Source organism: Periplaneta americana, chromosome 13 (assembly GCF_040183065.1).
Source record: "Periplaneta americana isolate PAMFEO1 chromosome 13, P.americana_PAMFEO1_priV1, whole genome shotgun sequence".
Classification (NCBI taxonomy): domain Eukaryota; kingdom Metazoa; phylum Arthropoda; class Insecta; order Blattodea; family Blattidae; genus Periplaneta; species Periplaneta americana.
In genome coordinates, this window is record NC_091129.1 from 85,229,981 (window position 1) to 85,302,069 (window position 72,089).

The 72,089-nt window shown below is 34.5% G+C and overlaps 1 protein-coding gene across 1 annotated transcript; it reads left to right on the forward strand.

The window, feature by feature from the left end:
- Positions 1–22,019: 22,019 nt before the first annotated feature.
- LOC138711639 (sodium-coupled monocarboxylate transporter 1-like) lies at positions 22,020–58,959 on the forward strand. The gene is made up of 11 exons (XM_069842770.1): positions 22,020–22,218; positions 25,774–25,933; positions 31,042–31,159; positions 41,247–41,314; positions 42,019–42,173; positions 43,286–43,423; positions 44,678–44,786; positions 48,259–48,368; positions 49,822–50,005; positions 52,425–52,579; positions 57,990–58,959. Exons 1-11 carry the CDS (start codon positions 22,043–22,045, stop codon positions 58,222–58,224), a joined length of 1,608 nt encoding a protein of 535 aa, XP_069698871.1. The 5' UTR covers positions 22,020–22,042; the 3' UTR covers positions 58,225–58,959.
- The last annotated feature ends 13,130 nt before the right edge of the window (positions 58,960–72,089 follow it).

Genomic DNA, 72,089 nt, shown 5'->3' on the forward strand with positions numbered 1-72,089 from the left:
ATGATGTTCCTGTACTAAGATGCTATGTCTATTGTAAGAAAACAATGCAAACCTGACATTTCCTTAACGCTCACTAGTAATCCGAAATGAAATAGCTATTGCTTTACTCCCACATGAAAACTCACTGATCGTCGTGACATTGTTACTTGCGTTACTGGAGTTTAAATTGTGATGCATAATAGCAGCACTATTCAAACAGCAATAAACCGCACCCAGCGGGTTCTTGGTTATTGTCTAGGGGACATGAAGACTACACTGTTAATGTGGCTGCACACACTCTGACAGGCTGTTATTGGTCACAGCTGGCGGCAGATATCAGGAGCCCCACAGCTTATGTTAATTCAACACCAAACATGCTATTGGTTCGTAAGAGTTATGATCATACGTTATTAAGTATCTCTCTATGCGATGCTTGTTGATAGAAACATGGGAAGGATTATCTCGCCAAAACGTTACTTTCAGGTGTAATTTGATGTGCACATTACATTCGATCTTTCATTAGAATGAATCTACATTCACAGAAATTACACTCCAGACAATCTGCAATACACTGACCTAAACCACAATGGCAATGTCTTGCAAATTCATTTTCAGACAAGTCCTTAATCTTATAGGGTCGTTTAGGGACATCTCGACATGCTAAGGAAAAATTTTAGATAATTTTGGGACAAATTTAAGCAAATTTTATCATAATTTTTCCACTAACATGAACATGTTTTGCGTACATTTTATATATCTGGTGTCAATGTGACCTCAAAAGTGCATTTAAGTTACTAACTACAGTACAGGTTCAGACGACATTACTATCATAATGATAAGCAAGCTTATTAGCGTAATCTACTAACACTGACACACATTTTCAACGTGTTGCTGATGATATCAATTTTCTCTAAAGCTTGTAATTATGACCTTGTACGCCCAAAACGCGAACTTAAAACGACTACGACTCCCAAAGGCTATCGATCTACTATCATCCTACCTGCCATGTCTAAGGCGTTCAAGAGAACAGTACACGGACAGCTCACTGGCTACCGAAACAATTATGAACTCTTTGACACAGACATATCAGTCATCTTTTCGGATTCGACATAGTACAGTGACTGGACTGAGTAACAGAAAACATTGGAAAGGCTATGGACGTAAGCAAAATCACAATACTGATACTATTAGTCCTCAGCAAAGAGTTTGAGTCTGTAAACATCGACTTACTGACGAGCAAATTATGATCATCCAATTAACAGAAATCACTTTTTCTTCGTTCTACTCTAATCTCACCGAACAACAGTATGTTTCCATTGGAATCCCAGGTTGCTCTTAGCGTATTGTTGACTCTGGAGTCCCAAAAGAATCTGTGATAGGACCACTACTGTTCACTATTTAAGTAAATGATATCCCCTTGACACAGCAGAGCTGCAAACATCACCCTTATCCAGACGATTTTATAATTAATTATATATCCACTCCATCCTCTGATTCAGCCAATGGCACAATAGACAAACATAACGAGGACTTTCAATCTATATCTGCATGGAGTAGAAATTCTGATTGACGTTCAACGGAGGACAATCTGGTTGTGGAATACCCAGTCTTAGTGATGTTATGAAGACGACGCATGAATGGCCTTGCTTGCGGCAACGTTCTACCCGGTTACAGTGGCCTGCTGCTGTCTGCCACAAAGAGCACAAAACAAGAATTAAAAAATTACGGTTCAATTTTGAGAATTACGATCTAATTTTCAAGGTTTTGTAGTAAAACTGTTTGGTACATAGGTGTTGAAAATTATGTTATTTATCATGTGGTCATACATTATAGTAAATAGAACACAAAATTATATATTGTGATCATCTGAATCCAGAATTCGTTGTACAACATGCAATAGAAGTGTGTTGATCCAGGGTTCCCAGATGTCCCGATTTAGCGGAACATGTCTCGATTTTTCATATAAAAATCTCAAGTCCCGCTTCTATTCAAATCGAGATGCAAAAAGTCCTTCCTTTAGAAAGTTAACATAATTTGTATAATTTTACCGTTACCTAGTAACTACTTTTTTCTATGCCTAAATAATTCAATTAAATTTAAATTAATTCTCTTAACAATGTATGTTTGCACATTGGAAAAGAAAATTGTGTAAGGTCTGCGACAGCGAATTCAGTGAGGAATATGAAATTTGTAAACATTTAAACAGAGATGGGAAAAAAGCATGTTGATAACCCTAAGACTGAGTGGTAAAAATATGTGTGTGTGTGTTTGTGCGTGCCATTCATACCACTTGTAACATAAATTTATTTCGGAAACTATTGCATTAAATTTTCGAAACAAAAATATTTGTAACTAAAGCACATGTGAACTTTCACTTGATTTCATCAATCAGCCCTAATAGGAAGTAGATTCAGTGTCCTATAACCTTAAAATTTCAAATGGGAGTCGGGGTCAAATAGGGTACCTTTTGATAGAGATCTTCAAAACAAATAACTTTCATAGGAAACGTTTTTATTAATTTTACTCTTTCAATGAGAAAACGTACGAAAAGGCAATGGGTACTTCAGACCACCAGCAACCATAATTTATTTCGGAAACTAATGCAAAATTTTCGAAACAAAAATATTTGTAACTTAAGCACATGTGGCCTTTCACTTGAGCTTGATTTCATCAATCAGCAATAACGTAAACTATGGTCAGTGGTGTATCACTTTAAAACTTCAAAAAGGAGTCGAGTCAAATAAGATACCATTTGATAGAGCTCTTGAAAACAAACAACTTTCATAGGAAACGTTTTTATTAATTTCTACTATTTCAATGAGAAAACGTACGAAAAATCAATGCCATTGTTATTGAGAAATGGTACAAAAAGAAAATGCAAACAAGATAAGTCCATTTAATGTTGACATAGTACACACGCACAATTACCTAGATGAGTGTAGACCTGGTGGCCGGCAGCACTGTCGAGGGGTGAATACAAGTAAACTACACTTTCCCCATTGCTCGCTCAGCAGGGTTTCCCTTAGTCACCGCAATACAGTACGTATGGCCAGGACTATATATATATACTGCCCTTAGCCAGGTAAAAAGTCCAACAATGTAAAATAAGAAGGAAGACTTCTATTTTCTCTGTTTCAAGTTCTACAATTACTTTCGTGACTAATAACACAAGTACAGTAGCGCTCAAAAGCATTTTGTAGAAAGCATATGTAACAAATACATAAAGGTAAGCATTGAACAGAAGAAAAAAGACAGTGAATAAATGACAAGTATGTATTTCTAATCCATTTAGTATAAAAATAAATTTAGTTTAAACAGACTTCGCCTATCTTGCGTAAAAAAATAATTGAAAATTCTTCAAAAGTAATTTGTAAGTCCAAGTATGTAAAAATGAAACAAAAATGTTCTGGACTCTGAGAAAAAAAAAATAGTATTTCGTTGCATACATCCGACCTTTGTTCACAGCAGCACATATGATTTTGCAATCACTCCGGTGGAAGTTGTGACCATTCTTCCAATAAGGCAGCAAAGGACTGATCCTTATTTCAGTAACTCCTACGACGAACACGTAGAGTGTCAATGTCAGGTGTGGCATCTTCGAACACCGAATAATTGGATCTTATTTCTTTGAAGGTGCTCTGAATGGTGTCATGTATGCTGACTTCCTGAAAAGCATCCTCAACCAGCTTTTGGAAGATGTGCCACTAGCAACACGAGCAGTAATGAGGTTGCAGCAGAATGGTTGACCAGCCCATGTCTCTATGGTGGCATGTGACGCAGTCAATCAGCTCTTCCCTGGGCGATGGATCGGTAGATGTAGTCCTTTGGCATGGCCAGCATGATCTCCTGACTTGAATTCTTTGGATTTCTATCTTTGGGGACGGTTAAAAACATCGTGTATCAAGATCGTCCCATAACAAGAAATGACATCATGAAACAGCGAATCTGGGAGACCAGCCAGTCACTTGACCGCGCGGAAGTGTTAGAAGTCACGGATAGTGTTAGAAGATGAGTACGGGTGTGTGCTGCTCAGAACGGCAGATAGTTTGAATATCTGTAAAAATTAATGGCATTGTCCAGTCTTTCAGTAACACCTGTAAAAATTAATTGCCTTGTTTACATTTTCGACGTGTAACATTTGATGGCATTATCTTTTCATGCGTTTTCACATTGAAAGAGTAGGAATTGATAAAAACGTTTACTATGAAAGATGTTTGTTTTGAAGAGCTCTATCAAAAGGTACCCTATTTGATTCCGACTTCGATTTGAAATTTTAAAGTGATACGCTACTCAGCCTACTTCCTCTTAGGGCTGACTGATGAAATCAAGCTCAAGTGAAAGTTCATATGTACTTTATTTACAAATACTTTTGTTTCGAAAAATTTAATGCACTAGTTTCCAAAATAAATTATTGTTACGAGTGGTCTAAATCATCCTGTATATACAAGCTCTGAAAATGTACACTGTATGTTAAATGATGAGTTTGGAGCAGTAATATACCAAGTAACAAAATATATACGAGTTTAGAAATCAATAAATTTATGCCATTGTAATCAATTAAACATTAAAATTTAAATACTTGTCACATGTGGTGCCATATTTTGAAGTTTGTGCTTTGCAATTAATAATAAACAGCTATGGAAATCTACGTGACAAAACTGCTATTAAGTCATTTAGTTAATAATCAGACATAATATATTATTGCCACAAGTCCTTCAGAATGATACAACAGAGACTTGTTGTAACTTACAGCCAGATAAATATTGATTTGTACTTGGAAAACAGTACCTACAATAGGTTTTTTAAATTAAAATTGAAATTTTGAGATTCATGTTAGTTGCTTTAACTGCATGTAAAGGGATAAAGTTTATTCTTTTTTGTACAGTCATGAAAATCAACTCTGCCAAAATTCATATCACCTTTACTTTAAAACAAAACATAAATACTGTATATGATGGAAAAAAGATGTCTCACATTGGTAGATCTAAAATCTGACAACCCAATGTCATCCCAAAACTCGTTCAGAATATTTGGTCATTTTTATGACATACATAATTATATATGATTTTATTCCCTACCTCTATTAACTTATTATACCCGCCACTGCATGGACATCTGCTGCGTTACCATACACGCTCTTGTTCGGGGCAATCGAGCGAGCTAGGGAGATGCACAGTGCAAATCAGTTGATGACCACTGATCTAGCCAGTGTTCATCTGTCATGTTTTCTTTGCATAATCTTCAGTTCCTCTTCCCGTGTATCATCATCATCATCATCATCATCATAATCATCATCATTATCATCACCAGTTTACTTACTGTTATTTCCTCTATCTCTCTTATTTTTTTAATAAGATTTATAGGTGCACTCTATTGTTACTTTAGATCCTCTTTCTTTCAGCTTCATGTAACTTGCATTATTTACTTTCATTCTTCTGATTTACATACGTTAACTGGTTTGGCCTTAAACCTGTCAGATGTATTACCATAAAATTATAGGGGAAGTAGATGACCCTGAATTCAAGATCCCGAACTCGTCTTTAGCGAACACTATGACTATATGTTCACAGTATTATCACTGAAGTAGATATGCAAGGCGACATAATTGCAGTACACTGTATATTACACCATACTTTAGTGCCCATTGCAGCAATAGCTGCATTTCTACATACCAAAGTTATTGAAGACAGTACCACAACTACGAAGGAGATAGCGTGCGAAAAGAAATCGGAAGAGTTCGAGAACACACAGAAGTGAACATTGACAGAGAGGTAACAAAGATACAGTTCTGTTTCAAGTTATGTTGGTGAGAAAACTACATGAAAGTTCCTTTTCAAAGTACAAAAGGCTGCTCAAAGACGACAAGTCTATATTATTAGAACTAGTGGCAGGTGGCATCAGAAGCTGGTTCTCTCTTAAATTATAGTTAAAAATTAAAAAAAAATCATTATACCGAAGAAGAAATAGTCCTTAATATAATATTATATATAATTACACTTTATCACAATTTTGTGTGAAAAATAATATCTATATAATTTGAACTAGTAATATTAATTCTAGAAAAACTGTTGAACGAATTTTAATGAATGACCCCCTCATCATTTTGAAGCAGAGAATTAGTCGTTTTCAATGAAATGCCAATTATCATAGGCCTACATAATTTATCCCTGCTTTCCAAAATCTATCTGTAGTCCAGTTTTGAGAATTAATAGCTTTTCGAAATAAAACAAGACACTAAAATAAGCATTATCATGTAGACCATGACTCCAGGATTGCCAAAAAATTCTCTGAAACAATGCCATTAGGTCGATCTTCATTTATATAGGGACATCATTTTATTTTTACTAACATTTCTAATATTGTCCTGGCTATACCTTTGGATCAACGGTTGTTACCCCCTTCCACGACTTGAGTTTGATGATACTGGCGTAATATATAAACAAATCACTTTACTTGGTATAGGAGGGAAGAAAAGTAGTTCATCCATTTACGTAAACTAGGAAATATCACGCTTTGACTGTGATAGTTTTCATTAGGTTTTTGTTTAATCGAAATACAGTACAGTATTAACAATAAGTGTTTTTACTCACGAACTGCGCTATCCATGCGGACGTATTCATTATGCAGTGTATATTATACTGCCTACAACACATTAGCTTTCACTATAGAGAATGAAGTTAAATTGAATAATAATCATAATATGAGTCATTCCACGTCAAATCGCACAGCAATAAAACACAACCTTCTCGGAAATGGTCGAATTTTTTTTTCATGAATTCCAGACATCAAATAAGGAGACCCCTATTGTGTTATTTTCACAATCATTAATCATTTGTGTAGTTATGACTATTTGAAGTTACGAAAATAATGCGCGCACTGTTACATAAACTCACTTGGAACTCTGTGTCTACATATAATTGAGATTTGCGGTTTGGCGCATTTCAAAGACTAAATGTAACACTTTTTACTACTTTAGGCCTATCACAAATAAATTTAAAATTTGGCCTATTTTTTTAATCATTTCTTTTTCAAAGCAAAATTACTATATTAAATAGCCAAGGTAAAAATTTGAAAAAATATAGACTTGTTCGCTGATGTATTATCTGTAAACTACTGCATTTATAAATATTTCATCGGCACCCATACTTTTGTAACAATTTATTTTCCGGAGGCATTCACTCGCTCGCGATGCCCAGCTAATGAACTGCTTGCAGCCATAGGCTAGAAGGCTGCCCGTGGAAAGTTTTACGAAATTCCCCGTTGCATCTGATGTCACCATACTAATCATCAAATGATTAATGCCTTAAGGAACAGTAAATATCTTATCTAAAATTATTTTATTATTGTCAGCTCAGCTAAGAGGGGAAGCCCTTCACAGGGCTGTATGTTTATACTGTAATATAGCCAAGTGTTTGATGATAGCAAGGCTGGGTAAGGCAGTAAACTTTATGGCAGTAAACACATGACAGGAGACAAAACATAGAAGACAAAAATAATCAGTTTGGGTTTGAATTTCACGCAGTGACGTGACTTCTATATAACATGAGTGATGGTAAAGATCGCGTAATATATAACAAGTGTTCAAATCCATTTACCTTCCTAATCACGCTTTTAAAAAGAAAAGTACACTAAGACGCGTAAGTCGGGACTTATTGATAAAGCTCAATTTAAAGGAGTCTTTGAATGTGCAAATATGTGATTCGTTCCGTAAAAATCAATCAATTTCCGGATAGGTCAGGTGAAATTATATGTGAAGACGGTAGTTCTTGTGATATTAATAAACATGAATCAAATGAAAGTGCGGACAGAGAAAGTGATTATCCCAGTTCTTCTTCTAGCAGTTCTATGGATACAGTGCTAGAAATCACTAATATTGAGGAATTAAACAAGAGTTTGATGTCAATAGAATCCCCTATCAAGAAAAGAAAGCTACAACAGAAACGATACCTCTGTGAAAAGTTTCAAAAAGTAAAAGGCTCCCTAGCATGTAAAGTTTTTCATGTAGAAGATGCATCGTCATCCCTTCAAAAGTCAGGCATATTTTATTTTTGACGGAATGCAAAGAAATGTACAACCTGAAAATTACATAGTTATTGCAGACTTTTCTGAAAATTATTCATTTATAATACAAGATTCAATACAAGGTGTTCATTGGAACATATGCCAAACCACAATATAATACAATTTTAATTTTACTTCCTATTTTATGTATTTCATTTTCTCTTATAGGCCTATTAATATTATATCTGAACTGCGACCGAACACGAGCGCTGCTCATTCGGTCTCAAAATTTGTTACTACTACTGTATCTCCTTTTTTATAATGATTGTATTATTTTATTTCTATTTCTCTTGTTTGTAATTATATTCTTTATTCTGTATAAATAAATAAATAAATAAATAAATAAACAAAATAAATAAATAAATAAATAAATAAATCCTTTCGTAATATTTTTCAAAGGAGATACAGAAATTCGTTACAAAAGCATTGTCACCTCAGAAACCATGAAACATGACATCGATCCCTTTCACTTTTTTCAGTCCGAAGCAATCAATTTTTTAAAGCAAGAATTCAACGATATGAAAAAAAAATCATATACTTTTCCAGTGGATCAATTTCACAATACAAAAAAAGAAAGAATTTTAAAAATAATTGCTTACATGAAGACGATTATGGAATTAGTGCTGAATGACACTTCTTTGCAATGTCGCATGGTAAAGGTCCATGTGTAGGCATTGGAGATACTGTTAAAAGACTTGCCACGAGAGTTAGTCTATACAAGATCCTATAACAACACCAAAAAAACTGTTTGATTAGTCACAAAAAACATTTCTAACCCGTCATTTATATTTTGTCCATTCAATAAGCATAAAAACCACACTGAAAATTTGCAGGCCAAATACCATAATCTAAAACCAATAAGTGGTACATTAAAATTGCATTCTTTCATTCCGTTGTCAAAAACTGAAAATGTAGTAAAACAATTTTCTTTCAAGAAAGAAGGTAGGCGAATGAAAATTTGGAGTGTGAATGAAAATAACATTTAAAAACATAATTTACAATTATATGAAGATATCGTAATAAGTAAATTAACAGAGTTTCCTAGAGTGACTTGATCCATACAGGGTGTAATGTTGCAACGTTCAGTCAATCATCCAGCGCCGATGAACCTCCCAGCGCGCTTTAACGCTTCCCGTCACTGCTGCTGCGCCGACCGCTACACATTGTGTCGTAAGTAATTAAATTCCCATTAAACTATTGGAGATACCATTCTGATATTTTCTGGAATTATTAAGAATATTTCAGTGCATCTAGTAGGCATTTTTTTTAGATTTTTAATGGGGCTATTTCACATTGATATATATGTTTTAAGAATTGAATTATAAAAAAAAAATATTTGTAATAATTATATTAAAATTAGTTAGTAAATATTTAATAAAAGACAGTACTTTAAGCTTTTAAATGCATTTAGAAAAAATTAACATCAATATCGTCAGAAATATGACGCTTTAAATGTTGCATTGTGCGACATTTTTAACAAATTTTAACCTGTAATATTTTAAAAACATGTGGACTTAGGAGGAAATAAATATACACTTGTTGGTTTATTAGACCCATAGAATTGGTAAAAACAATATAAACGCAATCAGAAATATGAAGGTCAAAATTTGTATAATTTTCTGCGATTTGACGTGGAATGACTCATGTGGATATTTAAACACATTTTCAAAATAGTGGCCGTTCATTTCGAAACAGGCTTCAGTTCTAATGTGTGTAATTCCAATTACCAGTTTCGTCCTTCGTACTAGTAACTCATGTTCAAATAATTCTACAGGGTGTTTCAAAATACGGGGCATAATTTCAGGTATGTATTTCCCACATGTAGACAATCAAAAGAGTTCATTACAACATGTGTCCGGAAATGCTTCATTTCCAAGTTATGGCCTTCACAACATTGAAATTCACCGGAACGTTTTTCTTTCCGCAGGTCGTTGTCATTACAGAAGAGGTTCAAAATGTCCACCTCCTGCTTGAATACAGTCCTCACATCGATGTCTCATTGACCTGCGAACACGATCCCAAACTCTAGGAGTATTGCGTATGTCCTCAGAACACGCCACATTTCGATTCCGAAGGGATTCCAAATCAGGCACCGGAGATGAATAAACCAATGATTTTAAATTGCCCCACAAGTAGAAATAGAGAGGGTTCAGATCAGATGAGCGTGGAGGCCAAGCAATTGGGCCACCTCTACCTATCCATCGATCAGGAAACCTTCGATCCAAGTACCGGCGAGCCGTACGACTGAAGTGTGCAGGAGCGCCATCATGCAAGAAGTGGATGTGTTGACGATTGATCAGTGGAGTGTCTTCTAAAACATGAGGTATGGTGTTTTCCAGGAAGTTTGTGTACGCCTGCCCCGTAAGTCTGTTTACAAGTACATGGGGTCAAACTAATCGATCACCAATGATACCGGCCCACATGTTGAGGGAGAACCGCACCTGGTGATGAGATGGAACAGTTGCACGTGGGTTTTCATTCGCCCATACATGCTGATTGTGGAAATTTGTTATGCCATCTCGTATGAACTGTGCTTCTTCTGTAAATAATACTAAGGCAGGAAAGTTCGGATTTACACCACACTGCTGCAAGAACCACTGACAGAACCTAACTCGTTCGTGCAGGATAATCTGCTGATGACAGGGCCTGTAAACTTTGCAGATGATGAGGATACAATTGATACGTACTCTTTCAACAGTCTCCAGACAGTCGTATGAGAAACATTGACTTGCAACGCTACTCTTCATGTGCTGATAGAAGGAATCATGTTCACAGCCTCCAGAATCTCCTCCTGTACTTCTGGAGTTGTAGATCTTGGTCGTCCCCTTCCCAAACCAGGAGCGTTAAATTTTCCATACTCGCACAGACGGTAATGGAGTCGTACAAATGTCTTCCGGTCTGGTCATTGTCGCTGTGGTTACCTCTCCTGGTACAAAGGACGAGCCAGCGCAGCATTGCCGTCCGCCTTACCGTACATGAAGTGTATCTCTGCCAGCTCTTAATTTGAATACATGTCGCACAGTCTAAGGCCTACACAACATTGAATGTAACCTTCGCCTCGGAATGAACTGTCAGAGTGGCCTCTTAATGTCTCCTTTGACGGCAACGACCTGCGGAAAGAAAAACGTTCCGGTGAATTTCAAAGTTGTGAAGGCCATAACTCGGAAGTAAAGCATTTCCGGACACATGTTGTAATGAACTATTTTGATTGTCTACATGTAGGAAATACATATCTGAAATTATGACCCGTAATTTTTAAACACCCTGTATACCTACTCTCAGAGTACCTTATGTACTGTAAATTCAATCTTCACTTCTGCTCGATCCGAAAAGGTAAAATTACTAAGACATGCTATCTACTGTCCGTCCAAGCGGTTTTGTCGCATGGTCGTAGAAAGGGGGGAAATCACATGACAGTTAATTACTTAACGAGGCCCTTTTATTTAAGTTATTTTAAACAGTTGTATGGGTATAATATTACGTAGACGTCCAATTCCTAACAGAAATTAATGTCCTCAGAAAAGAGCTAGGACAGCCCAGCCACTAGCCTTTACAGAGAGGCGAATAGAATCAGGTGGGAAAAACCGGAATGCGACGTAGTCAAATGGACGACAGTACATGTGCGAAAATGATGCAATATTGAAAACTCTTCCGTCACTGGAAAACGCGAACATATTTTTGGAACGTACTGTTTACTATGACCGTAAGGCTACTATGACTGTTTATGCGGTCTTAAATCTGTGTGGAGGGCGGTTGAATTTCATTGGTAGAAGGGGTGGGAGTGAAGTACATTAAAAAACTCAAGTACAATAAAAATTGAAGTGAAAATAAAATGATGTCCCTGTATAATTTTATTAGAATGTCTCTATATTGGTTACTAAGAACTTCAAAACTTATTACGAAGGTTATATCACAGTCTAGTATATACAGTCACGAAGCTTGAGTTGTGAGGGTACTAGGAACAATAGAGTGTACAGGTGCTATTTCGCATTGTCTGTGATGATGCGATAGTAGCGATCCTAGTGGTTAGCAACTATCAATGGATGCATATTTCCTACGTATTGAGCTTCGTGACTGTATATTCTAGACTGTGGTTATATTATCATGATTTTATAGATCTGAGTCTTTGTGGTGTAATTTTCTTAGTACAGTTGTGTATAGGTTATTAAAAACTACAAAACTCAAGAAGGTTTTATGATATTATCTCAGTTAAAAAATGAAATATTACAGGCAATTTCCTGGTGTGAATATTTGTGGAATGATACTCATTAATAATATTAATGATATGAGAATGAAATCTTTTTGTGTTATGTAAATTAACGTAGAGGATATCTTATATTAGATCTTCATTTCTATAATTTTCTAAGTAACGGCTATACGTATACATGTATGTTAGTAAGAGCTACAAAACTTACGTTTATAGTTATAAATCAAGTGGTGCGAGTTTTTTCCTGATATTAATGGCAGTGCGATGTGGATATTTATATGCGATTCTGTAATTATCCTAGTTAGTAGTGCAGTATTGTGGAAGAAGCAATTGAGTCATGCTTCCTATTTTATCTGCGTCTTTAAACTACATCAAAATTAATTTCATATTCCTTGAGTTTAATCCATCAGATTCGTGAATGCTACCAAGTATATCATTTTATTGTACGTAGAATAACACGCCATTTCATTTCTTGCTGACATGATGAGATAGTTTATTTCCCGCAACCAGCAACGAATAAAACGCTGAAGCAGCTAATGATTTTACGATTCTACAATTCTGCTGCAGCATTCGCCTCATTTTCAACATCTCAACCATGGATTCCCGCAACAGACTCTACCTACTGTTGAAAATACGTGGAAAAATACACTAAATAACTTACATCTCTGATCTTAGGGAGTAAGAATAAAACTCATTACGAGCTTTTGGCCAATAAATAAGTAATTAATTGAACATAATATTATGCTAACGTTTTAATGTGGCCAAAATGATGTCCAACATTTAATGGTATCTAATACACTCCAAAATGTCATACTCTTGCCAACAAAATCCACATCCGTGGATTAACGGTTAGCGCAACTAGCCCGGGTTCGAATCCTAGTCGGGGCAAGTTACCTGGTTAAGGTTTTCTCCGGGTTTTCCCTGAACTCAATTTGAGCAAAATGGTGGGTAACTTTCAATGCTGGATCCCGGACTCATTTCACCGGCATTATCACCTTCATCTCATTCAGTCGCTAAATAATCTAAGATTTTGATAGAGCGTCGTAAAATAACTACTTAAAGAACACTTGCCAACAATCCGCAATGACCTGAAAATAACTACTACTTCACTTCCATATGAAAAAACCGCTGATCGTCTTGACATAGTTACTTGCGTTTTCGCGTTGAAACTCAAAGAAATTGAAGATGAATATGTCCAAGAAAAAAGCATTTGGCATAAAATGCATTCAGAGGGAAGTTTTTTAAAAAGTCATATTTTTTACAAGGTTACACTTCATTGAGTTATTACGTTGCTTTCAATGTTACATCTTTCGTGCAGAATGTTTTATTATTATGGAAGCAAATAACTTTAAAAATATCGGGTATGCTGACTGGAAAATAAAAATGAAAAATATTTATTCAAACTTCTAGAGAATTTATCTAGTCTGAAGCATTTCCTGCATAATCCACTAGTTACATATACAGTAATTTAATGGGCTTTTATGCCCTTTTCAGCTATTGTGACGGTATTTCTACAGCTCTGGAGAACAGGGGTTTCAAGGGGAAAGGTTGGATAAATATGTTGAAAAATTATCAAATTACTTATTTTGCTTCAAAATAAACTTCAATATGTGAAAAATATATGTATAAAATTTTATGAACATTTATAGCCTTGTTAAATGCTACGATGCTATGTTCAAAGCTCTGGTGATCAAAGTTTTTAAATGTTACTAAACATGATTCCAATTTTCTCATAATTTTAGTAATTTATGTAATATAAGTTATAAGTTATGCATAATGTACATCAATATTTTTAACAATTTTAACATTCTAGGCTCATTCACAACGAAAATTAAACATAACGTAAGCGTTAACTTAAGAATATAAACGTTACGGTAAAATCAAGAAGTCATACCATCATTCACGATGGGAACATAAACATAACAGCAAACATACTTGGTAACCATGGAAACATAACAACGACGCCATTTTCTCATATTCTGTTGTGTTCTGTTTGCAAATCACGTAAGCATAAGCATGAAATTTTGGAGTTTGCAAACTTTCATGTTAACGTCTTACGGTAATATTTATGTCAATGCTAATGTGAATCATTGTGATTGATCCCGTTTGGTAGCCTGGGCGCAAACTTCTGTGTTTATGTTACGGTTATGTTTAATTTTCATTACGAATGGACCTTAAGTTTTTATTAGTTCTTTTTAATCATGCGACATTAGGAGGAAATTGTGTCTAAAGGATCAACCGGAGGACAGTATATATACTACACTATCTACCAAAATGTAATTGGGCACTGTTTTTTCCCCTTTAGAACCTCGTAGTACCACCTCTTGTTGCTATAATGGCAGCCACTCTGTCAGGCATGCTCTCCACTAGTTTGTGTAGGATATCCACTGGAATGCGTCGCCATTCCTCTTGCAACATGGCACTCAGTTGGACAGTAGAAGTTGGCCGCAACTCCCGAGACCTAAATCGCAGGTCCAGTTCGTTACAAAGGTGCTCAATGGGATTGAGATCAGGACTTTGCGCAGGCCAGTCCAACCGGTAAACATTATTGTCTGCATACCACTGCATAGTAGCCTCCGAAACATGAGGACAACTTCCATTATCCAACTGAGTGTCATGTTACAAGAGGAATAGCGACGCATTCCAGTGGATATCCTAAACAAACTAGTGGAGAGCATGCCTGATAGAGTGGCTGCTGTTATAGCAACAAGAGGTGGTACCACAAAGTTCTAAAGGGGCAGAAACAGTGCATAATTACTTTCTGGTAGATAGTGTACATTGCTGTTCACTTTTATTAAAACACTACTTCACCAATTATTAATTATATATAGGAGGTAAAGCGCTCGAATGTACATGAAGATGGTATAGGCCAGGTATGCTCATTCTCTGACTCCCGATTACGTTCTGTAATCACAACCTTCCAATGTAGAGCATGCTGTTCCTCGTTCGAAGCTCGACGGACGACTGCGGAAGGCAGTTCAAGTACTTAGTAAACGCACGAACAGTGCGTGACAATGACAGAGTCAAAACCTTCTGTAAGCAAACGATCATTCCGTACAGTGTGGGAGGAAGTCTATTTTTTGTTGTGCGTTCGGTGAAAACGGAAAGTGTTTAATATGTTGTAAGGTACTGTCAGGAATACTACTGAGCAACATAAAACGACATTATAGGCTCTGCCATCCAGAACATGCCGAAGTGACAGGAGAGCTGTTTTTTGTAATATGTATTCATATACCAACGTTATTATTATTATTATTATTATTATTATTATTATTATTATTATTATTATTATTATTATTATTATTATTATTATTATTATTGTAGTGGTGATTTTATTCCAGCAGAAGTAAATGTTTTGATGAAATAATTTTTCAGGGGTGCAACGTGCACTACAATTTCAAGAATTGAAAGCACTTCATGAAAGGCCAAACATTGAAGAGAATCGAACAATTCAGAGTCTAGAGCAAGTTATGTAGTATGTTGGGAATTAGCTAAGGCACTAAAACCCTTCACAGGTTGTGAACTTGTAAAGAGACGTATGGTGTCTGAACAAAATATAGTTAATTATATCTCTGTACTGCAACAGCTAAAATGTGAATTCGCAGAACATGGATTTAGTGATTTTAGACGCATGGAGAGTGATATTAATCTTTTTATTAATCCTTTCATAGTAAATTTAGTACAATCCGTGAGAGTACACTTCCAAGACGAGTTAATTGATTTACAAAGTAACGTATAATTCAGAACTAAATGCTGAGAATATGACTTCACAAGCATAGATTTATTTAAAAAAAAAAAACGAAATATCCCAAGATAAGCTTATTCGCTGCCACTATGTTAGCTACCTTCGCCTCGACATAATTATGTATGCGAACAATTATTTTCGATAATGAAGATTGCTAAATCTAAACATGAAATATATTTCCGGTTATTTGCAGAAAAGAATGCACATGTTGAATAGACCGCAATTGTGGTGGAATATGAAAATAACATTATCAATGATATAATAATATCATAACTATATAAAATATAATAAATAATGTAATAACTGAATATTACGGTGTATACTCTTTCCATTTTCAAATTCAATTTATTATCCGTATTTGTAAGAGTGTAAGAACTATGCCACGGTCGGTGCTGCAATGTAGCTGCAGAGCCCGGTCCGTACACTGTGTGTGTTATGCAGTGCAGCATCATCCGTGTAATCGGTGCTTTTACAATTTTGAGCATAACTGGTATAGGCTAACAGTTTAACACTTTTCCTTGCTGTATCCACTTAAAGTCTTTTTGAGTTTTAAGCACTTATCATAATGGTACCTTTCACACAGTTACCAACATAGTTCACACACAAATTTCACTTGATTTATGGAAATATTTCTTTTGCAGAATTTATGGTGATAGCCATGTTCAGTGATCGGGCTTCTTAACTCCTGAATGGGCCCTGTCTAGTTTCTATTAACCATGAACGCAGTTGCATAAAACTCCTCTCAGATCTCGTCTCTCTTCTATCTCCTTTTTTTAGCAATACTTGCTCTTGGAGTATACTGTAGATGGTAGTTGCACAGTTATTCTGATGTCCTCAACAAGGAAGATCTCCCTCGCTAATTCGTAAGGTAGGCCAGTAGGTGTCCATTTTGAGATTCTAGTGTTCTCTTGATATATCTTGCATTCGTATTTTCTATTGCTTTTAGGTCTGCTACCTTCAGGAGTTCCCAGATTAGATCCAAGCTATATGTGATTACCGGCAGTACATTTGATTTGAACAGCTTCATAGCTGTCGTCGAGAGTCTTGTGGGGGCTGTAATTTCGTACGTACTTCTTATAGCGGCAGCTACTTGTTCTCTAATACGTAATTTGAAAGAAAGCCCTGTCGTCTACAGTGTGATGCCAGGTAGTTAAACGAGTTCGCCACCACTTATAATTATGTATTTGTGTTTTCACACAGTCGTAAATTAGCATGTTACTACTTTTAGACTTTGTGTTCATAATTATACTTTTCATTATTACAATGTAACAATTTGAAGATGACCTTTAATAGGTTGAAAACGTTTTTGGAAAACTATTATGTATAATGATTTGATTGGTTTTTAACCTTCAACTCAATGCAATCTGGCAACTTGATGGTTGACGTACAATAAAATAAACACATTTAAATACGCTGAGCGAGTTAAAAATAATAAAGTCAATAAAAGAGTGAGAGATGGGTCCTCTAACTCTGAAGAATAATTACAATTTGTAAAATCGCGGAAACAATCTGAACGCAAATCTACGATGAGACGTCCGTCAACATCAACATCTGGGAACATTTTGTTATCTAAGATATTTAACAGACTCTAAAATTACGATAATCTTTCCGTTAACGACAAACATCAGAAGTAACAGGAACAACAGCAGCAGTATCATCATCATCATCATCATCATCAGCAGCAGCAGCAGCAGCAAGAACAACATCATTCTCATCATCAGCAACAACAGCATGAAGAACAAGATCACTAGCAGCAACAACACTATCAGCAACATAATAATCAATATCAGAAACAACACCCTAGGTCACTACTCAATACCTAAGCCAAGACTTCATCTTCATCGAGGCCTATTAAACCACCACCGATTGTAGTCAAAAAGGTAAACAATCATTTTTATTTCATTAAAAAGTCTATAAGCATTATAGGTGATTCTAGCCTCACATATACAGTTACTATTGAAGGATTACAATTTCATCCAAAAACAGTAGAGGCTCACAACAAATTAAATAAACGCTTTAAATAATTGATTAAATGGCGATCTTACTCGTGTTAATTATGTAAGCATGTGCGGCTTACAACTGTTTCGGTGCTATTCGACACCATCCTCAGAGCCTACTATATCTCGGTGCTATCTCAACTTCGCTGCCTGTTGTGTGGGTGCGTTCATGTGATGAAGAGTTGTATCAAATAGTGTGTGTGTGTTCTGATATTGATCTGTGTGTTGAGAATTTGATTGGGGTATGTTTTAGTGTTTCTGTATATTTCATATTGTTCTAGTGTGTTGAGTTTTTGGTTTTTGGGTTGTATGTGAGGATTTCCATGTCTGTATTTATGTTATTGTATGTGTGGTTAGCATTAGTTATGTGTTCGGCATATGTAGATGTGTTGTGTCCTGTGGCTATTGCTTTAATGTGTTCTTTGTATCGAGTTTGGAATGATCTGCCTGTCTGTCCAAACTCGCATGCAATAGTTGCGACAATTTCTACATTGGACAGACAGGCATATCATTCCAAACTCGATAAAAAAAACACATTAAGACAATAACCAGAGGACACAAGACATCTACATATACATGATCATGAAATTAGAAATATTGAACAAATTAATATTCCATATTGTAGATTACACAAGAGCAACAGAAACGTTTTAATTATGTGGATGAAATTATATAATAAGCTCCCAAGTCAATATTATAAATTACCAATCAATAGCTTCAAAACTAGATTTTACAATTGATTATTAAATAATCCTTTTTATTCTGTTGCTGAGTTTTTCAATACTAATTTGTATGAAATTGTATTTTAATAAATAAGTTTAATTGCAATTTAGTTAGTTTTCTTTAATTTAAAAGTTTCAAATTATTTCATGTTTTCATTGTATTATTTAAATTTTACTGTTCCTTTTATTAGTGTTTTATATGCTATTTATATGTTTTTCAATGTATTCTGACGAAGCCTAAAACTGTAAGTATAATGGTCAAATAAATTGAATTGAATTGAATTGAATAGAATACATATGCCGAACACATAACTAATGCTAACCACACATACAATAACATAAATACAGACATGGAAATCCTACACGTACAACCCAAAAACCAAAAACTCAACACACTAGAGCAATATGAAATATACAGACACACTAAAACAACCCCAATCAAATTCTCAACACACAGATAATTTCAGAACACACACACTATTTGATACAACTCTTCATCACATGAACGCACTCACACAACAGGCAGCGAAGTTGAGATAGCGCCAAGATCTAGTAGGCTCTGAGGATGGTGTCGAATAGCACCGAAATAGTTGTAAGCCGCACATGCTTACATAATTAACACGAGTAAGATCGCCATTTAATCAATTATTTATATTCAAGTGTTAAAAGTAGTGTATGAAAGATTCAACATGGATAAAGACTTTACCTATTGAAAACATTGAATTTCATACGTTTATTTATTTCATCATCAGTAAGGTCATTAAAGCATGTCATTAAACGACTACACCTACAATTTCCAAAAGAGAAATTTACCAAGAACTTTTAGTTTTTAAATATCCAGTTGAATATAATCGTCAATTTACCTCAAAATCAAACTGATTTCCAAAAAGCTTCGAAATTTTCTATTTGAATTTTGACATTAGAAAATTCGCTTGCCGGTGCATCATTACGTCAATGTACAGGACTGTTTAATGTTAAAATTACTATTGAAACCTATCGAAGTTATTGTTACAAATGTCATGTGGCTACAGGATGACATCACCAAAGTAAATATTTCAAGTACGCAGGTGAACATGCTAAAGCTGATGTCCAAAGAAAAGACTACAACATGAAGCTCTGTGTGCAAATTGTGAAGATAAACCTGCGACAATGCCCAAGTTTCTTTCAAACTTTAACCTCACTAAGCCGAAACCAATATTACAAAGTGAACTCAGAATGAAATAAAACCCCTTCACCTTCGGTCTCATCTTCAACTTCAACAATTCAAACGTTACAGACAGAATTACACGAACTTCATGAATTGTTTCGTTCTTTTAACATCCAAAATTTTCTACTAGAACTTAAGGAAGTTTTTAAGCATGTGTCGTTATTAGTATGTTCAATACAAAAAGTCATGGCGACAATTCAGCCTTTCAATATAACAATGCAACATGGTAAATAAAACTACTCCATGCTGACCATCATTAAGAATTACGCTATATATTGAAATATCAATGGACTGAAGTTAAAATTAGGTAAATTATAGATGAATTCAAATAATTTCCTTTCACAAGATCAAAATTTCACTAGCCAATCAATCTAATTATTTCTGTTGTGTTCATTAATATTTGTATTACAATGATTTTGTATTATTGGAGGCTAGTCTCCTCATGTCTGATCTGAAAAACTGACAAGGCAAACACTTTTTTGGTGTGATGCTTGAAACAAAGCGCATAACTTAGTTTATGCGTCACGTCATGTGATTCATTGGTAGCTTGGTTGATTTTCGTACTCTTCCTAACTGTTTGCATGTCCTGAACTATCACCCGAACACCAGCAATGCTAATTCATGATCTTTTATATCTTAATGTGCATTATATAATAATAATAATAATAATAATAATAATAATTATTATTATTATTATTATTATTATTATTATTATTATTTGATTTCGACAATCTTTCTTAACAATAATATTCAATGTCTCCTTCATTTTGCAGTAAACCAGACACACTATGTTTATGACAACTGAAATATATCCACGTGTGCTTTATACGTATCTAATCGTTTTTGTGATAACACAACATGAATAGCGGCACTTCTTTCTTTGTGGGCACTGTTCTATGACGGTTATCTTCATTAAAGTAATAAAAAATTGTGTGATAAGTAGCCGATTCATTTTATAAATTACGTAGCTTACATAATCTATATATTCAGTTGTGTATGGATATAATAATACTTTTTCTCTTTTTTGAATTTGCAAACTAACTTACTTGTTTTGAATTATTTATAATTTCATATGTAGTTAAACTTAACAAATTATTCAAATTTCTCAATTTTATTCGCCACATTCAAAAAATTACAAGACCATCGATGTTCTACTGAAAATGCATACGCTTGACCGCACCAAGATAAACTCTGTAAATTCCGGGCAATATAACATGAGGAAAAAAATACGACCGACAAAATTAATTTCATCGTGTCTCTATGTCTCTATCAGAATGGAGATTTTGGACTCTTGGACTACATTAAAGTGTTTGGGGATGAAATTCCATGCGAGAAAGTTGTAGATTTTTATGAACACCGAACGAGGTGGCATTATTGTCACTGAAGTATAACCATATTTTTATCCAAGCCGTGGATAAAATGTGAAAATGGGAACTGGTTATGAGTTATTACAAGAATTTACACACCGCGTAAGTCAGTCATCACGTATTGCTGAGTATTGCAGAAAACATGTACTTGAAACTATCAGAACCATGCTGCAAACGGGCTGCCTTTCTCTAACCCAAAAAGATTACGTAATCTAGAAAAATAGCGCGAACCGTACTGTTGGACCGAGTGGTTATGTCGTATCTCAATTTCCCCTACCCGTTTCTGCTGGCCTCTCTTTAAAACTCTTTAAAGTGGCCGAGGTGTTAGACTCTTTCTTGAAAATATCCATTCGGAACTGGATATCTGGGTAATATTATACAACTGTTTAAAATAATCTAAAGAAATGAGCTTCCTAAGATGTCACATGACTTCCCTCGTTTCGCCGACCCTGCCTATTGGACAGAATTTCCCGTCAAAAGACGTCAATTTTCAGGTTTTTTTTTAGAGGTTATGCGGTCTCTTCAACATAATAAGACATGGTTGCATCAAAGCACAAAACTGTTAACATTCCAAGTTCTTTCTTTTCATTAGCGACGACACAAATAAGTTTATTATAAAATTGCACAGGAAAACAGAACAATCCCGATTATAATTTGTACCAATGAGATAATACACAGACGCAGGTGCTAACTCATGTAATTGTTATTATGTTGATTTGATTTTAGGATGGATACTAACTTTACGGGCATTACGGATATGTCGGAGACATTCGGTTGGCTGGACTTCACGGTATTTGGCCTCATGTTAGCCTCCTCCAGTATCATAGGGATGTATTTCGGCTTCTGGGGAAAAAGAGACAACTCAACCACAGAGTACCTTCATGGAGGGAAGACCATGGACATGATGCCTGTAGCCGTTTCGCTTGTATCCAGGTACATTATTTTCAATTTTAAGGGTACACCAATGTCAAATTTCAGTTTTCTAAGCTATTCAAATTTAGACCTGAAATGTTGCACACTTATGAAGCTCCATACAAAACAGTCTCTGTATGAAGGTTCATCTGATTTGGCTAAGAAATGTGTAAATTAATAACATCAGTGGTTACCAACATTGCGACGATAAGTCACTCGTAGGTCAGAGACAAATAAAACCCCCCACTCTCTCACAGTGAGTGAAAGGGTTGGGGTTGGGGAGGTAGAAAGCAAGAGAAATGCACAGCTATCTTTGCGAACCACAATGTTCTCGCGAGTCACATTTTCGCCACGGCTGCGCTAGGATATGGCTACTGTGTATAATATACATATAGCAGATCAATAATCCCTTTTTCTTTAACATCTATTGGTCAACAATCCTTGAAACTTGATAGTAATTTAAGTTTAGTAATAAATAATTGTAATTCTGCTGTTTTCAATTGTAAATGTCTTGTCTTTGAAAGAAGCTGCACTTGTGAAGTATCTGAGCATCATCATTGATCGGCATCTGAAATTGTATTCTCATGTTTATTATCTATGCATCAGATTACGTAAAAAAAATTATAAATTTATCATTCTTCACCGTATTTTATCGATCAATATCTTGCGTACAGTTTATTCAGCTCTTTTCCAATGCATTATCGAATATGGCATAATTACGTGGGGTGGAACTTAAAAAGTTCCTTAGATACCTTAATTTTTTTTTTACAAAAAAGAATAGTTGAAAGGTGTTTTAAAAACCTTTTGATTACCCTTATAAATTTATATTTTCTGAATTGAAAGCCTTAAAACTGAAGAATTAGGTATACAAATACACATTAGTTAAGTATTATCAACAGTAATCTCACTAGAGGTTTCGATTTATCTAGAGAAAATCCAAACTCGAGTGAGATTTAATTGACTATTACACAATTAAACGAAAGCTTATAAAGATTAGAAGAAATAAAGTACTCTAACACAATAAAATATTAATGGACTTATTAAAATTTTATTTCACTAATTTTAGCTTCACCAAAACCTTTGAAGAAGCCACCATTTTCAGTTGACTATCTATGCTGTAAACAAATGACGATCGCAAAGCATGTTTTATAGTACCGTAAAAAATTTGCAGATTGAAATGTTGGCAAACAAAGAAACAAATGGTAGAGAGGTGATAATACAGAAGAAAGTATATAAATATTAGAAGGAAAAAAGTACTCAAAATCCTTCATATGGCTGAAGCCTTTGAACAATGGTTCTCCGTTACTGACACTGTGGATATTCCAAACAGTCCAGAGTCTCAATAATGCTGGGATCTTGTTCTTGCTTCCAAAAACCTTTGACAGCTTTTTTGCGTCTTCCTCCTCAGATTTTGACAGAGCCCGTTTTCTTGCTTTACGAGAAAAAGAATCAGGATACTGGCTTCAAGCCTTATCTTCTTCAAACATAGACACCTTAATGGATAATGCGTCCTTTAAGATTGCTATTGCCTTAAGGCTTGGCATTAAAATTTGTTTTCTACACAAATGTATTTGTGGTGCAGATGTCGATTCTTCTGGACTCCATGGATTAAGTTGCCTTAAAAATTCAGGACGATTTTCCAGACACGTCATGATTAACGACATCATTAAAAGGGCACTAATTTCCGCTTATTTTACTACCATCCTAGAACCCAATGGCATAAATCGTTACGATGGCAAACGTTCAGATGGCTTATCTTCAACACCATGGTCCAAAGGCAAATCACTTTTATGGGATGCCACTTGTTATAACACCTTCGCTTCTTCTTATTTGCCCAAAACTCCCAAACTCGCTGGGTCAACCGCTGCATATGCTGTGACAAACGCAATAAATATCTCGAACTTCTGGATCGATATAATTTTGTCGTTTTCGCCGTAGAATCTATGGGCCCATGGTGTTCCGAGGCGAAGTTGTTAACTTCTGATATCGGAAAGTATTTATCAGCACTTAACGGTGACTCTCGTTCTACGGCTTTCCTCCGCCAAAGAATTAGTACTGCCATTCAACGAGGGGACGCTATAAGTGTTACAGGGACTTTTCCAGATTCGAAATCATTGCAAGAAATATTTTATTTCGGATAGAGCTGTAGACAGTATTTCGCATCCTTTAGTTTTGTTGCTAATTTCTAGTTTGTCCCTTACTCAACTGTTTAATTTAATTTCAAAATTGAATTAAAGTTTATTTTGTATAAGACAGTTTGATATGTTTTCTCTACTACAATAAAATAGATATTAATTGACTTATTAAATTATATTTCACTAATGTTAGCTTCACCAAAGATGTTTGAACGGAGCCGCCATTTTCAGTTATCTATCTATGCGGTAAACTAATGAGGATCGAAAACCATGTTTTATAGTACCGTAAAGAATTTGCAGTTTGAAATGTTGGCAAACAAAGAAACAAATGGTAGAGACGCGATAAAATGGAAGAAAGTATATAAATATTAGAAGAAATGAAGTTCTCTAATACAATAAAATAGGTATTAATTGAGTTATTAAATTATATTTTACTAATGATAGCTTCACCAAAAATATTTGAACGGAGCAGCCATTTTCAGTTGACTATCAATGGGGGAAACAACTGACGATCCCAAAGCATGTTTTATAGTACCGTAAAGAATTTGCAGTTTGAAATGCTGGCAAACAAAGAAACAAATGCTAGAAAAGTGATAAAAACAAACAAATGCTAGTGAAGTAATAAAAAGAAACAAATGTTAGAGAAGTGATAAAAACAAACAATGCTAGGGAAATGATAAAATTGTAGCGATAAACAAACTGTGATTGGTTGAAACACGTTCTTTCGTACCGTTTTATTGGTCAAAAGTAGCATGGAGTAGTAAAAGTATTACAGTCACTATAATCGTAAAGATTAGAAACCATTTTCTTACATTTACAGTACTAGACGGACTGCTAGTTAAGAAGCCCTTTAAGAGAACAAAGAGTTTAAAACAAAGTATTAATCTAGGTCCAAGATTATATATTTTCATAATTAAAAAAAACTTCAATGTTCAAAATTTTCTGTTTTTAATTTCAATAAAAATATTAAATATCTACTTATTAATGACACTTATATTGATATTATGCATAAAGTTTTCATGTTCTTATTTGTTTTTTGTGTGAGTGTATTATAATGTTACTAGTATGCATTAATTTTTGTATTTCTGTATTTTAATGGAACTACACCCGAACGTGAGCTTTGCTCATATGGGTGTTACTGATTTTTTATGCTCCGTATAATTTAGTATAAATAAATATCAAATATCAAAATCAACACTAGAAGTATACTTATACGGATTTTGAGAGCTATGGAGGAATATCTACTATGTTGGATGTTGGAGCCGGCTTAGACGGACAGCCCACTCCGCACCCAACTCTTACCATCAGTGGTGTGCAAAATGTATTTCCGGGCTCAAGACTCTAGGGAAGCTTCGTGATCTGCCCGCTAAGCGCTCTAAACTTCTATGGAGCCGGAAAGTCGGTAAGGTTATACATAGATCTATTCATTTTCATTTTTAAGCATGATATCCGGCATCACTATAATGGGGGTGCCATCCGAAGTATACGCTTATGGATCTATGTATTTTCTGGTAGTCATCTCGGCCGTCATCGTCGGAGTAATAAACAATTACTGTTACCTGCCAGTCTTCTATGGCCTTCAGCTAACGTCCACCTACGAGGTAAGTGCAATCTCCACCAGACTACAAAGCGATAAATGACATGCAAAGGATGCAAAAAATTGTATATTCATTCCACTAATTCCAATAGCAAATTATTGCATTCTTACAAAGTTGGATACTGGTATGCTACTGTGTGAGAGAAGCGATAAAAGACATAATTATATTAAGAATATGTATTATATGTCTTTCTCGTGTTAAATTTTGCCATACCTGGTTATACATGTTTCGGCCTGTTAAACGGGTACGGTAAAATGTAACACGAGATTGCCATATAATACATATTCCGAAGTGATATAGTGTTAAAAGTTGTGTAATCAAGATGTATAGGCCTATACATAATTATAACTGTATTAAAACTTTATAGTGCTCTAAATTGATTTCATGCCAATCGGCTGAAATTTAATAATACCAAAACTCATTCATATTCCCTTCCATTGAGAAAGGTCCCCAATGATGATTATAAATCTTGTGTCACACTTCTTGGTATCATACTGGATGAAAATGTTTCCCCCCCCCCCCCGAAAACTTTAACTTCGTCGTTGTGGATAATTACTATGCACAAAATCTTGATTTCTGTCAATACTAATAGAGACTGTAATAAAGAATATTTTTCCCTTTGTCGCATTTGGGAAGAATTGACGGTTCTCGTGTAAATAAAATAAACATATTTAAAATTTGTTGCCTGAATAACAACATCAGACGTGGCAAAACTGAACAGCTGTTCTCGACTTCATTTCGATAAGAATAGGGGACAATTTGGTATTCAAGGTCATCTTGTCCCATTATTACGTTAACACCCAGTGGAAGTGGATGTTTGAACCTTCCGACCTTAAGTGAAGATTGTATTTTTATTCAACTTAGAGAATCGCAATATCGAGGTTTTCTAATTCGAAATATATGTGCATAATTTTAATTTACGGAGAAAAATTAAAAAAGAATTGAAGGTGAAGAAGTCGGACTATAGTTTTCACAATTCGAGCACAATGAAACTAAAAATACTGTCCTCCTCGCAACTCCACTAAAGAAATCCAAAAGCTTAATATCACGAGAACATTATGATCAATCACTTATGCACCAATGCCATGTACGTCATGGGAAGAGTAGACGCAAATATGAGGTCGGAATTTGAAATAAATTTGCTACTTTAGGAAGGTCCGGCCAAGTTGAGGAGTTAGATATTAATGGCGTGTGGGAAAATATCAGAGATATAAAAATTGCAGCAGAGCAGAGTATAGGTTATTATCAAAGTAAGAAACAGTAACAGTGGTCTCATGAAGATTGTTGCATAGTGGTCTAGTAAGAAAGAAGGAAACGGGCAAAATTGAAATTCATACAGGATCCAGTCCAGGCAAATACAGATAATTATTTGAATGAACAACGGGAAGCAAGTCGTACACTTAAGAAGAAAAACAGAAATTACATGAAAGAGAAAATTAATGCAGATGAGAAGACTATATTGGGAAACAACTAATTTATATAAACTTAATAAAAATAATAGGGAGGATTTTCAAAATACAAACTCCTGAGCCATTTATACCCGAACCCATACCGTCTGAAATGGAAATTGCGATACAAAATTTAAAAAAGTACAAGTCTCCAGGTATGAATCATATTCGAGATGAATTAATAAAAGAGGGTGGAAACCCATTATCTAGTGATATTTATAAGCTTTTTTCTTGCTATTGTGGAAAAAGAAATTACACCAGAACAATGGAAGGAGTCTACAATTGTAGTAGCCTACCTATCTTTAAGAAGAGGGAAAAGACTGACTGTAGTAATTTTTGAGGAGTACTTTATTGACATCGTAAAAAATTTTGACAAATATATTTTTGAGAAGATTAAATCCATATGTAGATGAAATTATCGAGATCATCAATATGGTATTATGCTTAATAAATCGACCATTAATTAGATATTTTGTATTCGACAGATAATGGAGAAGAAATGGGAGTATAAGAACACAGTATATCAGTTGTTCATAGATTTCAAAAAGGCATATCACTTATTTAAGAAGAAAGTTCTGTATAATAATGTTATTGAATAGTGTGGTATTCCCAAGCTAGTTGGATTAATTAAAATGTGTGTCAGTGAAATGTGTAGCAGAGTCCTTAGCCACATTTGTCTCATGATTTTCCAAATCACTCCAGGCTAAAACAAGAAGATGAACTTTCACCTTAATATTTTAACTTTGCTCTAGAATATGCCATTAGAAAAGTTAAGGATAAAAGAGAGTGTTTGGAATTGAACGGGTTTAATCGGCCGCTTGTTTATGCGGATGACGTGAATTTGTTAGGAGAAAATCCACAAACTATTACGGAAAAAACAGGAATTTTACTCGAAGCAAATAATGAGATAGGTTTGGAAGCAAATCCCGAAAAGACAAAGTGTATGATTATGTCTCGTGACCAGAACATAATTTGAAACGGAAATATAGAGGAGAAGGTAGAAATATGGGCTAGAAGTGGTAATATGGACTACCTCGTTTTTTACTATATATCGTGTTGTTACCTAGCGAAAAATCTCTGAAAGTACATCTCGTGTCCATCAGTCTGCGTGCACAAAGAAACAAACTAGTTGCCTTTGGGTGTGGATGTGGTGTGTTCTTTGTGTTTTTTACCGATTTAAAAGTTTTTGAAGGTAGGCCTATGTAGTTTCAATTTTATTGAAATAAATATAGGCCTATTTTGTTTTTAGAAATCACGCTTGTTCTGTTGTACCGATTAAGAATAGCTCTATTACATGGCATAAGTGTAATATTTATTTAGGACAACAATTGCCATACATAATCTTAGAAACCTTCATGAGTCGATGCTGCTAATATATGGTTACCGCTATATGTCAAATATGGTATAGGTAGCCCATATTACCAGCACGTTAACACGTGCCGTATTTTCACTATAGTGATTTGCGTTATTTGTTACAGAATATTGCCATTCATGTGACATAGGTTTCCTACTTATGCTTCCTTGTTTTTCCAATTTTATTTTGAAATTTTTGTGGTAGCCCATATTTAGACCCTACTACCTATAGAGGACCAATTTGTCTTTCTTTAAAAAAGTAATTATATGCAAATATCTATTGCAACTATTGACCTTTAAGACTGGAAAAATTGTATATGAATAATTACTCTGTATGTCAATAAAGATTTCCAAGCAATAAGCCACACCATTTTCCATTATTATGAGAAAAACAAAATGGTAGCCCATATTTTCACCTACTACTCTACTAATTGTAAATTTATCCTTTGAAGAGCTGGAAAATTCAAGTATCTTGATACAACAGTAACAAATATAAATGACACAAGGGAAGACATTTAATAATAATAATAATAATAATAATAATAATAATAATAATAATAATGATTTATTTTAGCTGGCAGAGTTAAGGCCGTAAGGCCGTCTCTTTCACTCAACCAGCAAAAAGTATACATACATATGCATAAACTTACAAAGAATTCAACAATTTGATTTAGATAAGAGCTACATATATACAAGAGTTATTTACAAATTAAACAACAAAATACTATGAACTATTAATTAGACACTGAAATAAACTGTGTAGCAGAATTAAGCTAAAATACATAGAATGTTAATATATTTCAAATAATATTAGATAATAGAAAGAGATTATTATGAGACAATTTTGAAAATACAGCACTATCAGGATGATGTCTAAAGAATGAAGTAACAATGTAGTCAGTGATAGTTTAAATCAGTAAGATTGGAGTGAAATGCTAATAAGGTTATCTTTTAAGCTCTTTTTAAAGGTGTTTATTGTCTTGCAGCCCCTAATACTTCGTGGCAAGGAATTCCATTGACGCGAGGTGGATACTGTAAAAGATGATGAATAACAACATGTTCTATGAAGAGGTATACTTAGCTTGCCACAGATAAGTGATCTGGTATTTACGTCGTGGTTAGAGTATAGATAGGAGAAACGAGACGAAAGGTAATTTGGTGTTGAGGTGTGCAGAATTCGATAGAGTAAAGACAAAGACTGTAAAGTTCTACGTTCTTTAAGTCGGAGCCACGAAAGATTTGCGATGGACGGTGATATGTGATGATATCGTCGGATGTTGCACACGTATCTGACGCACATATTCTGAGCTCGCTCTAACTTGACTGACAATTCAGAACTTAGGTCACTTAACAAAACGTCACAATAATCGAAGTGCGGCATTACTAGGGTTTGTACTAGGGTAAGTTTTAGTTGCTGGGGCAAGAAGATTCTCAAGCGACTCAAACAGTGAATGGAGGAAGAGATTTTTTTATCGTTTTTTAACTTGAAAATTCCAACTTATATTATTATCAAAAAAGAAGCCAAGATTTTTTACGACAGACGAATAAGGGATTAGCGTGTTTTTAAGGGTAACAACTGAAAGATTACTGTTATTAAGGGAATTAACTAAACGCTTATGTCCAATAATTATAGCTTGAGTCTCAAACGCTGAAATTTGAGAATTGCATGTTACTATGCGGTTAAGAAGCTTGTGTCATCTAGTCTGCTCTCAAAACACCTGAAAGTTAGAATTCATAAAACAGTTACATTACCGGTTATTCTCTATGATTATGAAACTTGGATTTTCACTTTGGAAGAGAAACAGATATTAAGGATGATACAGAATAAGGATATTAGGATAACATTAACGGCTAAGAAAAGTAAAGGTGCAAGAGAATAGACAAAGTTACACGACGCAGAATTACAGACATTCTATTCTTCAGCTGACATAATTAGGACTAGTAAATCCAGACGTAGGGCAAGTAGAAGGTATGGATTAATCCATGAATGCTTATAGAGTGTTATTGGGGAGACCTGAGGGAAAAAGATCTTTGGGGAGCCGAAGACGTAGACGGGAGGATAATATTAAAATTGATTTGAGGGAATTGGGATATGATGTTAGAGATTGGTTTTTATCTTGCTCAGGACAGGGACCGATGGCGGGCTTATGTGAGGGCGGGATCTCTAAAAGACATTTGTAAGTATGTAAATATCTACCAATCACATGCGTGTGAATAAAATTATTTACACTTACTGTTTACTTCTTGTGTAAAATAGATAACAATCACCTCAGTATAGTTACTAATAATTAGGGTATATTCTGTTCATAGTATCTGGAGCTGCGATTCAACAAGAGCGTCCGCATCATGGCTTCAGTGTTGTCCACCATCTTCGTCCTGCTCACTTTGCCCATAGTAGTCTACGTTCCGGCGCTATCTTTTAGCCAAGGTATTCTATTCTCCAGTTTTTCATTAAATATTTGCATAGAGTGCAATATTCGTCTCCAGATTCTCCCCGTATTATCAGAAAAATTAAATTATAATGAAGTGGTAACGTTATTCTGTGTTTCAGTATATCAGTTTCCATAATGTTATTAGTCTGAAAGTTTATGAATATTTCTCTGCCAGTTTATGAATGAATATTTATTAACTACAAATGGGTTTCCACCCAATGATATTTAGAGGTAAGAAAATAGAAAATAAATGTAAGAATAAAAATAGGATACAAATCTCATCACTTATGACTACATATTATCTAAATTCTTATGTGTACAAATATAAATAAAATTTGCAAGTTTCAGTGGAAAAGCTTCCTGTCTTGGCCTCTATTTTAAGGAACAAAACCGATGTTTGCTTCATATAAAATTCATAAATTTTAATTTGTTCTAATACTTTAAATTATTGACATGTCTTCTGGTTTACTGTTATTATTACTGCAATTATTCTCATTATCATATAAAGTAGTAGAATTAGAAGTAGTATTAATTCGTTCATAGATTTCAATTGCATTCTCCACTCTTACTCTTTTCTGTCTTCTTCGTGTCCGTATACGATCAATCTATCTTAATGTTGTACTTCATCTGATACCTTCCCCTGCCTCGAATTTCTCTCCCGTTCACCATTCTTTCCCTTGCATCGTTCAGCAGGCAATTTCTTGTTAGCCAGTGAATCAGTCAATTTCTATTACTCTTCCTGATCAGGTTCAGCATTATTCCTTCTTGACTCACTCATTCTATGAGCATAGTTCTTTTCTTCTTTTGTCTGTCCAATTCATACGATCCATTCTTCTCTACATCCACATTTCAAATGCTTTCAATCGTTCCTTTTCATTTCGTTCTAATGTACATGTTTCTCCCCCAGAGAAAGCCACTCTCAACACAAAGCACTTCAACTCTCCGCAGATAATTCTCCTTTTCCTATAAAAACTTCCTATTTCATTTATATTCTCATTTTGTCATCTTCACAGCAACTCATGTTACTAAATTATAATAGCTAAAATACAAGTACTTGAAACTGTCCATTTGTTCCATTGCTTCATTTCGAATTAGCACATTTGCCTTCTTTATTCTTCTTCTTCCGATAACCATGGTCTTCGTCTAGGTTGCATTTATTTTCATCCACCTATGATAAAGAGCTCGATGCATAGTTCATCGGTTGTTTTTCGTCCATCTTCAAGAAAAATCTCTTGTAAGTCTACACTAGAGTTTAACAACTTTCGAGAAAGCAGGACTAACAGCGCCCGCAAAGCCGAAAACCCGCACGACAATATTGCCTATGTCGTTGATTGCTTGTGACTGAATCAAGCGAACGTTCAAGACATCGGGAGTGGTCAACTCTCTAACGTCAAACAGCCTTAAATCACAGTTTTTTCTACCTTACTTAACTTTTATCTGTTTTGGCAACTGTTATATAGGCATAAACAATCAAGTAGCCTATTGAAACATCTCTACCTTTCAGTGTATAATAATCCCTCCTCCAATCGTTATTTAATTACTAGGCCCATATTAAAATGCTAGGAATTTTTTTCGTATGTTTGAGATCAAGTGTATAATCTCAAGTAAAAAATTATTAACGCTTTATTTAACGTTGTGTTTTATGTTTCTTAGAAATGCAATTCTAATTATCTAACCATAGGTAATATCTGACAACAGAACCAGAACATTTTGATAACTATGAAACTGATTTATTTTGTCCTTTGTGTCAATTAAGCATCTCTAATTCTATTTATTTTAATATATGTTATTCTAAGTTACGAAATCTTTCCACGCCGACCAAATGCTATTTCGAGAATGATGAGCAAGCCTTGAAGCGTAGGTCTACGACAGATACGAGACGAGACTCGGAAGTTAAGTGTAACGAACACAGCGAGCGAGAGCGGCAGTTAGTTTTGTTCATCTCTAATCTACACGTGTTTTCTATTACGACTTCTGTTATTATTATTTATTTTGTATTACTTTATCTTTCCTTGCTAGATACACAGTGATATTTAAAAATCCTTTTGAATCCATAACATTATTCTAAAATTAGGCACTTTAACTATTAAATTTTCTGTGACAATCCTTAAAAACCATTCATGTTAAATGTTACAGTCACATTATAATTATTTATGTTTGTTTCTACATAAATTGTCTGAAGTCCACATCCTTGTTTTCTGTTCTCATAACCTTGACTTAGTCACTTATTAATATTTCAGGAGAAAATTTCGCTCCGGCGCCGGGGATCGAACCCAGGACTTTGGTTCTACGTACCAAGCGCTCTGACCACTGAGCTAAGCCGAATTCAATCCACAACAGTATACCGAACCCTCCTCCTTGAATGTTTCCCTTTTGGCCTGACTCCAAGTTAGGCATATATGTTGACGTTTCAGATTTTTGCTATATTAAATAACTTAAATAGTGATACAGCAAATAATACAATCTACTATATGTAATTAAATTTCTTTCTTTCGAAAATGTAAGAATTCACGATCTCCTATGTACCACTGCCATTGAATGAATAAATCTGTTTTTCTTCCTACTGAAAACCCCCTTATAAGCCCCCTTTTAAATAAAGTATTTTGAATGCCATATAGCCAAAAATCTAAGTTACAACGAACTTAATTTATATTCCAATTTTCATCTAAATCCATTCAGCCATTATCGCGTGAAAATGTAACAAACATCCAGACAGACAGACAGACAGACAGACATACAGACAGACAGACAGACATACAAACAAAAGTTTCAAAAAAGCTATTTTCGGTCTCAGGATGATTAATTATACATGTTAACACCAATTATTTTTGGAAAAGCGAAAATTACCAGAAAAATTTCGCTTACAGATTTATTATTAGTATAGATTAAATTACATAATTTATTAATTTCATCAAGTGCTTTGCACCTGGGATTATAAAAAATGCCTCGTGTGTAATCCAGAATAGGAAACTGCTTAATCTAATTTGCTTGCTTAGTATAGTGCAGATTCAACTAATTTCGTGATGCTAAGGTTTTGGTACAAAAATAAGTTTCAAATTTTCAAAATAATGAGTGTTATAATATACATATATTATTACGTTTCAGGAAGCTGCATATCAACATTTACCTCAAATAAATTTATACAATAGTTACAAACAAGCAATACATATAAACAAAAAAAAAAAAATAGTGTTCTAGAAAGGTTGGTATAATTTCTTGACAGTACAAGGGTATTTTCGTGATAGTCCTTAAATTCAAAATATTTGGATATATTCAGTCAAATTTTTAATTTTTTATTCAGATTTATACCTATAATCCAAACAATTAAATTTCTTTCGGTGTTTTGAAAGACTTCGACATACATGTTTTTTGAAACAACTGCTCACACTTGACCTACTGAATCCATCTTTCACCAAGCTTATAGTCCTCGAAATTTTCTGAGCTAGATCGTAACAAATCATTAGGTTTATCATTCAGCTTTTCTTTTAGCACAGATTTTCTTAGTTAGGAACCTGAAGATGATGCTGTTTCGTTGTCTACATCTTTTTAACTCACTTGAAAGGTTGGAAACATTCTTCTCTTTGACTACTACTTTGGTCCCTTATGATCCATGCCGACATTTCCAATAAAAAGACGAGGTTTCTTTTTGACATTTTTCCTTTGTTTAAGACACAATCAATTGCCTCTTTCATTCATATCATTTATATTGTATTTGGCCCTGCGATTAACTGTCATCTGCAACATGCACAACATGAACAGTTATATCACATAATATGTTATGAATACGCACACAAATACTGCACATTTCATGCATTTGATATTTATTCGACCAGAGAGTTTAATAATAATAATAATAATAATAATAATAATAATAATAATAATAATAATAATAATAATAATAATAACAATAATAATAAGCCCATAAAATCCCTTCAGGGCAAGAGCCTCCCACTTCCGTAGAGGTGGCTCGGTTGTTTACTAACATTGGGAGCCAGTCCGTGTGAGTTTGTGTGACTTTACTAGATGTCTTAAGGCCTAGTTACCTAATCACTTCCTGAGCTAATTCTCGTGAATTCTTATACTATTTATAATACTATATAATACTAATCTTACACTACTTGTGTCTCTAGTTCTTGGTGTGCGTGTTTGCCTCCTAGTCTACATTTCCGTAACACTATCTTGCCACTTTGTATCTGAAGCACTTCACTACACTGCACTACACTTTGCTATCTCCCTCCTCAGACCTTTCCATTGCACTCTGTCCCTGGCGATCCTTGTCCAGTCTGCTCCAGCTGCTGTCTGGAAGTCATCTGCATTTGGGACGGCCTCTCTTCCTTTTCCCAGTCCGGACGTCCCATACTGTTGTAGCGTAAACCTATCTATCCTGTTACAGTCTAGCAGAATGACCTCCCCATTTCCACTTCAGCTCTTGTGCCTGGTTTCCCACGTCTTTCATCTTGGATCTTGTTCTGAGTTCCGCAGTGGGTATTCTGTCGGTTATTTTCACGTTCAAAATTCTTCTTTCTATTTTTCGCTGACATATTCTCAGTCATCCATCTGTCTTTGCGTACAAGCTCAAGTCTGGCATCTATACAATAATACGGGGCTGACACAGCTTTCCAATATTTCGAATTTTAACTTTTGACTAAGAGATCTATCTTGAATAATAAAATTTAGACTGTGCAATTTGCTCCAGGCTTGTGCAATCCGTCTAGGTATCTCTTTTTCTCCGTTCTTCCTTACTGTTACCAACTGGTCCAGGTTTGTGTATTCCTCTAACTGCTCTATTGTTGTGCAGTCTATTGTTACTGGTGTTACGTTTTCAGTGGACATTAGTATATTAGTACATATGTTGTTATACCATAGAAAAAATTTAAAGAGAAAAAAAAATGGCCTCGTGGAATGACAAAAACGCTAAGAAATTTATCTCCCAAGATAAGGCTCTGTTAAATATAATCAGTGCATTGATAAGCATATATTTTTCACCAAGAAGTATACAATGTCAGTACTTATCATTGGAAACAATTTGGACCACAAAATACAAAAACGAACTTTTAATTTAACAAAAAAAAATAAAATGGAGTATTTACTCACAAATTCAAAGGTATAGATCTCACAACTCTTCAAGTAATTTCCAAAAAAATCCGCTTACGTCATTGCAAGAGCTCAGTGAATAAAATCTATGTTATAGTATGTGTTATATCATTTAGACTATACCATCAAAATTACATTTGTCACTACTATAATTTCGTGCTAAAATTTAAAAAGAAATAATACGAAATGAGTCTTATTACGAAATGGGCCGGAGAGAATCTATTTTTCATTATAATTATTATAGAATTTTTTTTATTTATTGTTCTTATTTTAATAATTATGCTTTATTGTACTTTTGGAAGATTAAGAATGTTTTCATATTGCCATATTGTTTCATTTCTGTTTGTGTATCAAACTATAACAGAAAAACTCCAAATAGTGATATTATTCACAACGTAAATAAAAAAAGGATTTTTTTAAATGCTCCAAATATATGGGAAGTACGATAAGTTATCTTTCATTTTCGCGACTTTTATCTTAATTTGTTGCAGTGTTTGATATATTTATTCGCTCTACATAAACAACTTATTTCGCTTCTATAGATTAGATTATGTTATTTATTACATTATTATGAATTAATGTAACTTACATGTGTATGGCTGAGGACCAGACTGTTCCAAGTTCATTTTACTAAATTTTTCAGGAGAGGTATTTTAAGTTTCTGACTTTCGAAACTGTAATAATATATTAACATATAACGACAGTATGTTGCTGGCGTGTCTATGTAAGGATATTTTGGCATTGTCAATTAATAAAAAAATGAAAAAGTAATTTTATACCTACATATAAGTGGGCATGTTGTAAGGAAATCATTATACAGCAATAAAACCAAAGTGGTCCATGTCCAGTTGAAATCAATAAATTATTAATTTTATTATATAATGAACAATGATATGGCACATTTTCCTCTCATTCTTTTAATATAGCATTCCAAATTTACCTATCTACTAGAAAGAAATATTTTCTTTTCCTTTTTTTTAACTTGGTTTAAAAAACAATTCCATAATCTTGAGGAAGTGCATCTATTCAATTCCATTTTTTACTATAAAGTTATCTCTGCTACTTTTTTACCCCCCTCTGATACACCATTTCCTCAGATTACATACTTTAACTACTGGGTGTTCATTTCAAAGTGTGTCGTGACGTCACCGATTTGAAGCAAGTTTCAGCTTATATGTCAGAGAAGTTGCCTATTATTTAAGGCGTTCTTCAATCTGAACTTGAGAACGTGTACGGTATAACTTGAACGTCGTAGCAACAGATGGCGGTCTGTACGGTCTGTGTGCTACCATAACCTCTTTCGAACTGTGTTTTGCGCCGGCAAGTCGTACGCAGGGTATTTGTTATCATCGGTTGCGTACGGTAACATTCCACAACACAAATCAAATGCCCCGTGTCCATGTTGACCGTCGAAGTTAATGTCAACAAATACGTAAGTAATCGCCTTAACCCTCTCCCCATATCTCGACAGTACGTATTTCCAAACAGTTCACATTCCTGCCACTACCGGCGTTACCGTACGTATCGGTACGTACTCTTCAGAATGAACGCCGTACTTCCTAGGCAACTTCTCTGCCTCATAGGTTATACACCTCTGCGGAAGTGTAGGAAGATTGAATTCTCTAGGCTCATCGGCTAGCCACATGACGGCATACAGCGAGCCATGACACACTTTGAACTGAACATCCAGTAGAGAGAAGTACTTGCACAGAGATTTAATGTCCTGTATCTTCTTACCAATTTTCCGAACACTAGCACTAAATGTTTGCGGGATAGGTACAGTAGTTGCATACTGGTATTATGCTGTGCTCTGTTTTTTAGGTTTCATTATTACTTCTTCCTTGAATTTCTCTTCACCAAAGATGTATTGTTGTCCAGCTTTCCTCCTTAATCTCTTTTCAGTTTTTCCAAGCTTTTAAACTTCCTTTTTATCTATCTACTTACTGAAACTGATGTTTGAGAAAATTCTTCACTTGTATCTCGTGATGTCTCTGGCCCTTGCTCCACTGAAGAAACATAGATTTGTTCATTAGTGTGTGTATTAATCTTACCATTTCCACTTTGTAATACTGCTTGAGAAATGTTACGCACAAAAGTATTTTTAGTTAGGTTTTTTGAGTTGTGCGAGAATCTCTAATTTTCATAACAGTTTTTTCCTCTGGAGTTCCCATATACTAACTAACGAAATATTTTTCTAACAATTCTTGTTAACAATAATATTTGTTTCAGGTTTCTCAATGTTTAATGGTTTAATGGATAAACATCTAAATTATCTCACTGTTGTTGTTGTTATTATTATTATTATTATTATTATTATTATTATTATTATTATCACCATCATCATTATTATTATTATTATTTCTTAGCAATGTTTATTATTGTCACACTAATATTACTTATCCAACTTTCATTATTTACTTTCATGTTGATTTATGGTCTAGATATTAATGTAATAACTATGTAAGCAATTGTATTCAATTAGAATTACAGTATGGCTGTGCGGAAGAGAAGGCCTACTGGCCTTAGATCTGCCAGATTAAATAATAATAATAATAATAATAATAATAATAATAATAATAATAATAATAATAATAATAATAATAATAATTCTTATTATTATTATTATTATTATTATATTATATTATATTATAATTTCCTGCTGGAAGTAGAATTTGCTCGGTAATCTGGCTCTTTCACGCTGTTATCTGAGTCCAAATCTATTTTAAATAATGAAATTAAACTGAAATTATCACAAACAATCTACTAAGAAGTCCGAGAGCATAAATATACAATACACCATTAAAGAATTAAGCAGGCTAATCAAAATTCTTTACACAAACACACTATGAATTAAAATTGCATTAAATAATAACAAAACCCTTAAAATAACCTGCAAAATTCATAAAACTGTTCAATTTCAATTAAAGAATTTCATATTTAGCTTAAATGACAAGAAATTATCATACAAATAAGATACACTATTTAGTTGCAAGCATCTAAACACAGAGCACATGACGGTAATAGGCAAAATTGGACATGTAACAATATGGAATGGAAATGTAAGTATATGAAGGACATGGAACAGTTTGGAATAGCATCATAGCAAAATTATGTGGAGGAATATTTACAATTTTGTTCGATTCATACATGCAGATAAGGACATGGAACATAATGAAACATAAAAATCATTTTGTTAAAAAGTTTGACTTAGAACAGTTTGGTTCTCAGCCATCGATGTGTCCAAAAAATAACTGAATATAAAAGGGCTCAAAATAGCAAATAACTTAGATTACAGTGTTGCAATATATAGTCCAAAATTCTAAGCATTAGTTCTGTAACAAACACGCACAATTGTAAATAAATTGTAAATAAAGAATAGCAGCAGCAGTAGAAGCACAGAGCGATCCATAAAAATCTATATCGTTTTAAACACTGAACATTAATGACCAAATACATCGCACATGTGCTATGACTTCTGAAGAGTAGGTCTAACTGTGGAAGAGTCAATTTTGCCACAGTAAATGTCGAAAATTTCTTCCATTTGCAGCCAAACACATTTTATTCTACTCGTCGCACTCTATTCTGTGAAGATTACCGGAATGTATCCTCATGAATGTTACTGATTTAATTCCCGACGTTTCCTCGGAATTGAGCAATAGTAGGCGGCCTATTCCTATACACTCTGTCCTTCAATAACCCCACAGTTAGAAATCTTTACAGATTAGTTCAGATGATGTGTATGCTCGTAAACATGATTTCTTTGTTGCGCTCTAACGTGTCATAGATGTAGCTTGTCTCTTGCCTTAGTCGGCACAGCGATTTATTTGGTAAGTTGAGTAAACACATTCTCGAACATCGTCCGCATATGCTTGAGGAATTAATTGTAGGTCTATGGCCCGGTTTCTTCACCCTTTGCTAAAATGCACCTAATACGGCGTTAATTAAATGTAAGTTAAAAGATTACATTTCTGTTAAAATGTTGCGTTTCTTCAACTTTACATTTCACATTTTAACATTCTGTTTGTTAACTCACTGATTCTAGAGTTTAACCATAATCTATAACCAAGTCTAGGCTCAATTCTGTTTTCTGATCTCTGGCAATTGCGATTCTCGATTGTTTCCGTTGTTTGATTCAGAGAGAATAGAAGTCTTTCTATTCTCTTAAGTTTGATTTCTGTTTCTTTACGTCGTCTGTATCAGAGTAACGTGAAGTGAGTATTGGTATTGCTGTTTTGAAATGAAAAACACTGGAACAAGAAGAAATCGTGGGACTAGTTTCTCTTCGTTCGAGAGAAGCCTTCTGCTGGAAATAATTTCGCAGTATAAACCAATTACTGAGAATAAACAAACAAACAAACGGATCTACGTTGAAAGCGAAAAGTGAGGCTTGGCAGAAAATAGCCTATACCTTTGTATGAACTTCTGTTCTGTCAAATCACTGAAATCATCCGCTCTGTTTTTGTATTTATGGATATCATTTTATAAATAATCCAGATATATAAGTTCAGCATCTAACGCACCAGCCATATTGAATACTTCTATGAGAACAGAGAGTTAAATGATTTAACTGCATGAAATCGGGCAGTTAAATTAACACGGGTTTTAACAGCCTATTAGTATTAACAGTAGTTGAAGAACTGCTTCAATTGTTAAGTTTGCAGTTAAAATGGAATAACACACTTATAATGTAACAAAGGTTGAAGAAACTGGGCATATGTTTTCCACTCTCGATAAGAGGCGGGCTAGTTGTTTTCAGCTTTGTCACTATCGACAAAATTTATTGTTGGCTTTGTTGGAACACTGCGCACATCGAATTCTGTTCGAAATGCTTAAAGAGAAATTATGACTCATTAAATTGTTGAAGGTTTATATGGATCATACTGTAGTAGTATTGTTATATTTGTTGTAATTAACATTAAATTAATATTTAGAAATATCAGTTCAATCGAAATAATTTTTGAAATAATAAATAAATTTATTGAATTTCAGTTAGTGGCCTGAGTATGTATTTAGTAACCCCTGTTATCACCGTTATCTGCATTATCTACACAATGCTGGTGAGTGTTCCTAGTGATTCATTTCTCATCTTGAATACAAGGTACGTTAATATAATTTATATCGCTTAAGAACTATAACAGAATACAAAAAATTATATTTTGAATATTATTTACATCGCTAAAAGAACGATAACAAAATATAGCTACATAACTTGAATATTATTTATATCGATAAAGAACGATAACAGAATGCAACTGGTAACTTGAATATTATTTATAACACTAAAGAACGATAACAGAATATAAATGATAATTTGAATGTTATTTATATCGTTAAAGAATCATTAAGAAATAAAATGAAAATTTTAACAAGGCCCGAACTCACAACTTTCGAATCCTTAAACCAAGCACTCTACCGCTTGTCTACGAGACGCGTTTATGGAATAATTCCATAGTTCCGGAACTGCTTCTACAAGCACATGTATCGTGTAACATCGCCCTAATCCGAAGTGGACTTAGAAAATATTCGCTGTTCACGAGTGCGGCCACTTTTTTTTTACAACTGTACATAGTACACTTGTACTAGAATGGAATATATTACACAATAGAGAACCATATCCTCAATAATAAAAGGTAAGAGCAAAACAGATAAAGGTAACAAGAAGATTTTTTCACGTGGACACTAATTCTGTGCATCATCTGGTAATCTTTCAAAACAAAGTTTACTCACAAATCTGAAACTACACATAGGTCTCTCCTTCCAGGGAGGACTGAAAGCAGTTGTGTGGACGGACGTTTTACAGGGGGTCCTTATGTTGGTTTCCAGTTTTGCAGTCATTATCCTGGGATTAAATCACGTTGGTGGATTTGCTAAAGTCTGGGATATAAGCGGAAAGGGAGGAAGACTTCGCTTATTCGAGTAAGTTACAATGACGACTCCACCTATGTTTCAAGGGATTTATTTCATACAGTAAACAACCGCTATATTTTTTTCTTTTCATAGCAATCGTCTTCCTGAACAAAACATAGAATTCAAAAGAAAGCTTTATGAATTAAACATTATTTTCTGCTATAGTGAAGATAAAACATTTTCTCATAGCCTATCGAGACACTCGACGTCTCGCTATAATTCAGTTTCTATGTATGCCATGTTCTCCATTATGTACACGTTCATAATTTATTTTATGGCCTATCATTAAAAAAACATAGAAATAAGTTACATAATTTACTACTCACAGAAATAATATATTGCTCATTTTTTCCCCAGATTACACAAAAAAAAAACACACGACATATGACAAATATATGGGACAAAATATAAGAAATGGGTTCTTCGTTATGTAGAGAGGAAAAACAAATTGTAACAAAATGTATCCTGAAATGTTTAATGGGAGATATTTACCATAATGGTAAACAATCACAAAAAGGTTTTCTTGTGTCTTTTAACAGTACATAGTTTCCAGAAATTTCCCTCAAAATTTGACGGCCAAATGGTTTCTCAGAAACCATTTGAAGTAGGCTACCTAATTGGAAGTAACTTTGCATGCTAGCTTTTAATGAGTAAATTCTCATTATCTTGAATGAGAATGGTGAAATATGCTCTTTTATTTTTTACATAACAAGGAAGACTGATTTGTAATACATTTTTAAGAAAATTTAAAATTTATGTAACGATATATAAAGGAAAAGGAAAATAGAAAGATGTCTGCATAATATTTACTTTCTCTTATTAATCAGAAAAAATTTCAGGTTGTTTCATTAACCAGTTTCCATAAAAAAGGTATACATGCTTTGTAATGCATGATTCTTTTTTGTAAAATTAAAATGTTGATGCATGAAAATATAAAAATAAATGACAGACTATTACGATATAATTACAAATTAGTAACAAAATTTCGTTGTTCTAGGTGCAGTGCATTAGAAGATATTAATGCTTTTCTGACGTAGAGACAGCTGAAAGTCAAATGATACAGGAATTAAGAAAACTGTAGACGAGGCAGAAATTGTTTAAATAACGTTATTTAATTCCAGCATGAATCCTTCACCCTTTGCAAGAATGACTTTCTGGGGCACAACTATCGGAAACACATTGGGCTGGATGTGGATGATTGTAAACCAGGCTATGGTACAGAAGTATCTGTCTTTACCGACCTACTCAAAAGCGCGAAAGTAAGTATTCTCATAACTTTAGTATATTAGCAATATCATTAGTACATAAGACAGCCAAGTTGCATTATCATCGCTAATTAATTTCCACAATTATGTTCTTCCTCTTTTTATTACTTTTTAAACTTCCCTTTTTCAGACTTGCACACTATTGCGAGTTGGGAAGGGAGATTTTTTAGATCGTACACTAGACATCTCACAAATACGAGCCAACCTGGTCATGGGATCGGAATGACGCAGGACCACTACAGAGACATCACAGGACAAACACAAGACAACGAACAAACATACAGTACCTATGTTGTCCTTTTTACACACCAGTAATTATTCTTATAACTTTCTTCCATAAAACAAAAATCTGTTTAGCTTCAGATGAGTTGCTCAGAACATTAAACTATATTTGGTGAATCTCTCAAAAACGTAGTACATTTCCAACTCCAAAAATTGTAAAAGTAAAATATTCTCCAAAAAATTTGAATAAATTCTAATGGTTTATTTCTAGATCATCTTTCCTTTAAAAATAGTAGTGACATACTTTATCGTATTAAATACCACTATTTTGGGCCCTATAATTTTAAGGTCCTGGAGGTTGACGTTGGACAAAATACTCGTACAGTAGTGGTATATACTGTATCAAAGGGTATTAAAATACATATTTGTTCATACCAATGATATGGAAACCCAATTATGAAGGCACACAAGGGTCACAAAATGTCATTTTCTGTGTCAAAGAAATTACAAAAATATGTTTGTACTCATTAATGGTTTGGAAACCAAATGACAAAGGACGTTGAATGAATATATATTTAGTCTCTAATAATTTGGCAGTAGAGTCTTGACTAAGGCTGTCTGACAGAGGAGAAAATAAACTCCTTATCTTTTCTCTCGGGATTATTGTATGGCATTCCTACGTAAAAAGTTATCTGCCCCCTTGGCCCACCAAAGTGGAATGACTGGAACTCCTGTGTATACTTACAGAGGAAATGCTTACTAAATTCTGTGTTTTTCGGTTTCTGTTTTATTATTCACCTTCTCCAATCTTTGATGTTCTATTTCTTTCTTATATGAATCTATTCTCTAGAATTAGTATAAAATGCCGACATCCTATATTCTGCTTTTAATTATACATTTCGAAATAGTGGACCAGATAATTAAAAAAATTATCGTGGAGTCACGAGTCTGATATTATTATAAAAAAGTGGAACGGACAGTCCAGGAGGCTGACATTTATGTAGTTCTTCATCTTTTATGTTGCAGCTCGTTGATTATCTTTTATTGCGGATATGCCCTTATAATATGCATGTGCTGCTTAACTGGACTACTAATTTACACAACGTACCACGACTGTGATCCCATCAAAACAAAAGTAAGTGACGAACATAAAATATCTTTAGCATGCTGGTCGTAAAAACTTGACAATTTTTTTTCTGTTCCACTTGTTGAAATGTAAAACACCGCATACATCACCATTTTGGAATTCTGTTCACTTTGAATAACCAGGATTGATAAAGCAAGGAATTTTTCTGAGCGGATTTGGATTAAAAAATGTACTTGAGATATACAGGGTGATTCACGAGGAATTACAGCCACTTACGGAACATATTTTCGAAGACATTTTGAACAAGATATGTCATATAAACATGGGCCCTATTCTTAATGTTTTCAGAGTCACACTAGTTTGAAATATTGTAATTTTTTTTTCCTTTAGTTTTTAGGGTAAAAGGACATTAGAAACAGAATGAACTATTCAGAAGTATAATGTTTTAATTGGCTTGTATTATGAAGCTAAAAATTTGTTGTTAATTCCATAGTTGCCTCGTACAGAAATTTTTTTAAAATTTTTAACTACAAAATTGAATTTTTCTTATTACGCATTTATCACAACACTTGTTATAAGTCAAGTCATTTCTGTAGACCCTTTGAGACTATACATTAGGACAGAGCTGGGCAGCAAGAGCGGATTCTACTCTCTCACGGGGAGTCATATGATTTCTCTTCATCCCTTTCTTCCCCGCCGAACACCGCGCAGCGTTGATTCCGTAACTGATGAATATTAAGCGTTCCCGTTTAGAGTCTGGATCCGCTCCCGATGCCCAGCCCTGCACTAGGATGAAAAATTTAACTGTAAAGAATCAAGTTGCTAAAAGTCGTGTGATCTGTAACAGTTGTTGTGATACGTGTGTAAAAATAACGCAATTTTTAGTTCAAATTGGAAAAAGAACAAGAATTCTGTACGAAGTAACTAAGGAATTAGCAACAGATTTTTGGCTTCAGAATACTAATCAATTAAAGAAAATATATTTCCGAATAGTTCATTCTCTATTTGCAACATTTTTTACCCTTAAAACTGAAGAAAAATGTATTTCTTTAGCGAATTCAAATTAGTGGAACTCTCAAAATATTGAGAATAGAACACATCTTTATAAGACAGTTTTTGCTGAGAATGTCTTCAGAAATAAGGTCCGTAAGTGACGGTAACTCCTTATATGTATATACAAAATTACAGCTAATACAACTTAATGAGAAACTAAATAACTCTGTCCTAGACATGCTGAGCAATACCCATAACCTAAAAGCTACAAAATTATAGGGTTCTTACCGGTAGTATTAATTATGGGTACCGTAGCATGGGATCTGGTTCCCGGTCAACAAGTCGAGCATCAGCCGGTAAAATTCTGCCTACTATGGCGTAAGTAGAAATACATTATGATATCTACGTTACAGTAGTTGTTGAAAATTTCGTCCTTCTCTCGTATAATATAAGCTGATATCGCGTCAATATTACGTTATCACATGCTCGTCTAAGAACATTAGTTTATTGTTAATAAAATAACACTGACAGAAATACAATCTTAGTTGAAAGTACATAGATGTTCACGCTTTGCGATGAGGTGATCCGGTTCAAAGAGTGCATTATTTCAATTGGTTCCTGAATTAAGTTCACAGTGGTGAAAGGTAACCGCAGCTGGTTTACTTAGCAGCGAATCTTGACTTCTTTTAAATGGGCGTGTGAGCTCAAAATTTTCGGTATTGGGATTTAGCATACAGATAAAAATTAAGCAATTTTTGTTCTTCGATACCCACAATAATGTCATTAGAAATGTTCTTGCGGAAGGCTGAGTCTACCACATTTTTCTTTTGGCCATAGAAGATGTTTCCACACTAAACTCTGTCGTTTAATTGTCTGCCTCATAGTAGAGAACACTTTGCTCATCAATGCTCAGAGATTGAGCTAGGAAATTCATTCAATCTCAAACTTCTACATTTCTTTGTAAAGTAAAAATACGTTCAAGTTAGTATGTTAATATTAGCTACAAGTTCTTTCATAAATTTCTAATTTTCTCTCTGGAGAAAATAAATTCATGTTATTCTTGAACAAGTACACAAAATTTGCACCAGCTTACACAAACTTAATTATATTCATAAATTAGTGAAGATTCAACGTATAAAGCATACAGTCCCGAGTTTTAAGAGAAAGATCTTATGACAGTTTCGGTTCAAAATAGAATATATGCTTTGTGTGACTCATATTACACAAGGATTTCGAATTTACTTCGTGGATATCAGATGAAATTTTCTTGAGTAAAAAAAGCGCACAATGATAATCACGTAGACTTCGAATTTTAGGTAAAAACTTATTTCGTTGCTGAAGTGAGAGACTAATATTAACACAAGTTATATTGTATTAACACGTTTCGTGTATTCTTCTAGGTCAGTGGTATCGAATCTCTCTTCTTTCGCGTACCCCCGCACAAAATTTCGAATAAACATTGTAGGGTAGCCAAAAAGTTGTGAGTGCATAATTATAGTTATAAATAACTACACATGAAGTAAATTAAATAAATTCTATACAAACACACTGTAGAAAAAATGTCAGTGACTTTAGCTGCAGATCAGGCAGAATTTTGTTTAAAAATGTATTTAAATCCAGTATGAATCCTTCACCGTTTCCAAGAATGACTTTCTCAGGCATAGCTATCGGAAATACATTCAACTGGATGTGGATGATCGTGAACCAGACCATGTTACAAAAGTCTTTTTTAGATAATCACGTGAATGCAAGAACTAGGTAACTCGAAATTTGCGGTTTTTAGTTACCTATTTTATAGCATAGCAAAAATCGCACAAAATGTAATTGAAGAACTAGGTAACTGATCGAACGATACCAGGGTCATCTATTTTCCAATATAACAAATAGGTAAAAGAAAACGTGACATATTCCTTAGTGCAATAAATAAGTAAATAGGCAATGTCACAAAATATGAAAAATCAAGTTACCTAGTTCTTGCATTCAGGTGACGATATGATTTTTAGTGCCTTTTTGTGGTTTTGTTAAGCCTACTTCAGAAACAGTAAATATAAATTCTAAATACGATACAAAGGATGAGAGTTCGGGCGGCGCTGTGGATCGAATCTCGGAGTAGCTCAGACGGTAAGAGCACTCAGGGCGCCAAGCTGAGGGTCCTGGGTTCGATTCGCGGTGCCGAAACGAATTTTTCTCAATTAATAAGAAACTAATTTATAAAGCCTAAAAATATAATATGTGAGCTCATTAATTGTGTAGCGAAGTTTCCATGTATAAACCAAAGGCTATACAAGCAGGTATTCAAAGGAAAAACCTTGTACAATATAAAATATGCGTTTCATGTAGCTCATAACATATAAATATTACGTAATTCCTTTATGGATAACAAATTATATCTTCTTGAGTAATGATAATCAGTATCGACAACTTGAAAGAATCTCTATAGAATACAGTTCATATACCGAAGAACTACAGGTCATGATTTCATGATCTGTATCTTTCACACTACAAAAAACGCACTCGTTTTTCACAGGCCATCTCTCGGCCGGACCAGATTCTGACGTACTACGTGATGGACGTGACACGTTCTTTCCCAGGCCTTGCCGGCCTCTTCGTCGCTGGAATCTTGAGTGCAGCACTTAGGTATGGAACTTTGAATATTCATTAATACTTTGTCATTATGTATCAAGATTTGAGTTTATGAAGATTATGAGTACAAAGAAACCAGATAATTACACAGGAAAATGATTCTAGATAACGAATATAATGATGATTATGATGATATGAGCCCCGATAACCCCTAAAGGGCAAGGGCCTCTTACTAGTGAAAGGGTGGCTCAAGTTTTCTCATATGGTGAGCCAGACTATAAGAGATGTTAAGCCTATTTTTGCTCTCACACACACCCGCTTGAAATTTAAACACTAATAAACTTGCTACAATTTCAGTATTTTTGTTTCTCTAACACTACCTAAAGGTACAACTCTGAGCATTGTTCATTCTATCGTTTCTCCACCAATATCTAAACCATAAACCTATCGTATTAAATTTTTATTCTATTATCAGAATATTTTCACTTCCACCGCTGAAAACTAAACACCATCTACATCCAAAACTAACTTATTGTCTGCATTCTTGTTTTATTTACACTTAAATATAAACTGTACACATTTATAATTTTCAACATGTTCAGTCCTTCGGTTTCACTGGCATTGACTCTCACTATAACTTTATGGTGTTTTCTTCCTAGATCTTTCCATATTATTCTGTCTCGTGTAATCGGTCTTGAAGACTTTGGACCATCTCTGCTCTGGGGTCCCATTTTGTCGCCGTGTATGCCCTTCTATCATCTTGTAGGGATGATTATTTTGCTTACTTTCAAAGTACTCTTACCTATGGAATATTTGCTATGGGGCAACAGTGCTTTTATAAATAGGGTTCTATTGCTTCAAAAAAAGAGTCATAAGAATTTTATCAAAAGCAGCTTATAATGAACGTTGTAAACCATTACTTGTGAAAAACAAAATCATGACTGTATTATTAATTTATATATTCTAGGGTTAATTTTGTATGTTTAAGATAATCTTCCAACTTTAACATTAAGAAATGATATTAATTTCTATGACACAAGACAAGGAAATGATTTTAATATCGTAACATGTAGACTCGCTAAATCCCCCATAAAAAACTTTTGTCAAATGTCATTCAAGGTTGCAAACAAATTTCCATCCCATATTTTAAATTTAAGCAGAGCTGATCTCAAATTTTACACCTCTAGTTGGTTAATTTTAAATCCATTTTATAATCTTGACGAATTTTTAGATTGTACAATCTCTTTGTAATTTAACTGACCTTGTCTATACGTTTTGTTTTTAGACATGTAATTTAAACTATTAAACTATAGTTTCTGCACTAGTAAGTTCTGATTTTGTGGTCTTATTTTTATCAGATGAGTAAATTATGAATGAATATATAGGCCTATTATATTTTTCGCAGTACTCAGTTCCGGTTGAGTGGCCTTAGTTCTATCAGAAGAATAAAATAAATAATTAAACAATTTTAGAACTTCTGTATACTGAAATACTTTTCTTTCGAAAGCACCCTGTCCAGCAATCTCAACTCCCTTGGAGCCACTATCTTCGTAGACTTCGTACAACCATTTACAAAGGGCAAATTATCAGACCAAATGTCAAGCAACATCATCAAGGCCATTGTCATCGGAGTTGGCGCCGTCTGCATCGTACTAGTCTTTCTTGTAGACAAGATAGGCGGTATTCTGCAGGTGAGCACATTATACTCCAAACAAGATTGATATCTTTCATTACACAGTTACTATTGTATTTTACATTAATCTCAAGTTATGGTTACAATGTACTTTAATTTGACTAACTAATGAATTCAAACTTATATACTTTGTTGCATGTTTGAGAAGCAGAGATGTTATTAATTTACGAAATTTAATATTTATGTCTCTTATAGCAAACTGATAGGAGGGAAATATTTATTGACCGTTACAACGCCACACTGCAGAAATGCCTTTCTGCAACAGAAAACCCTGAACCTAGAAGAAAAAAACCAATTATAAGATTGTGATCCATAAAACAGAGTATTTTAAATTTCTGCCGTAATATCCATTGCTGACCCTCACAGAAAAAGAAGCACTGCATCTTTTCCATATTCAAGGACAGGCGCGTTTAAAGGACTCGCCTGGAACATGTTATTGTCCTAACAAATTTAACCATCCCAAGACACATAAAACAAGAATATCCTCTGTGTCAGTGACCGTCTTAAGTCTGTAAATGGGATGGAACATGTTTCTGGTATATTTGTACATCTTTGATTCACGAGATGAATGATAGATTTCACTTTAATGTGGAGTGCACTAAACTTACACTTCACCTCCCAAACATAGGTCGCAACTTACCTTATTTCTTACTTGGGGACGCAACTTACAGTATCCGCTACATTACATTCGCAATGAAAGATGACGACGATTGTTGGGATGTTACAGGGAAACTCAAATACCCAGAGAACACCCCGGTTGAGTAAAGAAGCAGAATTTATATTGTATGTACTTCATAGTGAATTAATGTATGATTTTAAATAAATCGAACATTCCTGGAATGATTTTTAGAGAAGTTAAAATTATAACTATTTTCAATATTGTAAACATACCCTTGAAGATATTCTCAGTACGATTTTCAGTCAATATTCTTTTGAATTCGGCATTCCCAAGAAACTAGTTCGATTAATTAAAATCTATCTCTCTGAAACGCACAGCAGAGTCCGTATAGATCAGTTTCTATCAGATGAGTTTCCAATTCACTGTGGGTCAAAGCAAGGAGATGCACTATCACCTTTACTTTTTAACTTTGCTCTAGAGTATGCCATTGGGATAGTCCAGGATAACAGAGAGGGTTTGGAATTGAACGGGTTACATCAGCTGCTTGTATATGCGGATGACGTGAATATGTTAGGAGAAATTCAACAAACGATTAGGGAAAACACGGGGATTTTACTGGAAGCAAATAAAGAAATATAGTAGGTTTGGAAGTAAATCCCGAAAATACAAAGTATATAATTATGTCTCGTGACGAGAATATTGTACGAAATGGAAATATAAAAATTGGAAATTAATCCTTTGAAGACGTGGAAAAATTCAAATACCTGGGAGGAACAGTAACAAATATAAATGACACTCAGAAGGAAATAAAACACAAAATAAATATGGAAAAATGTCTGTTATTATTCGGTTGAGAAGCTTTTATCATCCAGTCTGCTGTCAAAAAATCTGAAAGTTAGAATTTATAAAACAGTTATATTACCAGTTGTTCTTTATGGTTGTGATACTTGGACTCTCACTTTGAGAGAAGAACATAGGTTAAAAGTGTTTGAGAATAAGATGCTTCGGAAAATATTTGGGGCTAAGAGGGATGAAGTTACAGGAGAATGGAGAAAGTTACACAACACAGAACTGCACGCATTGTATTCTTCACCTGACATAATTAGGAATATTAAATCCAGACGTTTTAGATGGACAGGGCAGTAGCATGTTTGGACGAATACAGAAATGCATATAGAGTGTTGGTTTCGAGGGCAGAAGGAAGAAGACCTGTTGAAAGGCCGAGACGTAGATGAGAAGATAATAATAAAATAGATTTGAGGGAGGTGGGATATGATGATAGAGACGGGATTAATCTTGTTCAGGATAGGGACCAATGTCGGGCTTATGTGAGGGCGGCAATAAACCTCTCAGTTCCTTAAAAGTCAGTAAGTAAGTAAGATTTTCAATCAACTCTTTGAAGCTTCTTTTCATGTACCTATTCAATCAAATATACTCGAAATTCACCGCAGTTCTTCAATAAATTTGGTGCTAGTTGTCACATATTATCACACGGAAGACCTTACATAGTCCAAGTATTTTCCCTCATTCTTTCGAATATTTAACAGTATTTGTATGTCTTATGACCCAGGCTAGAACTAGATTAATGTAAGATACATTACATCGATTTCTTAAACCCTTCCAGATAACGTCGAGCATGTCAGGAGTGACCCAAGGTGCCCTGGTAGGATTATTTTCCTTTGGAATGTTTTACCCACAAGGAAACTCCAAAGTAAGTCCACATCAAGTCTTGCTACAAATGAGTGCAGTTCGCTAAAGTGTCAGACATAACACTAACATAGGCTACCTGTTTCTGCAGGGCGCCTTAGCGGGCAGCGTGTGCAGTTTGGTCTTTATGACTTGGCTAGTGTTCGGCACTCAGAAAGCCGTTGCCGATGGCATCATCAAACATCCTGTGTTGCCCACGACGGCGAAAGGGTGCGGATTCAACGATACTGTCCAAGAGAATGCGCAGTAAGTACAGGGACATCATTTTATTTTTACTTCAATTTTTATTGTACCTGAGTTTTTGAATGTACTTCACTCCCACCCCTTCTACTAATGAAGTTTCAACTGTTCTCCAATCAAGGCCGCATATATTAAACAGCACTGAGTTATTGAGTACAGTACGTTCCAGATATATGTTCGCGTTTTCCAGTGGACGAAAGAACTTTCAATATATTCAATCATATTTTCGCACAGGTACTGTCGTCCATTTGCCTACGTCGCATCCCGACTTCCCCCCACCTGCTTCTGCACGCCCCTCTGTAAAAGCAGGGGTGTCTGAGCTCTTTTCTGAAAACATTAATTTCTCTTAGTAATTGGACGTTTACGTAATATTATACAACTGTTTAAAATAACTTAAATAAAAGAGCCTCGTTAAGTAATTAACTGTCACGTGATTTCCCTCCTTTCTACGATCCTGCGACATAACCACTTGGACGGACAGTAGATAGCATGTCTGAGTAATTTTATCTGTGCGGGTCGGGCAGAAGTGAAGATTGAATTTACAGTACATAAGGTACTCTTTTATAGAGTAGGTACAGAATTATTTCAACATGAGTTACTAGTACGAAGGACGAAACTGGCAATTGGAATTAGATGCAATAGTCTATAGTGCGATAATATGCACAAAAGAACTGAAGCCTGTATCGAAATGAACGGCCACCATTTTCAAAAATGTGTTTAAATATCCATATTATGATTATTCTTCAATTGAACTTCATTCTCTACAGTATATTGTACGCTAATGTGCTGTAGACAGTATAATATACACTGCATAATGAATACGTTCGCATGGATAGCTCAATTCGTGAGTAAAAACACTTATTCTTAATACAGTGCTGCATTCTGATTAAACAAAAACCTAATGAAAATTATCGAACTCAAAATCGCGATATTTCCTAGTTTACGTAAATGGATGAAGTACTTTTCTTCCCTGCTATACCTAGTAAAGTGATTTGTTTGTGTTTTACGCCGGTATCATCGAACTCCAGTCGTGGAAGGAGGTAGCGAACGGTGTTTCCGGTTCTCTAAGGGTATAGCCAGGTTAATATTAAAAATGTTAGTAAAAATAAAATGATGTCCCTGTACAAAACGTATAATAAGTTACTTAAGGTATATGTAAACATTTACATACAAAAAATTTTGATTTTTGTATAATTTTGCTCTGTAAAATTTTTATACATTGAGAATGGTACCAGGAAGAGAATGAAATGAACAGATCGCCTTGAAATTATGTCTAAATTGTTTTTAAAAATTATTTTTTCTATAATTTTGACATGCAACTTGAAACATGATAGCTCATGCAGTTTTTAAGATAGAGCCACAGTTTTTTCACTGTTTTATAGCTAAAACTATTCTTTAGTGCCTGACATAGAGCTATTTTTATTTTTATTTACATTAATTAAATATTACCATATATGTAAATTACAATAATATTTTGTGTTGCATAAATCATGTAAAAAATCCATAGATCATTATTAATTAAATTAATGTTATTTTACTCATTGTCAGGCACTGGGGGACATTTCAAGCTTCAAAATGACACCAATATCTTCTTGGTATCATCATATTTGGCTGAGATATCATGTTTGAGATATGAAATATTCGAAAATTACTATTTACAGGAAATAAGCCACAAACTTTCAGAGCCTCGAAGACTCCCATCATCATATGTCATCCCTTAAGCAGCTTCATGTCGGTCCAGTTTCATCTTCTTTCTGCCTCTCAAATACCTCCGCCTTGCTTTAACTTCAGGTGTTGAATGTTTTTTTTTTTGGCATTTTTCCATTGATGCAACAAATCCTGCGATGGTGTTTTTCCCAGGGTTTATGCCCATCCTCCTCAGAATTGTAATTTCTACTTTTGGACTCTTATTAAAATGACGTACAACATCATTGACACACAAAATTACAGTTTTATGACTAACAGTAAAAGATTATAAATTATTTCATTATGTAAAAAAGTTTTTTCAATCTAATGACCATGCCCAGATTCTATGCATCTATTTCGGGACTAGAAAGAAGTTTATTTTACAAGCAATGCTGGACGAGGGGATTGATTGCTACGAAGATCACTCCAAAAGTAAGTGACCGTGGCTGATGACGCAGCATTTTGGAAAATGGGACTTATCTGAAAAACCATAAGGCATAAATAGAAAATTCTTATATCAAAATAAAGAGGAGAAAATTCTCTATTAAAATACTTATACTTTGAAAATTCTTATTCTTCATCATTTTTTGCGTGTTGTGGGTTTACATATACCTTAATTCTCATGCAGACCATATATCTAAAAAGTTTGTAAGTTGTGTGCATTTCTTTTTTATAAGAGAGCTACATTTTTCACTAGTACATTTTTCTATCGGAGCAGAGCTGAATGCTAATACCTCAGCCTGAGGCTTATTGTACAACCTTCTTATTATGTGATCATTGTTGAAGTCATTAGAATCGCATTCCTGTAAGTACGTGATTCACTGCTTGATGGCATTTTATCGATTCAGCTATGGTATCCACTTCTGATGAATTCCGCGTGAACAGGAACGACCCTCCGTCTCCCTGTGATGTTCCTCTGCAGCCTCTTCAGATCGATGGCATCTGTTTTCAATTCACGTAATACGTCATACTGCACCCTACATTCACCTGAAGTTCGCGGCACTGTAGATGCCGCAATTCACCATAGCGCCATCTGTCCGAGAGAGCTACATTTCCAGGTGGAAACCCCTACGTCTGTGCAGCTCTCCCAGATAGATGACATTTCTCTTATAACTCAATATCTCATTTTTCCCCAATTTAAATAGCAGAGTCATTGCCTGAAACGGTCCACTTCCATTGATAGTTGTTTTGATTTTAAATTTCTATTCAGTTTCCATGATTAAGCCCCACATTTCATAGTACTTCTCACTACTGAACTATTTACAGAGTTGTTATCGGTTTGGTTAACCGATGTAATGTTGAGGGGGTCCTCGACTGCAGTTGCGGCCGCCAGAATTAGTACCGTAAGAACACACTTACCTTAAAGTAGGTGCTTAAAATGTCGACCATCTTACCCTACATTAAATATTGCGCGAATATATTCTTCACTCTCCCCAATCGGTCCACTGACATTTTTTTAATTTTAACTCAATTTTATTTTACAGTTCCTGTGACTGAACGCCAATATCATCTAATATATAATATTTTAAAATTTATCTATTTCTTGGGTGTTTATAATAAACTCCGTACAGACGCTACAAACAGATTCATACTTAGACCTATTAGATATCTTGCATACAAAGAATCTGTCTTCCAGAGTCAAATAGCGAGTCATTCTATTTGTTATCTCACATTAAACTGCAATCACAACAATCGCACAACTGCACAACACGCACGGGCGCGTCCAACGTGAAGGGGAATTGGGGAGCGAGTGGGCGGCAGATAATATGCCGCAGGTCAGTAAACCAAGCCAGTAACAACTATTCTGTATTTGCACTTCATTTTTATAGTTATATTTATAACCCAGAAAATATAATCTTTAGTATTGTTATTATTATTTTACGTTTATTATTTAGGCCTATTTTCTTAATATCTTCTTGTTATCATCTTTATCTATTCGAACCCCAAAATATTAAAATTATTGATATTCCTCAATTGAACCTAACTGGCATTCCAGTCTTAAATCCTCAGTATCTGTTTTACATCTAGTAATGATGAGGATGATAATAATACTGTAATACTGATATTATTATTATTATTATTATTATTATTATTATGATCATCATTATTATTGTCATTATTACAACATTCATATCATTTCAAGCTCTTACAGATGTCTATAGGATGGAGGCAACAGATTCGGTTGTCTGAATGAAAAGAGCAGGTCAGGGTTCATATCCTGATTGGAGCAAGTTACCTGATTGAGGGTTTTTCTGGGATTTTCCCTCAAACCATTAAGAGCAAATGCTGGGTAACTTTCGGCACTGGACCCTTTACTCATTTCGCTGGAATTACCACTTTAATTTCATTCAGACGATAGATAACCATAGCAGTTGATAAAGCGTCGAAAAATAAATCAAATAAAGAAAAGAGCTTCGGACGAAAGGGGAAGAAAACGTAGAAGAGAATTGAACAGTAAATTGTGAATGTCGTTAGTGTTATGGAATAACGATATCGCATTAACTACATACTGTAGAATAAAGGTGCCTAATTCCGTGATACCCCTAATCCAGTGATAAAATTTCAATTAACTGCCATAGAGTTGTGGTCTCTGACTTTTAAGTTTTTGAAATACCTAACAGATGCCAGGGGATGTCTTCTTTTCAATTCTATTGGCTACCCGCCTTTTGACTAGAAGCAGTCGACTGCAGAAGCTTTTGTTCAGTGAAAGGTGATTGACCAGTAAGTTTTTTCTTTTCCTTGTGACCGCTCCTGAAGAAACATTTTATATTTGAGGTAAGAATTAATATAGCATTATAAAAACGATATATTACTGTAGATTATAGTCAGCTGTATAAATGCGTATGATTATTTAAACATTGTGAGACAATAACAATGCTATAGGAGCTTTCCCATTTTCGGATTTGTTTTCATATTCCTCCTTCCTGGCTCACTCGACCAGTGATGCCAACGCTAAATTGTGAAAATTAATGTCTATGAAAGAAAATATTTCATGGAAATAATAATATAAATAAGTTATAAAAACATAAATTATAATTATAATAAAATAATAATACATATGAAAGAAAATATTTCATGGAAATAATAATATAAATAAGTTATAAAAACATAAATTATAATTATAATAAAATAATAATGCATATATTTAACTTAATTACTGCTGTTGTTAGGAATATAAGTAATGAGAAATAATTGTGCTATAATTAAATTTATTAAAATTTAATTTAGTACTGAATTTAACTTTCAGTTTATTTTGTTTATAATGTATTAATATGTAATATGTATTCCTATAGTTACACCAGTATTTTCTATGAAATTTGTGACTTAGGCCCTTCTTCTATTGTGTAATTCCTTGCTTAATCCATATTAAACAATATACCATGATTTTAAAGTGTTTTTTCAAATACGCGTTTGTTTTCTGAGCAGTTAATGAGGATTATTTTAGTATCACGGAATTAGGATATCATTCACGGAATTAGGAAACCACTAACACGGAATCTGGATCCCTGTCAAGGATTTAGGAGCCACTGTATAACATTGAAGAATCATATATTATATATCAAACTTGTGAAGCTGTTGACACTGAGTGTTGTAAAAACTGTAACTGAAAGTCAAAATAACGTCATTTAGGTGTTATTTGAAAAAAACTTATTACAATTTTGGCACAAATATAGACTTTATAAAATATGGCACGGAATTAGGCAACTTTACCCTATATTTCTCTTTGCAGGGTTGAAAGCACTGACCAGGAGGCCTTCGTGCTGTTCTACGTGTCTTTCATGTACTATCCGGTGCTGGGAATCGCCATCGTGTTGGTAGTGGCAACTGTCGTCAGTTTAGTCACGGAACCGCCGAACCTGCATGAGATGGAGCCCGAACTCTTTACGCCCTTTGTTCGACGGTTCTTGCCCCGCAAGGAGCAATCCGTCGAGCAGGAGATGCTCTGCCGCTCCACTCAACAATGACTTGTAAATGTATAGTGAATGAGAAATAATGTGATTGACACTGCGTGCGCGGATGTGTGGAGGTTCAGCATCATCTTGATCAATCGCAACTTGAAAAACACTGAGATTACTATTTACAGTATTTTAACTAGCAGTTTGACATACCTACATTGACTTTACTATTTACTTTATAATATATTAATTGGCACTTCTACAAACACTGACTTTATTATTTCCAATATTTTGAAACGTATGTTTGCTATTATCAAGTAGCATTTGCAAAATCACTGAATTTACTATTTACAATATTTAATACCCTACCGGAAACGTTTCTGTAAACACGCGTTGAACGGCACGCCAGTTGCTTTTCGTTTTTCCATAAATTAAAATCATGTCTAGACACACCAAATTAGAAAATTCAGCATTGCGATACACTAAGTTGAATGATAACACAAACTTCACTTAAGGTCGGAAGATTCAAACAACCAATTCCATTGAATATTCACGTTATACCGAGATAAAACCTAAGGATGCTATGCATAGACATTTCGCTAGCCCGCGCTACGAGCGTGCTAAACTAGCCCCGGCTATCGACTGATTATTTGTACAGGATTCATATCATAACATATCGCTAACAGTGGTTTATGAATACGAAAAATCTTAGTTCGCTGATCATCCAGCTGAAGCCCGCGCTAAGAATGTCTATGAATATGACCCATATTGACTACCAACTATCCTCTACCACAGTAATTCCAAAACTTTTTGAAGACGCGATATTTCTTGTTGTTTTTTTTTTTTTTTTTTCAATTTTCTTATTAAGTGTATTGTAATGTGTATGAAATTTAAATATATTAAACAATGACTCACTTTACTAACATCAGTAAATAAGAGTAATAATTTATATCGGTGCTTAATCTGCTAATAATCGTGTTTAATGCTATTGGTGTAATATGAATAATGATCTACAATCCACAGTTACAAATATGCCATGGCTTCACGATACCAACAATCAGTGTTATAATTTTAAATATTAAGCCCGTTCTCACAGAAGTTGTCACGTAGCACGCAGTTGTGAAAAGACAATTAATCACGAAAGAAAATAAGTCAACTTATGTCAACTACAAAGTAAAAATTTGGATCATGTTGATATAATTTAAATTTATTACTAAAATATATTACGCCTCTTTAAAATTTATAATGCCTTTTTCAAAATTTATTGTGACTTTTTACGTTTTTATTGCCTTTTTTGCCTGTCTAATTTAATTGTTATAAACATCCGGACTCTATTTATCTGTAAATTTGGTATTGAATATTATTCAGTAAAATTATGGTATCGATCGATCTCTGAGTACTGTTGTTGTTATTATTATTATTGTTATTATTATTATTATTATTATTATTATTATTATTATCATTATTATTAGTTCTTTATGAAGCGTCCGCAGACGATTTAAGTTAAAGAATATTCATATTCCTTCCGAGAAATATGACATTTCTATACTTTTCCCTCTAGACCATTTCTTTGCATCAGGATTGAAGTAACACAGGACGCAATTTAATACCTATTCATCTCACGGAGTCCAGTAAACGTCACTCCAGTTTAGAGCATGAATATTTTTTTCTGGAGTCCTAAAATAACACTGAAAAGGAGTAGCCTATATTCCATATTGCCACATAAGTTGCGATCTGTAAGAACCTGTCATAATAAATATTGGCAGAGTTTTATTGCCTGAAAGACGAGTTCTTGAGCTCTTGTGTTGTGGCGCGTCTTAACCACCCGTCAGACCCGGCATGCATCGGGCATAAAACGCATGAGATATATCAAATATTTACACATTTATTGCTTGTAAGATATTTTCTGTCTAAACTAAAATAGAAACCATGATATGGTGGTCACCGGAGCTGCAGTTACCCGCAGTATTTGAAGATTCGAAGTCGGTACAAGCAAAAGTAGTAATAATTCAACGATGACTTCAACTGCAGAGATCGTTCAGTGTTGAAAATCATCGTGAACGAGAAATGACTGACAAATCTTGGTTGAAGCCCTCTATCAGTGGAAGAGTTTGTTCACGTGCCATAATTCTATGTCACATGCTTTTCCAGCATTACTTCTACCCCAGAAGAGGGTATGAATTCACTAATCCAAATATTTATATGTTACCGTTAAAACCCGAAATCTGTCAAAACCAGTTTCAACTAATAAAAACTAGTTTTAAAAATGCAGATAGATAGAAGCGAGTTTTCGTAAGATCTAGAATCAATGACAGGTAGGTGTTGTTTATTTAGGTTTTTGGTTTATATTGGCTTTTACCAAACTAAAACCTAAACAAACCAAACCTAACCTGTCACTTGATTCTAGATCTTACGAAAACTCGCTTTCTATCTACGTACATTTGCTTAAGCTAGTTTTTACTAGTTGAAACTGGTGTTGACGGATTTCGGGTTTTAACGGTAACATATACACCTCAAATGGTTACTGATTAGTAGAGCCCGGAACTTAAGGCGCTAAAAGTTAAAAGTGACACTGAGTGTAGATGAATAGAATGTGGTGTCCGTGAGGAGGGTTTTTAAGCCTAGTTCACAAGAGTACGATGTGTAATAAATAATAGACAACAGAGTCACAAGGACTGGGCAATGGATCTCATAAACCGTTCACTAATTTGTTAAGAGTATTAAAGACCTTTGTTGTTGTTTAGTCAACTGTTGAAAGATAGGGCTGAACCTCACAAGTGATACCAATAAGGTACCAGTTATGAGGCAACTAGGCAAGGAGATAATGGGGTACGGTGGCCGGTTCTTTTCCCTCTCCATTGCATACATCGCCGATTAGCTACTGACGAGAGTAGTTTTAAAAGTTCTGCACACTGTAACGTGGAATAAAAAAACTATTTATTTTAAAAAATACATTTAAAGGGCATCAATATAATCTCCATTCTTCCTTATGACAGCCTTCCAAGGTTTTGGCAATTTTTTATTCCGGACAGACACCTTCATTGTTAAGGTGTCTGATTACTCGGGTCATCTCATTGGAAACTTCGTTCTTGCTCAAAATCTCGTATCCTGATATCATCTATGGCAATAATATTTTTCAGAAACTACTCTGCTTCTGTTTGATAACTCTTAAGAATTCTTCGCGATTCTCTTGCGACCTGCTTTCTGCTTTTCACTAAGATGATGAAGATGAGGAACCATCTGGCAGTAATTTCGTTCGCAATTTCTTCCCACACTTTACTTACTTCTGAAATCACATTAGTGTAGGATGTAGCTAATCGGCGATGTATGCAATGGAGGGGGACAGGAACTGGCCACCCCACCCAATTATCTCCTGACCTACTTGGCTTGTAAGTGGTGCCTTGTTGGTATCACTTGTGAGCTTTAGACCTGTGTTCGGACAGTTGACTAAACAACAGTTTACATACTAGGCCCTTCTTGTTCTGTTTTTATTTCTTAAACGTACAATAAAAAAGCGAGGGCCTTGAATGCACAAAAGAACAACTCTATCTACATGTAAGTTAGATAAATTTTAAACTAACTTGGAAGATGCTCGTAAATACAAAGTAAGAATAAAATTATACCACTGAATATGACCCAAACTGAACATAGAGGAAAACAGTTGAGTGAGCAGACAGCGGACTTCACGCATGCGCAAAATGAAATATGTTTTCGTGTCCACTAGCGAACCACACTTCAGTGTCGCCAACTTTAGCGATAAGATGCGAGATCTAGAGGTTTTGAGGGGGTATATGACGACAAAATTGCGATATAGCGACCAACAACTTTTCTGGAACTCTTATTAAACATTTGTCGATAAATTTAGTGATTTTTACGTTTCGTCCTTTTAACTGTTTGTAATGAAATGTGTTTGGTAACTTTTTAAATTTGAAATTATTTTGACAATTTTAATATTAGAATATTACAGAGAAAATATTTTCCTTCGTACAATTTTACAACTTTATAAGAACAACCCTGCACAACGTATCATGACATCTTGTGTAATTCCCTGCATTATCTTTCTCTTGGCGAATTCTTGGCGCTGATAAATGGTGCAGTATAAATTTTTGGGTTGAGGTATAGCCTACCAGTACAAAATGTTCTAATAATTTTCTATCTTCGCTATGGCCGTATTTCCTCTTTCGTATTCGAATACTGCGGTAGAACGCCTGTTCAATCAGTCTGACTTAGTGAAACCAAAACTACGCAACAGAATTCATGACAAAACAGCTAGTGCTAAACTTCACTCGAGGACCACCTTGAGGTTTCGGAAAAAAACGAGTCACAAATACAAGATTTTCTGAAAGTGTTCTCGTGAAACCTGGAACTACTGATGCGTATTACTTCCTGCCTATATGAATCCGTGTCTTCCGCGTGAGCAGCTACAATAGAAGAGGAGGATATGGATAATTTCTCTGTGTAAAAGTTACTATACATTTTTGCTCATCTTAATCTTACCCGTTTCTTTAGATACTCTATTAAACTGGATTTTTAGCTCCTTTTAGCGACATTTGACAACTTATTGACAACTTTGAGGTGACGATTGTTGGCAATACTGCCAAACTTCAGCTGACATCACCGTATTGTTCGAGACCGTCCTGTACGGCCCGTGGTTGACCGGGACGAATGTCCGGTGCAGTATGCTGCAGCCTCATAACCAGAGACCGGAACTTTGGCAGAATGCCTTTTTAAATGTGTTAAATCTATCTTTATTTTGGAAGTAAATGTGTACGAATTGTACCTTTGTGATTGAAACGTCACAGTTTTATATTGCCCTTTTCTGCCTTTTTTAATATAAATGTCTAATTTACAAAATAAATGATTTTTTGCCTTTATTTGATTATTTATCTATTATTTATTAATTTATTACTAACATTGCCTACTGGTATATTTTAATTCATTTTTATAACCGCTACAATGAAAGTGACTTCACCGAATGTATATTATTGTCTTTGAGTCAGTTCATATTCTCTTTGCAACAATGAGTGCTGCCGTGCAAAAAATGTATAACAGTAAGCGTTTTAATTATCCTTTGTGTTTATTTGACAAGGCAACAATAAGTGTGGATCTAACGTTATTTTTAACGGTTATTTTTCTTTCAGTTTTCATTGCGACGTTGCTGCAGCTACCTAAACATTTCATATCGCAACATATCCAGCGTTGCCAAGTTTTGTAGCGAAATCTGGTGTTTTCAGGTCTATGGTCAGCTACAGAATTTTACCGTCAGCGGCTAGCTATATTTTTTGGCTTTTTTTTTATATTTCCGGCAAAAAGAGACGATACTTTAAATTTTTTTTTCTGTAAAGATATAATTGTTTTTATATGTACTTGCGGACTACAATATTAGTTAATCTAAATCAGAGTTTAATATGGTATTTTCACAATTTTTCATTGTGCGACTATAAAATATCACCGTTTAATGTTAACTCGATTTTGTACAACCATGTCCATTTCCTGCCTCATCCATTGTTATTGTACAAATAAGGTATGCCACATTTGTTAAACCAGGACGAATAGAAGGAATAGTGTACGCAATCCTATGTTCTCTCATTGTCGGTGGCGGACCTGAGAACTAGTGGCGCTTCGATCGATAAAGTCCATCGTTTTCCTGAGGTCAGACACCTCGAAAATACAATTTCTCGCGCGTTTAATGGTGAAAGTTGTTAGGGGTTGTTAGTATGCATTGTTGTTTGGGTTTGTGTAGAAGTCTTCAATTTGTTGTGCTTTGAATTAACCAGTGACAAAAGAATATTGTGTGGTGGTTTACAAAATAATTGCAAAAATGCCGTACTGTTTTGCTCCGGGTTTTAGATCGGGATACGGTAGAAATAGTGACAAAAGACATTATTACGTAACAAGGCAGTTAAGAAGTCTGTACAAACTTGTATAAAAGAAAAAATTGTTCTTTGTGAAGAAATGCATGGTCAAGGCTGGGAAAGCGCTGTGTCCGAGTTGGTAAATATCACTCCTGCCGTGTTGATTGACAGATTTTTAGTGTATCATGTGACAGGTTATGTCGTAAATCATTCCTCTAAGTTTACTGCGTGTACCCTCTGTGTCCATTCCCTTCGACAGAAAAGTAATGTGTCTAAAGATTGTGCAGCTCTCACCCAAATCAAGGACTACGGATCCGGTAGGAACGTCAGTTTTTTAACCCATCCCTCCCAAGCTGTGTACGACGTACTTCTTCAAACAGAAATGAAAATTAAAGAAAAGATTAGCTCAGCGAGTGCAATGTGGGGTGATATCTTCTATGATTGTCTTGACACTATTGACGCTCTTACGATCCAGTCTTCGGGAGCAGGTTGTTGCAGAGACCACATCATGGATATTATTCCTAAATTGGTTTAGCACTACTTAAAGTGCCGATTCTTCTTCAGGACAAAGGAAATCCGAAGAGAACTACAAGCTCGTAAATCCAAGTCATCTCGCAAACTCTCGAAGGTAGCAGGCAACTAATCATTCATATGGTGAGTAATTTAATTAATTTATAAGCATGTAAAATATCTTTCAACTCTGGTTTTATTTAACATTTTGTAGAGTTTTCTGTCCCTGAATTCGCAACTTGTTAAATATTGAACTTATCGCTTTCATAGCGTTTCAGATCCCATTGTGTTTTCTGTTACGAACGTTCATAATAGTATTAACTGAGAGAAGGCTATTAATTATGAAGAAGGGACTATGCAGGTACTCCTAAAGTTACGAATAGACGGGTTAAATGGTAGAAAGTTGCTTTTAAAAAGGACTACGTTTAGAGCGTTGCTTACGAGATTATACAAGCTGGCGCATAGAGCTTGAAAAACGAGTCTGAAGTGGTTCCCTCGTAATGCCAATTCCGCCGCTAGGAGCGCTGTTCTGCCCTATATATTCATAGCAGAACACTTAAAAGACATTGACATTTGGGACATTTAAAGGACTAATCATTGCTTATTAAATGCTTCGTACAATATTTTATGGACAATAGACGTAATTTCCAAACTTCTACTCCTCAATTATATTACAATAAAAGGCTGTCATTCTTGATATTAAAACATATTACATATAAACTGAGGGACTGTCTGCTCTGTACTTCAGTTCATACACCAAACATTTCCGGAAATAAATTAACTTGACATCTTACATATACGCACTATAGCCTACCCTTTTCACCTAATATTATTAATATTGTTATTAAATAAGATATTGCAACTAATTAAGGTACTGCATTATCTTTAATTTCCTTGAATTCATAATTACGCATTTGCAAGAAGGCCTAACTTTTCCCTCTCTTTTTAAAAAAAATACGGACGTCACAATAACTGAGAAGTATAATTATTGCGCGATTTTTTCTTGCAGTGGTGAAAACATTTCTATAGGCCTACTGATTAATCTATTGAGCATAGTAATAGTAAACGCTGTAGTATTTTAGTGCGTGTACGCCTACTTAGCTCTTGTAAAACGAAATTTTCACTTTCACTTTCAACGGAACACTCACTTATATTCAGTTCTTGTATCTTGCAGTTAATTATCCATTTGTGATCATCTTTCCAATATAACCTCCCATTGAAACGACCACTTAAAATCATGAGCTAGAATTTATTATTTTAAAAACATTTCCACGTACATACTGTTATAATTGTTATGAACCACAATACAAAAGACAACACTGCGAAATTGGATTAATTTACCAAGATCAACATCAATACCGGTAGTATAAAATCACATATAGGCCTAGGCTATATTATTTCATTACTGTATGGTATTAATTAGAAGAATTAATTTTGAAGAATTTACAAATATGCTGAAATAATTTATGACACCTCTTATAGAAATGTAAAAATATGTATGTACATTTTGAAACAATGGGTATAGCACCACTTGAAAATGTTGAGCATTTTAACAGTAACTTGTAAATTGTTCCATCACGTTGTCTATAGTGTTCATTTATTGTAGCACTTTTAGAACGAACGTGGTTCACATACATAAGAAGAAATGACGATGGAATGAGTCGAACACATACAGTTTTCTTTAATTTTTAGCAAATGATGAAGTTGAATATGTACTGTTACTTCATATCCTAACATAAGTAGAGTTGCCACCATAGATGTAACACCTGAAATGAATATAAAATAAATTAATGTATTGGTAATGATACAAGAATAAAAAGAAATTAGGCTAGACATAACCTCACAAAATTACAAACACATGCTAAAAAAAAAAAACTTTACGTATCCGTATATAATAAAACTAGATATTCCAGATATAATTTGTTTCACACGATAACCACCTCAGCCTATTTCGGCAGCAGCCATTATTAGTTACAGTTTGAGGTGCATTACCTAATCTCATACTAACCTTGTTAAGTTCTCTAACCAAATTCACTGATAATTACGTAACAATACACAGGTCTAAAATACAGACAAATACACATTAATTACCTAATAAGTACAGCATGAAGATAATTCATTACTTTGTCGGTATTTTCTAAAAGAGAAAGTGAAAACAGTAACAACATTATCTTCAATGTTTACATCACGTCGTTCACATTTTCATTAGGTCTATATCAGTAATGCTTGGTAAGTGAAACAATGCATGAAATTATTTTACATTTCGGGTCACATCATTCGAGAGTCGGAAAATGCAATTCGCCACTTTTAACATAGCATTGCTTGTTATATGAGAGAACTTTGACATTTACCTTAACCTATAAAGATACGACCTGTTGGTACAGAGTTCTTCACATAGCAAAACACAGACAATTTTCCAATATAACTTAGCAGAACAAACTTCAAATAACACTGTAATATGCTTGGCATATTTATAATATTCGTACTCAATCAGTAATGCACAATTAATCGAACTATTTTCACGATGCACAATGCTTTGTAATGGTACTATTCATCATTTCATAGGGCAGAGAGGCGAACCTAGCGGCAGAAATTGTCATGACTCACAGAGACCTACTCTCGACCGTGCTATGCGCCAGCTTGTATAATCCCGTAAGCAACGGTTTAGAGTAACAAGAACTGTGAACTTCCTCCAAGTCACGATCCTAGCGATAGAAGCGCCGCGTTGCGGCGGACCCGTGTAAACTCGCTGAGTGCGTACACTATTCCTTCTATTCGTCCTGGTTAAACTCTTTGTGAAATCAGATTTCGAACCGACTGGTGTGATTGTTTCCTAAGTGTCCAATATATTCTTGAATTACTTCATTCAATTTTGAAGAAATATGCCGCGTTCCATGCGTTCTAATGTTTATAGAGATGTGTGGGGGGAGGGAACATAATGTGTTCAAAGATTGGGTGGAAGAAGTTGCCAGTGATAGTTGGAAAGCTCGGTGTAAATGTTGTAACGTGATAAATTATGTTGAATGCAAAATATTCAGATTTAATTGTCCATATGATTTTGCATAGGATATAGAGCCTAAAAAGTTATACAGACTTTCCATAATTTAGTCTACTTTTTATAAAATTCTCCAGCTCCTAAAACTGTATAGTTTGTATTCCAAATTTAGACGTGATGTATTAAGAAAAATCTGGAGTTTTTTAACTACAGTTTAGCGGTTTTTTAAGCTTGTGCAGCGGCAAATGGAATTCTGAGTTGGCAACACTGAACATATCAGTACAACCAAACAGAAAAATGCACCTTCCAAGACTACTGGGAAGCAGATTGCTTTGATTCCAACAGTAATTGCAACATCGAGTCGAAAATCTCAATTTGCATTCGACTTATGCAAAGCTGTTCTTGCTGCCGAAATCCCTTTGTGGAAAGTGCAAGGTTTTTGTAATTGCCTTTTATTGCGTATTTTAGTTATTTATAATGCCTTTTTGCCTGCATATTTTAGCTATTTATAAAGCCTTTTTGCCTACCTATTTTAATGATTCATAATCCCTAAACTTCCGGTCTCTGCTCATAACAATGCGTGTAATCACAGTCAAATCGAACGGGCCGAAACAAAGTCGTCCTGTGTGAGACACAATGTCCGATGCATTATACTGCCCGCCTAAAAAATGACTGCATTGAGTTCGCCAAGACATTCGCTCGCTCAGGCACGTAATTGCCGTGCTGTAAAAATGCTTCCATTTAAAATCACGCTCTTTACAGTTCCGCAAATATATCTGCTGCGATTACTGCGAATTGCAATTACTTTTTATGCCTTCGCTGGTGATCAACAACGCACGAACAAAAGAGAAATGTGGAACTCAATGTACTTTATTTCTCTTCTAGCTTTGAAAATATCTTTCGTCTCTCTACCAAATTGCTTTTTGACGTTATTGATTCTGTATTTTACTCAATGAAATAATTTTTAAGGGATTTGTATATAGGTACTCTTAAGTGCAGAAGTACTTCTAAACAAGTTCAATAAAATCGTGTATAACACGAAACATTGTTATAGCTACGTACTCGAAACCGTTAAATGTGAAAACATTTTCTATAGTCTTTAAAGGTTACAGTTATACTGCCTATTATATTATACTACGATAGCATTAACTTAAAAATTAATCACAGAATAGTTTAAGTAGTAGGCTACCTATATGTCGATTTTAGTTTTTTAATTAATGGGCGCAAAAAATTAAAAAGAAAAGGAAAGAAAAAGTATCTAAAATTAACAAAAAAAGGCGCTTAAAAAATTAGTAAACTATAATTAGGGTGTATGCTGGCATTTATTTTATTCAGGTTCGTATCATTAAAATTTTAGGGTGTATTTGATGAAATGTAAACATAATTTTACGTGCTGAAAAGCAATTGCATGTAAAATATTACAAAAATAATGTAAACATTTTTCATAGGGATTCTAAGAAGAAGAATAATTACATGAAGTGCCAGTTTATGTAATGCTGTTTCTACAGGGACATCATTTTATTTTTACCTCAATTTTTATTGTAACTGAGTTTTTGAATGTACTTCGCTGCCACCCCTTCTACTAATGAAGTTCATCCGTCCTCCACACAGATCCAAGACCGCACATACAGTCATAGTAGCCTTACGGTCATAGTGATCTGTACGTTCCAAAAATATGTTCGCGTTTTCCAGTGACGAAAGAGCTTTCAATATTGCATCATTTACCATTTGCCTACGTCGGATCCTGGTTTCCCCCACATGCTTCTATTCGCCTCTCTCTAAATGCTAGTGGCTGGGTTGTCTTAGCTCTTTTCTGAGAACATTAATTTCTGTTAAGAATTGGACGTCTACATAATATTATACCCGTAAAATTGTTTAAAATAACTTAAATAAAAGGGCCTCGTTGAGTAATTAACTGTCACGTGATTTCCTCCCTTTCTACGACGCTGCGACGTAACCACTTGGACGGACAGTAGATAGCATGTCTGAGTGATTATGCGGATCGGGCAGAAGTGAAGATTGAATTTACAGTACGTAAGGTAGGTCTACTCTTTTACAGAGTAGGTACAGAATTATTGCAACATGAGTTACTGATACGAAATACGAACATGGTAATTGGAATTACGTACAATAGTCTATAGCGCGATAATATGCACATTAGAACTGAAGCCTGTATCGAAATGAACGGCCACCATTTTCAAAAATGTGTTTAAATATCCATATTATGATTATTTTTCAATTTAACTTCATTCTCTAAAGTGTACGCTAATGTGTTGTAGACAGCATAATATACACTGCATAATGAATACGTCCGCATGGAAAGCTCAGTTCGTGAGTGAAAACACTCATTGTTAATACTGTACTGTATTTTGATTAAACAAAAACCTATTGAAAATTATCAAACTCAAAATAGCGATATTTCCTAGTTTAACAAAATGGATGAAGTACTTTTCTTCCCTGCTATATCTAGTAAAGTGATTTGTTTGTATATTACGCCAGTATCATCGAACTCCAGTCGTGAAAGGGGGTAGCAAACGGTGTTTCCGGTTCTTAATCGTTGATCCAAAGGTATAGCCAGGTTAATATTAGAAATGTTAGTAAAAATAAAATGATGTCCCTGTACATTGTACGGATTTTAAAACAGAACTACCACTTAAAGAGCAACTGATAAAGACCAAATGAAAACACTCAGAATATTTCAAGACGTGTATTGTGGAAAGGCATGTGGTTTTTCTGTTAAAAATAGAAATAAATATTCGTCAGTTTTCATATTGCATTTCACGAAGTTGTTAAAGGTAAATAATATAAAATGCCTAGATATACTCTCTTCACTATTGGAAGTAAATAATTTTAACTTTTTATAGTCTCTTAGCATACACTGTTTAAAACAATATTCTTAGTGATCTTCTTCTACGAAATTATTAATAGTACAAATTTTTCAATTGTGGCACTCTGGCATTTATCTGTTGTAGCATATGCGAAAACATATGTTGTTTTGATCATTTGTACAGTAATGAAACCATTCACTGTCATTCATAGCGGAATTAAATTGTTCCGTTAGCAAGAAAATGTGTAAGAAACACTTTTATTCTACAATAATTATTATTAAATGTAATAAGTTCTTATACAAGTACTCGGCAATAGTGTTTCTATTGGGGAACTCGAACACTTCAAAATTTCCGAAATTATCATGCACTAGTTCTCAAAAGTCACGAGCTGTATTTAACGTATTCATCTAGCCACCAAAATCGTCTCCAATTCAAGAACTAATGCACCGTGCTTAATAAACAAACTGAAATATCAAGTAGGCCTAGATGCAGAGCAAGAATCTTCTTCCCCGTTTAGCTAGAACCAACTGAGGAGGGATCTGTATATTTCTATCGATATTCAGAAGTCCTGTAAAAATTAGCCGGGAATCGAACCCAGAACTTCTACTCGAAAGGCGCGTCACTAACCGGTTCTCAGAAAGAAATGTTTTTTGCCCAATGTTTAACACCCTCTTATTCCGTAACTATTGGAGTTGAATCGTGATGTTTGTCTATATCGATATGAAATTCAATAAACAATCATTTATCCCTCTGTCATTTTTCAATAACGTGGACAGTTTTCGTGTAAATTTAATTTAAAAATCACTAATTTCAAGCCATTGAACGATGCGTTCACGTCGGAACGTTGTAGCTAGAGAAAGAGGCGCTAGGCAGTTCACGTACGCTGAGTTTGTTGACCTTTTACGTTTCTGTTACGATAGAGAAAGAAGACTCTTAGCGGAGAGATTGCCAGACTGCAAGAAATTCCAACTTAACTTTCTAATTAATCGTGCAGTTATTCACAAAACGTAATATAGGTTTTCTATTCATTTAAGTGCACCGTATCGTCTCTTTCAATCTGCAGGACAAATTCACTTCCATTCTGTAATACAGCGGTGACCAAAGCGGGTGTCGTGATTACATCGTGTAATCACAAACATTCAAACGGGTACGGAGAGTTTCCTGTACATTGCTGTGTTTTTCATTCACATACTGAAGGAAAGCTGTGGCGGTATCATGTCGCTCTACAAACACTGTCTCTACAAGCAGTAAGAGGTGGTTTCATAAAGAATGAGAAGGAGAACTTTTTTGTTGTTCTGTCGGACAAAATGTAATATGTTCACGTTTCTCAACGGTTCAATTAGGAGTATATAGAAACATTAATTGCCTCGCTAAATAATAATATATTATTATTATTATTATTACTACTACTACTACTAGGCCTACTACTACTACTACTACTACTACTACTACTACTACTACTACTACTACTACTACTGATCACTAAGTATGTGTTTCTACAATTCTTCTATACGTGCATGAATATTGATATTTTTAGATTTTCTCCCTAGAAGGATAAAGTTATTACGTTTTATTTCAATTTTAATCTTCTTAATCTTTGAATGAGGGCAACTATTTATTATTAATTTAATAATAATATTTTAGAAAAACTGATTCAATATTACGTGCTAGGAATTGTCATGTCTTAAATCATAGCCAGAAAGAGAAAGATGAGATAAATAAATGTAAGGAAGTCAGCTACCTAAT

Bases quoted from the DNA above. Each gene is read 5' to 3' on its own strand.
- LOC138711639 (XM_069842770.1), top strand. From the start codon at position 22,043: ATGTCGGAGACATTCGGTTGGCTGGACTTCACGGTATTTGGCCTCATG. The intron at 43,424-44,677 runs GTAAGTATTCTC...TTTATGTTGCAG, and splicing joins ACCTACTCAAAAGCGCGAAA to CTCGTTGATTATCTTTTATT. The intron at 44,787-48,258 runs GTAAGTGACGAA...CGTTTTTCACAG, and splicing joins GTGATCCCATCAAAACAAAA to GCCATCTCTCGGCCGGACCA.